Here is a 72,089-nt window from a genome sequence, read left to right as displayed (position 1 = left end):
CCTCGGGATGTTCGCTGAGGGGACACGTTATTCCTGTCGACGTTGTGTGTGTTTGCGTTGTAGGCTTGCTTTCGTTTCTTTCTCCCCTTTTTCTCGACGTTGCTTTAAAAAATTGGTTCTTTCTTGTATTCTAATAAGTGTTTTGAATCAGATTGTTGCGGAAAGATGTTTGACGATTTTGGTTAATTCTATTTTTTTTCGTGGAGAATTATTTGACATTATAGATCGTATTTATTTTATAGCGTTAATTTACGCGAATTTGTGTGACTACACATCCATAACGCGTCAGATATAGGAAACGTGGAAATAATGTGCAAGTTGAATATCGAAAAGTTTGTGCGTTACGAGCTTCGCCACTTGTTACAGAACCTAATAGTTCTACAAAATTCAAGAGTAATCTAAAAAAAGAAGAAAAGTCTACAGTTACCATTGTCTAACTTGTGTAACACAAAATTCAAGGGAAATGGAATAAAAATCCGATCGTCGAACAGTGCTCAACAGCGCTACAAGGTAACAGTCCTATAAATTATAACAACACATAATAATCATTGGAACCTTGGACGTAACAGTCGTGACATTCAGGAATAGTTTAAAAAAGTAAAAGTCTGGAATAATCATCATGCAATTTGTCACTGATAAAATTGTAAAAAGAACGTGTAAAAATATAATTACTTGATCGTTAAGCAATTTTCAATACTGTTATTATATAGCAGTCACGTAAATTATTAATAGCTACCTTAGACAATCATATAATTGAAAAGCAATTTAAAAGAGAAGAAAGACGCTTGATATCCAAAATACGATGCAGGAGATGATCGAATAATAAGGGCAAAAGTCGTACCGAGGGACTGCTCGAATTTTCCGAGTTATATCTACGTGTGGCTTATCCTCGTCTTGCCAGTGCCTCCAAGTTCGAGATATTTGAGAGAGTGGTCGTCGTCGAGAACAGGAGGAAGGAGGTGGAAGGGCGCTTCGGATGGTTTCCGAACAACCGAAGTCTGCGGAATAGTATCGATCTGGCTTGATATATTAGAACCAAGGTCCACCCTGCCGCAGCCCTGGCAGGACCTCGAAATATGTTTTTTATGTGCGCCCTCCTGCGGTGGATGTAGCCACGCTTCCGACAAGAACACCACCCCCGAGTCACTGCTCTGAATTTCTTCGATTCAACATGACTATGGGCGACCACCGTTGAACATTTATCGCAAGAATATATCTTTTTCTATCCTTTATTCTTCGAACTGAAACGAATTTTAACTTCATGTTTTTATTCTGACGTAAAATCTCCTAGGTATTCCATTAATATTTTATTCCATTAATAAAAAGGTTGAAATTCGCCGACTGGATAAATTTACAATAAAATATTCTTCGGTTCTGTGAGTACGGGGCTCGAGGACGATTCTTGTAGAAATTTATCCTTTTCAAGGAAAATGTCTGTAATTTTTGGTTAATTTGACAACTATTCGGCATTTTAAATTTCTTGTTCGATATATTTGAAACATTTTAAACGAAAGATTGGATCGTATTATGTAGTTTTTATGAGCCTATAATCATATCGTATGAGAATTATGTCTAATTAAATCATGAAATTCTGGATCTCATAACAAAAGATTACATAGTAAATCATTTTCTATAGTACAGATTCTACCATCTTGTCAGTATAGTTTTTGGCTAGTATAATTATCTAAAAGGTTGAAAAATTTGACAAGAGATGATTCATTTTTTGATTCAATGAATTCGATGAATATATTTCCTTTAGTAGAATTTTTCTAAAATGGAAATGTTTCACGAAAATAAATAACTTGTTACGTCAACGACATAAAATTCTACAAAGTAATAAAATCTCGTGTTTCCTTCAGGATTATATATATATAAAGCAACAAACTTCCATTCTTTAGAAATAATGCTACGTTTGAACCTAATTTAAAGTTTAAAGACCAAGAAACTTCTGTTCGTGATTTTTTAAAAAGTATCATGCATGAAAAACACATACACCCCCAAGTCTCGATAACTGCATAACTCGTTTCACAAAGGCTATAGCTCGACGTCTGAAGGAGCTCGAGAGATTCCGATTGCTGTATAACGTCCTAATTTTCCAAGCGGATGAAAACATATGAAAATCTGCGAGGCAAACGAGTAGACGTTAGGGGCGCCAAGTCAGAGCCAATAAAATTCTCTTCCTCCCCTTTGGCTCGATCGCTCTCCCTTCGCTTTCTCATCTCCCTTTTGCCTTTTCGAGCTTTCGCTTCTTTGTCCGCCCGTTGGTGCGAACTCGCTGGATACGCGCTTCCACTTTGTATCCATATCTCCAAAAATAATAAAAAATGTAGAATAAGAGAACGGAAGATGTTGGAAATTTTTTTTAATTATTGTTTACAGATTAAACAATCATCAACAGAAAGAAGCACGTTAGTGAACAAAAAAGAACGAAGCGTGTAATATTAACATATGCACAGTGCGTGTATGTATATTTTGTATAGCAATAATATGTCGTTTCACTTTAAAAAAAATAACAACTAACCAGCTCTTTAAAAAATCTCTACTTTTAATGACATTCCTAACTTTCCGTATGATTCCTATTGGTCGCGAAAATACTGTAAGTGAAAATACTGTTTTTATGCTTAATGGGTCGCACTCTGTCGATATATTAGCGTATTCCAACAGAAAAATAAAAGAAGGAAAACAACGATGGATAACTCGAGCAAGTTGTTCGAGATCTTGAACGATCTTCGAAACGAAGTCGAATTGGCTGAGCAAAAGAAACGAGATAACGGTGAGGATCGTTTACATTTCAATTGGCGGACAGCTGCCCGGAAGAGACGTTAATCGGTTACAAGAACCGGCGGGAAAATAATGAAATTATCGTAAATCAATATGCGCCACCCGAGGATCCACTTTGCTCGGTCCGTGGCACGGGTTAGATGCGAGCGGTACAGTTACCCGCAAGACTTCCGGGCTTCGATAAATCCTTGTGAAAATTCTTCTCGGGCTAATTGTTGCGGTAAATCTCCGGACATCCTACCGACGCGACGACCATTCGATTCGCGAAAACGAAGTTTATGGACGGAAAAAAAGAAATGATCGACGAGATCAACGAAACGCGATGAAAAAGTGAAGCTACCATAGGTGAGTAATCCTTTGTCCATTTAAAGGATAATTTTTTTTTAATAGCAACATTTTTTATTACTTTAAAATCAGTAAACAAAGTAATACAAATTACAAAAAGGTATCCTTACATTACTTATGGAATGTAACTACTATTTCTAGAATATTTTTTTTAGCTGTGGTCTTTATATAACTATTAATTATACGTTATATTACAGAATGTTAATTATACATACATTTGTTATAGCTCATGTATTAACGTAGTCAGACGCACGTTATGATCCATTAAATCTATTGTCAATAAGTAATAACAATATCTAGCACAATAACCTACTAATAATGACTGTGATACCAACAAATATCAATTAGTAAAAGCTATCAAAAACTAATATCCACCAAGCAATAATCACTTGTATCTCGCGGTTTACGAAAACAGTCTATCACGAAACTATCGATATCACCGCGCAGGGACAACCCTAGACAACCTTGTAAGAAAACACGTAAAATGACCCCATATTGTTGGGAGGTTGTTGCTGGCCCCTTGAACAAACAGGAATATATGTCGGGAAAAGATGTCTTTCCACCCCAGGACTCCAGGCGTTCCTTTTTTAAACGACGAAACAGTTGCGGCCACGAATCGATGGTAACTACGCCGACCGGACCCCAGTACAGTCCGGTGAAAATTTAGCGACGACCTCGACCTTCCACCACCACAACACAACCACCAATTTCTTTCCTTATTCCTTGTACCACCGTCTTTTTTCCACGAATCTTAAAGTCTTCAATTACTCAGCATCGTTTCACATTCACGCGAAGATCAAGAACACGACACGAACTAAAGGAGAAGGATAACAGGTGGAGAACAAGCAAGGGTGAGAGACGACTTTCTCCGGCGTGTGTACCATGTTAGGATGCGCGGGATGCTCTGGTCTTTTGCATACATTTTGAAACGTAGAGCCGCCACCGCACCGAATATGCTGGCCGAGCAAGAAAAAAGAGGAGCGCACAGGGGAAACAAAAATGCTCGTCTCTCTTTTACGCGAGCGAGAAACGTGAGCGGAGAGGGTGAAGAGAGGCTAGGTTGAGGGAATAAAAACGGACGGGTAAACGAGAAACGTGAAAAATCAAGGGCTGCCGCGCCGCGCCGTCGCGTTTCCAAACGCAGTGCTACGGTCCATTAAAATTCTGGATATTTCTTTTTCTCTTTCTTTTATTTTTTTTCTTTGTTAGTTTGCTGTTGTTTCCCATTGTTTCTGATTATAACGATACGTGAATGGGAATTATCCTCGTTTAACTATGTGCGTTATTTTTCGCTGCTTTTTTAGTTCAATTGTAAACGAGGATGGAAACGGGGATAGATTGTTGGGAAGGAATTTACGTAATGGATATTGCGATGAATTGTAGAATTTTCCTTTTTTTTTGTTATATGAAGCACATTATTTTTATTGTGTTAGGGAAATGACTTAAGCCTTTGGTGAATGTATAAAAGTTGTTTGTACAATGTTATAATAATTAGAAGATCGTTACTATGACTCTTTTCAGTGCGACCATCAAGTAAATATTATTCATATGATATTTTAATAAATATTTACAATTATTAAAAATATTGTAATAATAGAAGTAATGAATAAAAAGTTAAAATGATCCTCTAATTTTTTCAAGAAGTATACGTCAGTTAGTTAACTATATAACGATAATATAGAATGATAATATAGAGATGTTATTTTCAAAATCAATAGCATATATGCAATTTAATAAAATCGCATAAAAATTCTATTCATGCATTTACAAACCTTCAGAGAAGTTAAAATCTCTAAAATATTTGTAACGTGATTGGTAATAAATTCTGTAATCGTTCATCTAAGTTGTAACGCTTGGAATCAATATCTCGCGAACGTTACAATGCTGCTTTCAACTCTTTGTGAACCACATGCTGGACAAAAAATTGGGAGAAAAAAGACGAACAATTTCGACTGTTCCTATTTATCAGTGTGTACCACTGGAAGTCCAATATTTAAGGAAAAAAGGGTGAAAAACAAGCGTCGTTGAATGGCCTTTATCTCCGTGCTCTGTCTCCCCAGCAAAGTACCATGACAAAGGCCTCTATCTTTAGCTTGCGAGCAGACATAATACCAAATCATCAACCGCAAAAATATTAATACCCTGAAAGATGGTCTAATCTAAGGATAGGTAATAATCTCGCCGCGAAAAAATAGGCAAAGATAAATCATTGTGCCTAAATAAGCAATCAAAGTATCCTTCGATATCGATCTATGGTATTGTATTACGAAACAATGCTCCGTTTGACTTTTCCTTGAAATCTATAAAAGGGATAATTCCTTAAATAATTCCATGTAATTCGTCAAATTCGTTTATAAATAATTTTTAATCAATCTACATTTGAAAACAGATATTATAACTCGAAAATCACGAAGATATAACTTCTACTCATCAACATGAAAGAAGTATGTTGAATGAGCAACCTCTTTACTGATTTAACAACCCTACCGGATAATTAATCGAATGTAATGTTCTTGAAACTTATCGAAAGTTTTCCTAACTGAACTTGATAAGGACACGATATTTTCTCATTCTTCCGTTATTATATCGAAGATTAATGATGTCTCACAATATGCAACAAGTTTGACTGTTCTACAATTCTCTTAAAATGTTGAAGTTCAGATGATTCAAATAATCTTGCCTCAGAAAAACGACGAAAGATCAGTAGAATACGCGGCTAGGAGGTTTCCAGCGAACTCTGACGCGGAGGGTTATTCCGACGCTATCGGAAAAATGTTATTTACGCAGAGCAGAGGCGAGCTACAGAAGCTCTGTCCTTATTTACATGTGGTAAGTCTCCTACGGGACCAAATCCCGGACCGCGCTCGGAACCCTGATAATTCTTCCTTTGATCCCAGTCCCGTGGGCTCGAGCCCCGTCCCAGCTGGTCCTGTCTGCGCCAGGGAACCAGTAAAGACCGACGAAAGGCGGAACGAGAAGAAAAGAATCTAACCAAAGAAATACCTGTCGCGCGGCGCCAAGATTGTGACTATGTTTCGCTACTATGAATTTCGCGACGATCGATTTCTTAAAAAATCTCTAGTCTTCTAAGCTTTTTGTATAATAGTACAAATTTCGAGTTTAGGTTTGGAGCAAAGGCATGTGATTTAAGTCGTCTGCAAAATGAAACGAAATAGTGTTTAAATTTTATTATTCAATACACTTTTGAATAAAACATGAATAAAATATTCGAAAATTTGAAAAGAAGATATCTGAAAATATACAAACATAAAGAGGAACTGAGGACAATAACAGAAAATTGCAAAAATTATTTAAATCTATAATCTCTATAATCCCTAGATAGAGTGTTGATGTTTCTGGTTATCACACTTCTTTGTGCCATGTCATTGACTTTATTTAAAAAGATTTAGAAAATCGAACAATATATACGCATCTATATGCATAACTATATGCATCTTACTTTCTGAAATAAATCTAGATGAATGTAATACGCACCGTAAAATCAAATGCCACCTCCCCTAATTCATTCCACGATTTAATTTTGAATTTCACGGATAGTTTACAATTGATATACTTAACATCATCTATCACTTGACTAGCCAAAATTATTTGCCTATCGTTAATCCGTACAGTCTTAAAATTCATTTAGGATTCGTTTGGCCTCCACAAAAAATGGGAACGTGAACGCGAACGAGTGGTTGATATCGGGGCAGACGTATCTTCGCGAGGAATTTCCAATACGCCGATAAACAGTCGTTCGACCGGAAGTTCAAAGAGGAAGACGCGGGCCAGCGCGGTAACCGCGCGGTCGGAAATCGATCCAAATTAACTCGCGACGTCATTTCCAGCGTGAACCGGCGACCGGCTTGAAATTTCCGCGCGGCTGTCCCACCTTTCCCTTCCGCCACCATCCCTCTATTTCACTCTCTCTCTCTCTCTAACACCACTGTTCACTCGCCAGCTTTAAGGTGTCTTTAAGTCAGCGAGCTTGATCTGAATTTTGGCAGAGTTTCAAGTCCCATCTGCTTTAGTAGCGCGGCAGAATCTAACGAAAAGGAGAGACGCGCCGATATCATCTCGAGCAAACTAGCGGGACGACCGGTGCCACTGGACGGATATAGGGTGTCCCACTATTATGCTGATAACATTCGTAAACACTCCGACATGCAAGACAGCCGCATCGATGCCCACCTTGCAACACCGTTTCCATCTCGTCGCGTCTAGCGGGTGACGCGACAGGAAATGCTCTACCTTTCCTGCAGAGGAAAACCGTGTCATCTGAGTATTCGCTTTTACGCTAGACATCTTTTCCATTGGAGTTTGGAAACCCTTTGAACTTTGTGAAAATTGTATTTTCAATGGCCAAGACGCGTCTTAGGTAGTTCAGAAAAGTTAGACTTTTCAGTATAATTTCTTTGTTAAAATTTAAGTGAATAAGTAAATAAGATTTCCGTTAAAATGAGAAAAATGCATGTTTATAAATGCGTAGCGATAATAAAAAATTAGGGACTCCAGAAGACTTTTCCATGAAGAATGTAAAGATTCAATCGTACAATGAAGTGTCTAGCCATACATTACTGGATTCGTTCAAAGACTTTTATTTGTATTCTAATGAATCAAGTTAAAATGTACTAATATTGAACTAAACTATATGTCGATTGTAATTGTGAGCGATCGTTTCGACATATGTGTAGATTTTACACCAACATTTATACTAAACTTCCCTGAAACACCGTATATATCCAAACATCAAGTCTTCCTCCTATCCAACATCCCATTCAACTCTGTTGCCAAATATCCATAAAACTTCTGACCCTTCGGAATTTTCCTTAAAATCAATTACAACACCAGCCGATTCCTCAGTTATTCCAGGTACGATCCTTACATGGTCGACCGAATAATCAGGATAGAACTCAACGCTGTAAATTCGTTGTAATCCCTCATCAGAGATTCCTCCGCCAGATGAGGCCGCCCATTGAATTCCGCAGCTACGAAATACTATCTCGCTGGTGGTGCCAGTGTCAATATGCCCGATATCAAACGCGCCACCCGGTACATAATCTCTCCTCTTCGGTTAGTTAGCGGGTCTCGAGGATTCGGGCCGTGAGTATCCTTGCTGGATAGAGTATCCCTCGGGAAGTTTTCGTCCAATCGGCTGGCTGGTCAGCCAGTTCAAATGGTGGGGGTAGAAGGACGACCATTGGTCAGTCTAGGGGCGGCTTGGTATTGAGCGACTCGCTCCGGGGGTTGAAAAAACCGCCCCGAACTGACCTCAAACGTCCTACCCTCGTCTCGTCTGGAAAGCCTGCCTAATGTTGTCCCCCCGCTCTAGCTTCTCCCCACGGGGTTTTACAGCCGCCCCGTTCTCCCCTTTCGCACCCCTTTCCGCTTCATCGGTTACGTTCATGCCTCTCGTGGCATGGTGGACGTCGTTATGCTATTTCAGATCGCTCGCGAACGAAACATTCTTTCATGTAGTTTGATACAACTGCATGTAAATTAAATTTTTGAGATTTTTTCGTGTATAATAAACGTAATTGGTATGGTGGTCGTTTTGTCACATAGATGATTTGTCGTACACTGTGACACAGACAATGTCAAAAAATTTGCAGAGAATTAAGAAAATGAAAAAAGGCAATAGTATGTGTCATACTTCTTATTTTATGTGAAGGTAAATTAAGTCATATGTGTGTAGGTGCATGTATCTGCATCGGATACTTATGCACATAATACCTCATGATGAATATTTCCCAAGTTACAACAAAAGACAAAATTGCTGAGTCTTATGAGTTAATTAAAATGTAAAATATTTTGTCATTCTTTCATAATATGTGTTAAAACAGTTTAAAACTTTGTGGGACAGTATGACTACACGGATTTTCCATAATTAATAAAGTAAAAAGAAGACGAGAAGAACAGTATTTCGTAACGAGAGCGCAAAGTAGCTGTTCTCGCGTCGAACTTCGACAAACTTTCGCTTAAAACGGCCCGGCTAGGCTCCAGGAGTCCACTCCAGAGTTTGTCGAAGGATGGTAGTAACGAGGTACGTTTCAATGATGGTATTTTTTAAGCATACCTATACCTAGAACACCTCTATCTTCCACGGAAAATACAACGCGGTCTAACTCGAGCTGCCAGCGCTAAAGTATATTCAGTCGGTCTAAGTCCAAAGGCTATTTGCATAGGCGATATTATATCTTCGCCTGAAACTCCTTGCCCACCCACCGATCTCCTTTTCCCTCTCTCTCTCTCTCTCTCTCTCTCGTTTCCTTACTTGCTTTTCTCTCACTCATTTCATCCTCTGTCTATACGTCGCGTACATCCCGACGTCTCTTTCTCTTTCGTCCCCCGGCCAACCCCTTTGCCAACCTCCCACCCCAGGCGTAGCAGAACGTCTTGAGATCCCCGGAATTGGATTAGTAGTGGTTCACCCAAGTAAGACTTGGACTATACTCAATTTGAACTAAGATCGCGCCGCTCCGGAATGGGCAAATTGCTAAATCAGTTTTACGTGATCACCTATTCAGAAAGTTATTCGCGATCGAACGTAGATATTCCGTAGAAAGGCGGACCGGCCACCGGGCGAAGGATTTAACGAGAAAGGATACGGAGGTAGGCAGGGGAAGCAAGGACCAAGGACCGATTGCCGTCGATTGATAGGGATTTTCGGCCACTTAGGATTACGAGACCCGTAGGATCGGAAGGATCCTTCACCCGCTCGTGCAACCATCAAGCTATTTCATTCGTCTTTCGGGGACGAAGTCTTAACGACGTTATGTAATTGATCCTAACTGGGGGATGAAGAAATTGGAGACGTTTTTAGGAATGTGGAATGGTTTGTTCTCGATCGAGATTTGATCGATACAAGGGTGAACGTCTGTCTCAGAAGCTAAAGTAATCAACTCCACTCTTTACCTTTACATCTACTGTTTATACTCCAAATTTACGTCTTTTTGACATTATTGAAATCGTAATAGTTTAATTTCGTGATAAGTGATAGATATTAAAATTATCGATCAAAAACAAGGATAAGAACAAATGTTACAACCCTTCTTTGTGTACGGAAACCATAGTGATATATAGTTGCAATGTTAATTGCTTGGTAATTAAAGTATTTCTTTAACTAAATTATAACAAATGAAAAGAAACTAAACTTGGTCGCGCTTTTTATGTGGCTCTCGATTCTGTAGATCAGATAAAAGGATCCCTTGTTTGTGGAGCTCGAATCGAACGGTCCGCTTCGTCTCCTTCTCTTTAAGACGTCTCAAACAAAGATTTTGCAAACATTAGCGATTCGATTAAGCCGCTGTCTTGGGCGCTCGCCTTTAAAGTCGCGTGGAAGTTTCCTAGTGAAATCGTTACTTAAGTTTCTCGCATTATACACTTTCACCACCTTCGAAAAAGTTCATAGCGAAGTTCATAATATAGCCTCTCGCGGCTGGAAATACGAAACCAATGTAATGTAACGGAAGAATTAAAGTTAAACGACTCGAACTTAACGCAAACGTTTTTTGCAGCATTGTCGAAGATTTTATTCTTCGTTAATCACATGTTTGGACAGTATTTTTATATGATTGTTAACTATCACCCCTTTCCAACTATGTCGTGATAAAATACTCTCTTTTATCTACAAAATTAAAGAAAAATCGTAAAATCAAGAAAAGTAGATTTATGAAACTTTTTCCATTTTCAAATGGTCTTCAAATGGAATTAAGTTGATGGAACGTTTATAGAATGTCTTCAAAAATGAGAAACCCTTAAGAGCTTATTGCAGGCGAGTACATACTCGTTAAGAGGAGTAAAATGCATTTGGTCGATATAGAACTTACATAAAGTCATTTTTTTTTCCTATTAGAATATACTAAGACAATAGATTTTATGAACACCAATTCCAGGTACCTCATAACGCAATATTTAGCTAACACAAACAGTAATCTATCGGGATAAACAAAACTTTCGAGTTCAAAATTCAATAAAATTTTTCACTGCATAATATACGTCGTATTATCTTCAACGAAAACCGTCCAATAATGTCATATTAAATTATAGCTACAGTAAACCACGACACTTAAAAATTAATCTTGAAAATTCAATAAAGAACAAAATTTTTCACTATACTATACATCGTGTTATTTACGAGAAAACCCCAGAAATATCAAACAAGTAGACATCAGTTGATGTCAAAACACGCGATAGATTCCAAATTAAATTCGCAAAGAGTTAATCAAACGGAAAAGACAAAAAGCGAAAGGGAATGAGATCGTTCAGCGGGGGTGGAAAGGGAAGGCGAAGGGCGAGCAGTATCCGTTGAAAAATCCAGCGTAAAATGGCCGGTCGTAGGTCGAGGAAAGCATAAAGAATTCCAGGGTCCCGATCTAACGCAGTTAATTTGGCGAATGGGGCTGTCCCTCCACCTTGAACATGGCCACTGCCGTCGCATATACGGGACTCCTCTACATACACATAACGCGTGCCTCTGCCTATACACACGAACACAGAAAAAGACGCGTGCACACGAGTATACCGGGTGATCCTGGTGGAGTCTAATAAAAAGCATCCCCGTGAGCCGTGGGATGGTTGGGTCAGAAGTCCATTCGGAAAATGGAGGGACTCGGTCGTCCAACTAAATCTACCCGATAACGTGCACGTATTGTCCAAGTAGGACTACGTTCAAAAATCATTCACATTCTTACGGACGCGAATTAAGAAACGAAACGAGGCGTAGAAAATTCATCGAAATGTAATTGATATAGAGACGTTGAAAAAAGTTCGATAGGTTCGTTGAGCAATTTTAAAAAATTTTTTCTTGAAAGGTGGAACGAGACGAAACCTATCCGGTCTGTTAGCAAGACGTATGGGATACGGCTAGTCCTGGCCAGGGTTCGACTCGACTTCCGACTTTCCCTGCAGAAAACATTGAGTCTGAGGGGTGGCCGCCTCATCCCTACCCGCCGGGATCGCAAAAGACGCTATAAATTCTGGCCATCCTATCCCCCCTCCGACAAACCCCCCTTGTAGACTTCCGAGGATAGTGGCCAAAAGTAAGAAGAGTAGCTATATCGATGGTCTCTCCCTTGGAAGTCGCAGTTCTTCGGTACACAAAGTGCTGCTGCGATGCTTTCGTTCTTGTCGAGACGATGGTTCCAGCGCAAACTGGACTGATTCATCGTACAGGGATGATTGACAGAATGAACGAATCAACGTTTCGTTTTTCGAGATACTTTTAAGAGATTCGTAGGATTAGAATGTAGTATTCTATGTGGCTTTAATTCTTATATAATTATTTAAGTGTAAGGAATTGAATATTAAAAGACTTAAATAGGATTTTGTAGTATACAATTTTCTGCTTTCGAAGTAATTTAATAGCATTTGGAAATAAAATTAAAAGATTGAAATCTAAGTTTCCTGATTAAGATTTTTTAAATAATTAATATTGTTACGAAATAATTCGATAGGACAATAAAAGGTAGTTAACAATATTTGATAATACAGTACAAAAAGGCAATGTTTAAAATATTCGATGTTGATGCACCACAGCTATTCGAAGTAAAATATTTCATGGACTAATCTAATATTAATTGAATGGAATACTACGATTTACCATAAACTAGTGATTCACAAAACGAATTCGAAGAAAAGTAAAGAATAACGGGTGCAACGAAAAACCATGAACAAACCCATCTTACTAGCGCTTCCGGACAGGAAATCTGCTCCGGCCACGGACCGTCGACCAATCGAATCTCACAGGGAATTTAACACCCTTCTGAATGGACGGAAAAAAGCCGAAATTTCCAATTTTATCGAATCACCGGTCGTCTGTCCCTTAAACAAATATTACCGCGGCTGCTGACTGATCGATAGGAAATTGGAATGAAATTTATTATGGTTTCGATTCTATTATGCGGTGGCCACGTTCGCTACGGCTTCACTTTTAAAAGAGGAGCAATCGATTTTATCGATATTCGAATCCGATAGACGTAACACATCACGTAATTACATAATCCACCTTCACCGTTCGATTAATTTCTATATGAAAACATTTATGTAACATCGATGGTTTTTAAACGATTGTGCAACCTCTTTGCTTTCAATTTGAGGAGAAATTACGTCGGTATTTCGTAATACACACGATCAAAGTTGTATTCGATTGACCCCTCAAAACAACCGACTGTGTTTACGTAATGGAAAAACAGTCGAAAAGGTAGTTAATTTTTCAATATCCTCTGGACCGGGCGATACTTGCTACTATTTTACAAAGGAATCTTCCTAGATGAAAACTATAACAATTTCTTTATATATCGCACATAAAAAGTTACCAGTTTCTGTAGATAATATATCACACATATTTTAATAAATACAAAAACAGAACAAATTTTTTCACAGCTCAATAATGTAGTATGCTAGTGGAACAAGTAGTTTAACGATTATCTGATAGTTGAAAGTCATCATTAAATCGTTTGTTAAAAAGAATTTGCCAGTGGTTTATATAACATCGTGTAGAAATCAGCCAAGTATCCATACTTATAACCGATACTGTACCTTGAAATATATCGAGGTATACTCATCGAATGCTTCCAGAATTTAAGTTTCGTTTTATGTTTCGAAAAGAACCAGCCTCGAACTAGGGGGGTTCGTTATAGTCAGCCATCACGAGAGAATCGAAAGAAAAGAGCATCTCGGGCTACAGAAAGCACGAAGAAGAGAATGCATCGAACGAAGAAGAATATCCATCGGTGCAGGCACAGCATCTGCGTGAACGACCTTATCGAAAAGACATAAACGCCTGAAATCCAGGCCGTAAATTAGGATCGATAGAATGCCGGACTCTTCTTCCGTGTCCTTCTTTTCGTCCTCTCTTCCTCCCAATCCTCGTTCTAATATTTTTACCGTGTCCCCAGATTCAGGATTCTTAACGGTGATAAACTTAGTCCACTATCCTGTGACGACTTACTTCCTGCCACCCTCTGTTTTGTCGCTGCACAGTAGAAAATTAGATACAAGTATTGTTCGAGGGGAACACCACGGTTGTCACGGAAGATAAAAACTTTACGATTACCCACGAGAAAAATGAACTCCATTAAACGATTAACTCAGGAAATTTATTTAAATTTTTTGGTGGACTTGGCTTAATACGAAATGTAATGGATTTCGGGTTGAAGATAACAGAATATTAAATACGAGGTTGTATATTACAATGAAAGGAAAGTAATTGATTTATATATTGTAAGTAACAATCGTTAATAATTCACTGAAATTGAAGTTGAACAAAAAATGTTCATAATTGACCAAAAATGTTTTATACAAGTTAAGAATTTTTTAAAAATCAATTAATTCTTCGTCAATCTACTGAGATCAAGGATTATTATAAAGAGATGATTCTTCGCGAAAAAATACATCTGAAATATAGAATAAATATTTTACCTACATATGAGATTTCGTTTCTAAGAAAACTTGTTCTGCTTAAGACAAGTGTACTTAATTGTAAACTTCGATTTGTCTAATTGATATCCACAAACTAATCCACTCATTTAGGCTCTACGAATCCTATAATTTGAACACCGTAATCATTTCCCAATAAAACTATTCCCGATACAACGTTTATCAACAGGCTACAGATATTTATGCAATTTAATATTTTTATGCTCGTAGCTAAAAAATAGAATTTAAATATTAGAATACTCTATTGTAGGTATTTTAGATATTTTCGCGCGTTATATGCATTCTGTAAATTTTTACACCCTTAAATTTCTCAAAAATGCATGAACACCAGAACATCTACCTATCTCACAGTTTGCCAGAAGAAGAATCCTGGCAATTCTCCGTGACGTAATTATTATCACAAAATCTGAGATTCTTCTAAGATTCCTGAAACTTCTCCGACTGTTTAGAAACTGGCGAATAGTCACATACCCCCCTAGCCTCGTCACGTGACCATTACAGGAGTCAAGAATTTTTACGAGAGCCTAGGATAAGGGGAAAGGGATGACGATCCTTCTGTCGATCCTGGTGCTAGTGCCAGCAAAGAAGAGAGCCAGCTTGATGGCGGGATGTTCGACGGCTCGGAGGGGAAGGAGGTGATGGCGGTGGAGAGTCTATGCCGTAACAAGGGTGGCACGATTTCAAGAATGCGGAGCACGTTCTCAACCAATGCCGGCAGCCAGGCAGTAAAACAAATACGCCCTCGCTATATACGGGGTGTCCCGACAATACCGCGTACGTCTGTACGACGTACACGTTGCATCGACGAAAATCCCATGCCGTAGGAGGAGGTCCTCGTTACCGATACGAATAGAGGTAATGCAGCGTGTACGCAGTGAAACCTTTTCATGACCTCCTCCGGGACATGCGTCTTCACAAACGAAAAACAAATTAACTCGAGAGAGGAAGACGATGCAGGCACGAAAGAGTATTTCTACGAATTCTTGCGAAGTTCTCTTTCCCTTTGATTTCCGCCTTTCTGGAATAGTATTCGTATTCGTTTTAACTTTGTTTTTTTTTTTTAGCAGATCACTAATGTGTTCCTTTATTGATAAATACATTAACCCATTCACTGCCAGGCAAATTTTATTAGTTGCATACACATAGTATTAAAATGGTATTTACAGTAATTTGAAAAGGAGAAAGAACTACGAGATAACTCGTAGCTGGTGTCACTGAATAAAATTCTTGTCCCGACTCCACAAACTACGAGATATCTCGTAGTCGGCAGTCTTGGTACATACGCTTACTACGAGGTATCTCGTAGTTGGCATTGAATGGGTTAAAGCATTTTGAATGTGTTGTGATTTGATATACATAGATATTAAGTTGTATGGATACTGTCTTCCTGTTCAGGGTAGTAAATTTCAAATTTGGGACACTAGTGATCTTTTTGTTGATCGGTTGCTTAATAAGTTAATATTGGAAATCTGATTAATCTAATAATTACGCGATTTAAACGGATTAGCTTAAAAATGAATTGTGTGGTATATAACTTCGATTAATTAAATTGTCGAGATATAAATTTGCTTCGGTTAACAAAATTTTTTGTTTAGATATATAAAGTGATTTCTTGCTTCATTGTCACGTTATTCTAAAATGGTTTTATAAAAAATCTATGAGGAAAGAGGACACAAAATGCATGAAATAAAATATTATTCATCGATGATGAGCAAATTTTGACAATGTTTGTTCTAAAAACGTGTATCAAAGTGAAAGTGCATGGCCATTTAAAGTTTTGTATGACCGTGACTAAACGCGCAATACAAATATTTGTAATTTTGACCCGAGTTATTTTGCATTATATTGCACCGTTGAATACTATTGTTTTACGTTGCATTATATTTTATATTTTACAATTTTGATACTGAAGCCATTTTTACAACCCCTGTCCTTTTACCCTTCGGAAGATAATATAATAAAAATTCCTACAACATAAATTAACAAACCTTTTAACTTTTTAATTTTTTCCATAGCATACATATATCTTTTCGTTTAGAAAAATCAGAAGGATCATAATCAGCATCAGGTCGCGTATCGACGTTACCGGTGCGATTACGTATCGATGTGAGTACCTCTGGTTTGGAATCCGGAATAAAGCAGTCAATTACGAGTGTAGGCTCCCTTTTCAAGTATTCACCACGAGGAGCACACGAAATCCCCGGTAGAAACTGAACGCGAAACGGCCGATAAAAGCGCACAATGACTGGTACGAGCACAGAAACGCAAATGTCCTCTTTCAGCGACGGAGACGTCCTCTTTGGAGGGCAACGAATGATGGACAGGTGAAAGAAGTGGCCAATGTGGGTTGGTTTCGGCGTCTCATGTGACACACACGTCACCGGCCTTTGTTTTTTTTCACTTTTGATCGAGTGCTCCGGCTCTTTTGTCTGCTCGCTTCTCGAACCCTCGTTTCTTCTCTTTTTTTTTCAAGCCAGTTCGTTTAATACCGGCGAGAATTTTCTTTGGGACAACCCGAGGAAATTGAGCCAGACAACCTAGAGAATCCAAGAAAACGAGTTCTACGACGATAATAGGAAGTATGTGTTAAAGGGTGGCCAATATAGAACCTCTGTACGTTAAAACGTTACCCGCTGCTGATAAAAATCAATTATTGCCTCAATTCGCCAATTAACCAAACAATTTTCCTATTGTGTGTATCTTCTGATGAAATTATTATATCGAATCTATTTTATTTTTGTAATTGTTAGGTTCAGATTCTGCGAATCTCTGAAATATTAAATTTTCATTAAATCGAAGAATATTTTTGCATCTTAACCATGTTTTCGAGATATGGGGCTACAGTGTAAGGACTCTAAATCCTTATGTACATAATTAAGGTATTTTGGGTACTCAACAAATATTATACGTATAAATAAACCTATACCTTTAATATTTAAAACTATTTGTATAAATTTTAGCATAAAAATTTTCAAATGTTTTCAAAAAAAGAATATGAAATTATTAAATGAAATACAGGAATAAATATAGAAATTGTAACGATCAAAATCAGAAAAAATTGATTAAACAATCATCGTCGTGTCTTCGTCAATTCGTCTTAATTAAATCTTACATAACGAAATTTCTAATATAATTCAATTAAAAATCAAAGCAACCTGTTCCTACTCGCGAATCATGAACCTGCAATCCACTCTTCTGTATCTCTTCTGATCTCTGATCTTTGTTCGCGGTCAAATAACACGTAAACGACTTGCTCCCATTTTTTGAAAGGGTCTGCGGACGATGGACCAGTTTTCCACCTGATCTGGATCACGATCCATTTTTGTTCGTCAATAGCGTCTCATCCCTTCCAGCGGAACCTGTTTGCTCGCGTGGCGAGAGGTCCTGTCCTCTGCAACAATCTCGTGGATCCTGTTGGGAAACTGGTCCATCAGGAAGGCGATGCTGTCGCCTCTCCGTAACAATGGCCACTGTCCACTGTCTATTGTTGACGAAGGTAAACCGCAAAATGAATCCAGTTAGCCTTTGACTCTTATTCTGAAATCGTTTCGGTCAATTTCCGCTGACAGAAAACTGGTCCACTAGAAAGGGGATGCTGCCGCATCCCTTTGTATTTAATGGTCAGTAGATACTGATAGTTAAGAGCAATAAACTCGAACTATAAAACCTAGAGCCGGTTAGCCTTTGCCTCTCTTGTTGGGATAGCATCATCGAAAGCACTCCCCTTTTTGGGGGTTAAGAATAGTGTCCCGTTTGTGGATAAATAATTGAGGAGATATGTGGGAAAGGGGCCCATAAGAGAAGGTGATAAATTGAGTAAATTAATTAGCTAAATTTGAATTATTAATTATAATTTCTCTTAGAGAACTTTATTATCTATCTATACGTATGTTTACCTGCGTGCCATTTTTCAAAAAGTTTCTAAACTATTAAGAGAAATGGTTAATAATGGTTAATAATGGTATAAACGTAAGTATTGTATAATGATGTATTAAATAAATTATTTCTTATCAGAAATTGGATATTGGAATTGAAGTATTCTTACAATACAGTATTGCTTCGAATTTTGGTTTGTGTTTAGAGAATATTTCTTTATGTGAATACAGAAAATTATATCATGTCAGGAATTCGTGAAATGACATACACATAGATCGTAGATGTAAAAATGTTTCGCTGTATGTATTTGAAAGTTTTCTCGCCAAAGAAATTTTACCGATTCTTCAATCCTTTAATCTGCCCCCTAGTGGATTCCATAATAAACTGTGGGAAAGAGCGTCGAAACTGTATAACTCTACTCTGACAACACAAGATAAATGGTTCAAACCGCTCAGATCACGCTTGACAGAATAGCCCTGACTTTAAATGGGACTAGCAACGAGGTTCTTACTCTGTTTCGATACTTGGTCTGTGATTCAGACATTTCAGAATAGCATCTGTTGTAGATAACACAGATTCCTTTCGTGGGACGTATGATAAAAAATAAAAGACACGAAATTTAACAAAAATTCAAGAACATATTTAAGGATGAGGGTAATTAGTAATTGCTGAAAAAAAGAAATTAATTTACATAAAGCAAAATCACGTTAAGATTCTGCGAAAAAATCCAATAAAACGTTTGTTGTTTCGCTTGTCTCCAAGCAACACTACGCCGCATATCAGGTGCATACGAAGTGTCGCGACGTACTAAAAGTGTTATGGATTACTAATGCGGAAGTGAAAAAAGTAACACGTCTTCTGTTTCGTTCTGAGATGTACGCAACTAATCCACGACCAGTGTGCAATAATAATTTATCTGAACAACAACAAGTTAAACTACAGAAGATCAAAGAGCTGACGAGAATTCTAAAGGTCGACTGATGCAAAAATTTGAAGATTATTTTACAATTGTATAACACATACTTCTTGTTCCGCAGGATACAGATAAAAATCTGACTGTTTGTGAAGAAATACTGGCAACTTATATAAGGAAACGACTAAGGGTATGTGCAAAATCATTTCACCCTTCCTTTAATATGAATCATTTATTCTTTTTCACTGATGAACATCTTGGTATTTGTACAAATATATACGATACATAACCTTGAGAATAAAATTACATAAATGCTGAATGAATTTACGTTTTACATATTTGATGAATATCGAAAGTTGTAGGTGTTTTATCTCAGTCTTAGGTTTGCAGTACTTAATATAGATATAATTAAAATTCAAGTGTAGCCTGTTGTTTATTCAGTGCAAGAAGTTAGATGTGAGATAGTAAGAAAGCCTGTGAATAATATTTATAAAATTATAGAAATCTCCTGGACGATTTTCTATCCTTTCTATTTTTTATTAATTTACTATCCCTTGTACCAGCCACCGTGGCTACGATATCCATAACCGTATCCACTATATCCTCCATATCCATGTCCACCGTATCCACTGTATCCACCGTATCCACCGTATCCACCGTATCCACCGTATCCACCGTATCCACTATATCCGTGACTATAATATAGAGGCCAACTTGGATACCATCCAAAACCATACCTAAAATTGTATTTTGTGAACATCTGCACATACGAATGTCTTACTACCCTCAGAATCAAACTGTTTCAAATATTCTTGTATAACAATCGAACGAAAAATTCTCATACACTCTAAATATTATACATAGATTGTACATTAGATTAATTCAATAAATAATTGTACAACTCTACTTTCAAAATCAGTCATCGATGTACCAGTCATCGATGTTTCCTTGCAAATATTTCTTTGAATTCTATTCATACACTAAAATCTGTACAATTTTCTGGAAATAAAATAGAAGGAAGCAATTAAATAGCTTCATAGCCTATGACTAAGAGCCAAATTAAAACATAAAACTCCATAATAGCACAGGAAATTTGTTAACACAACGCAAAATATTTGACTTCCTCTTACAAAATATCTGAAGTAAGCGGCTATTTTTTCCGCAAAACCTTCCTAGATTCGTCACAATTTCTTACGGCAATCTACCTACCAGGGCCAGTAACTATATCCTATGTAACTCCACGGATTCCAACCGTAACTTCTTTTTGCCACTTTTTTATCCTCAGTTGCATCCTGAGAATTCGGTTCGGCCTGATTGTCAGCAATTATTCTTTCTGACACGTCACTATCGCCCTTTACTTTTTCAAGTTTGTTGATTGGGGACACAGTGGCTGTTCCCAAGGTGAAAATGGTCAAGAATACCAATAACTAAAACGATGATCAAGATTCGTTTGTACAAATGGATTAATATTATTAGTCAAATTTTACAAGTCACAAATCACAGGTTGTTAATAGACTTGGAATTTGTTGTATTTACGAAAAATTTAAAACGACGTGGGTACTCGTTATAATAATCAATAAATGAAACAAATCTCTGCTGAAGTTCCATCTTTTTAGTTATATTCGTAAAAACACGAACTTGCATAAATCTATATAGTCTAGTAGTATTATTGATTTCTTGTGCATAACAGTAACAAGTTTGATAAAAAAATAAATGAAATTTTACGAGTGAGCTGTATTAATTTTAAGTCGTACGATTATTTCGTTGAACTTAAAATTGTAAAATTGTACAAGAGAAAATTAATAACTTATAATTTGTAACTTGTACCCATTCACTGATATCGTTAGATGGTAAATTACTATGCGAAAGAGTTCTATTATCACTAAAACACTAATTTCTTACTGGAATTAATCAAGGAACGTTGTTCGCTAATTCAATAGACTAAATTCGTGGATATTGGAAACTTTGTCGATTATTCTTACCAGAAGATTCATGTTAAACTTGATTCACAATACGACTGTGTGATCCAAAGAGTGAACAGTTCTTTTATACCTGATACAGTTCAGAAATTATTTGCTCCGTGTTATATATACCTACTGAATTCTCGATCCACAACTATTTTCTAATGCCTAAATTAGTCTCTGTTACATTTTCCATCTTTGGATAACCGCATCTCATAACTAGTTACATACATTGATCATGAATTCATCTGGATCGAACGGAAGCACAAATTCTTTAATGGAAAAGCGAGCATGTAATCAAAATCTGGTTTTATTGTTTTGGTCATTGATTAACTGAATTTGATCTGGCATTTTATGGCAAATATACGTTTCCTTGAAGCAAGTTTTTATATACAGGGTGTGTGATTTTTATCTATTATTGGAAATATCTAGAAAAAAGGGTGGTTAACTGCGATGAAATCGGCTTATCATCATCTACGTATTTATTCATATTCATTCATCGCTTATAAAATTAGACGTCTGTCGTTAAACGTTTCTCTGACTAATTTTGGAAGTTCTTAAAATATTTAAGGAATGTTTCGTTTCGAACTTGTTGAAGAATTCTCTTTTCATAATTTGTTAAAGAGCAGACGTTTAATACTTTTGTTGGAATAATTTCCCTTACTATGTGATAATTCGAAAATCGATCGCAGAGCAGAAAATACTTGGAATATCAGCAAGAATATTTTCGACTTCTCATAGAATATCTCTCAAAATATAATTCGTTATAATCACCAATTAACTGATTTCTTTAATCCATTTTTAACTCCAGTTTTAACAATCAATGTCTTCCCATCATAGACATTATCAATGAATCAAATTAAAAATTATAATCAATTACTACCCAACACTACTCTCCTATTCCATAGCAAATTCTACTTCCGCCGTCTGTATTCAACTACCATAATCGCAATCTCTGTTCTCTAAAACAGTATGTATCTCTTTTTCGAAGCTAAAAGTAGCAGCTTGATCTAACATATAATAATCAAGCGCAACCACATCTAAACAATCACCACGTGAATATAGCGTGTGTGCTGACAATTTCACGGCAATTTCGCCGATTGTAAAACACCATACGCAACGCGTCCGAGTAATCCGACCACCCATAATGTTTGCAATCCGGCATTGTTCGCGAAAAAAATCAAGTTAATGAGGTGAACGAAGCTGGGAACGTTCTCAAAAGATGCGTGTAATTTCGCGGAGTTTCGCGTGTGGTACAATTAGCCAGACAAGGTAATTAAGTAATTAGCTAGACACAGAGTTCGATCGAAGCGTACTCGAAGCGAGTCGACTACCATTCGAGGAGTCCACCGACAGGAACTCGCGTTTATTATATAAAAACCTGAACCTTCTCCCTATTCCTTGTCACGTTGAAAACTTGCGTCGTTAATATTTTTCTCCTCTTGTCGTAATTGTCCCCTTAAGGAGGTTTTGTCACACCAGTCCAGGAAATCGAACCAGCGACACCGTTTGCCGCTGGACTTTCTCTGGGTGGAGAACAAGTGACATAATCGACATACTTATGAAAGTACAGCTGGTAAATATCTAAACTCGGCTCATTGTCCGGTGACATAATCGGTATCGTTGGTAATATGATCATTGCCCTAACTGATCGTGTGTAACGTGTAAAGGTTCGTTTACTTCTTACGTATTCAAATAAAATAGTAATCTGATTACTCTGAGACGGACATTATCGCGTGTAGGTAAATACGATTGTTTAAATGAATAGGAAATGTTGCAGCTGCGAAAATATATCAAAGAGGTGTTGAAATACAAAATGCATTTGTAACATAAAAGTACTTTTTGCATTTGTGGAAAAGATCCGGAGATATAGAAAATACGCATACAAGTAAAAATGTTAAAAATATCAAAAATAAGTAAAATAAATTTCTATTTTATTTGTTTATTCATATAATACAACATAAAAGTAATACGCTATTTCATTTTAAGAAAATGATAGTAAGAAAATTTATCGCTTAGGAATGACTTCAAGATCGATTGCATTCGAATTAATTAGCCTTCGTTAAATTTACTTTAATCTATTTCAATGCTTAACCTGTACTCGTATATGTCATAAAATTGCGCGTTAAATGATTGTACTCATATACGCACGTGCTAACTGTAAGATTCGACTTGATCAGACTTCTATTTCTGCTCTATTTCTGTTAATAATTAGATGTATAATTATCGTAGATGAGACTAGCATATTTTTCCGATAATGACCGTAAATTATTACGATCAAAAGTGGTATAGTAATCTATTTCATCGTTCAATTTCTCAACCATCAATTAATTTAACCGATTGCTTTTTGAAAAGATCAGTCTCGTACGTAGAAACAGTTTTATTTTCACTTGTTCTGCAGTATCGCTCGATTAACTTGATCTGTGTCGATATCCTTAATGAATTGACTTCCTACGTTGTGCAACAATAGCACAATTTTGTGGTAGTATAATCGTGAAGGCAGAAAGTTTCAAAAGAAATTGACTTTTATCGTTTTAATCGTTCAACCAAAATATTTAGGTAATCGTTCAACGGTTTTGTACAACTAGGTAGAAATTCTTTAAAAAATGCCTCGTATAGAGCCGCACTGAAATTAGTTACGGTAGAAATTCTTCCAGAAGTACTTGAATAATAATGTATATTCCTCTCGTTCGAAAATATAAAGCGCAATATACCGAATGTGTTTATACGATCTAATAAGTTCCAGTTTCCTCGATAATTTAGCAAAATTGTGGCAAAATTGTAACATTAATAGATATCGACATAGATAAAATAGATATAACTATAAAATTATATCCTTCTTTCAAATTTCCAAATTTCGTATTTCTTCCTATGATATTTTCCAAAAATTTCTGTTAGCAACAGAAATATTCTAAATTTTCTAATAACTCTGCAACATAATTTTCCAAGAAATTCAAAACGTCATACGATTACGTTCGATTAAAGTAACAATGAAACACATGTATTACGTATATTCTTTCTTAATAAAAGGATTAAACTAAAAAGCAAGCAATCAAACTAATATGTCCTTTATTATCTACATCCTATTATTAACATATACATATTCTTCAATACAATCCATTAATAAACTTAGAAATTCCTTTTTCTAGTAACTAAATACGAGTAGAACAAATTTTTTTCAAACTGAATTCAATTACGATTAAAAGTCGTATCTTTGTTTATTAAAAAAACCTGTACTCTGAATCGTTGGCTCGTGTAATTAGATTCCATGGTTACACGTGGAATTAAAAACAGCGCGTGACCACGTCGAACGTATTGTACGCGTCTTAGCGAACTGTTGTCGTTCGATTGTTTGCAATATCGCGACGTTCTTTTCCCGCGTTATAACGTGCCGCTTCAGTTGTCGCAAATCAACGAGCGGTTCTGTGCAATTGAGGTGAAACTCGACATTTCTTTCCGATGTTATGCAAAAATCCATCCCCGCCAGCTAAAGTTTCGTTTAACGACGCTCGAGCGCGACACTGATCGCACAGTCCTCGTGGAATCTCGAGGCACAAAAGTACTCTTCGTGCCACTTTGTAAAACTTTCTCACACGATGAAACATATCTCTCTATTCTTTACATTTTTCATCAAAATTTGACCGTGAATCGCTTCGATATTTAATTGTGAATCGCTTCAATGAAAAATAAGTTTAATCGAAAAAATTGATATTTTCTCGCAAATTAATCTAATATTTAACACAAAATTGTGTCGATAGTTTAACAAAAATTGAAAGAACAGTTCGTTGTTAGAAGTATTGCATGAAGGTTATATCATGTGGCAATCAACGATACAAAGAAGACGCCACTGAAGATAACACGATGGTCGCTATCTCGTCATCACTCGGTGCATAAAGTGTAATTTCCGAGCAGACAGTGTTCAAGCCTACTATAATGAAGCTTAGGAAATTCCACCTCCTATGCTACGTGTGCGTACTGTACACTTTCGTTCAGTCTAAGAAAACAAATTGGGAAAACCAGTCCACACCAAACCCCTCCTCAAGCTCGCAAGAACCAACAGAACTTTTAAATGCAAATAATCCGCGAGACAAACGGGCATTAGGTCTGATTCTCTCAGGCTTGGCGCAGGTTTTTGGTTACACGGTAAGCCCTGTGCAAATAGCCTCGTTACCCAATCCTAATTCCGAGTCAGACGAGGCAAGAGCTACTAACAACACTCAAACAAACTCTACTCAATCGACTACATCAGCTCCAAGACAGCGAGAAACGATCAAATTCACGGGTGTGGTGAATTTTAGTAATGGAACAGGTATATTAACTCAATTGCAACAATATGAGAATATTTTCCATGGTAATTCATCTTCTACAACCTCCAAACCGCCTTCAACATCGTCAGCGATGCCACCACAGATTGATCCAAGGAAACAGACTCCTAATCAACCACTACCACCTCCTCTCTTGGTAAAGATCCCCCTGCCAGTCATATCGGAGCCTTCCTTACCGACCGTACCTCAACCTCCTCTACCTGAGATTCCTTCTCAATTCATTAATCTATCCTACCCTGAACCGTACATCAGTTCAATTCGCAATGAACAAGGAATGGTGTATAGAAAGAACGTGAGCACTGAAAAAGTGACGATAGAAAATCAGCCAATTTATAATGCAAAGGATATTCAATCGCCACCTCCTCCAATGTTAGTTCAACCGCCAATGATACATGATCTTTCAACTACATCTCCTTCTTATAATGAAGATCCAAGATGGAAACAAGAGTATGAAGAAAGACTTGCAGAATTGGAGCGTAAACAGGAAGAGCATGCGAAGAAATTGAGGGAACAAGAATGGTACAGAAATCGTCAGAAGGATGATAATTATAGTGGTGAGGAAGATGGTGATTCAAGGAAGCAAATAGATCACGGAGATCAAGATTCTGGATGTGGAGGAAACCAAGAGGAAAGCGATAAAGGAAAACCGTTGAGAGAAGAAGAAGATCAGTCGAGAGAGAGATATGAGAGTGAAGAAAGGATTCGTGAATATCCCACGAATCAAAAACAACCTGCAGAAAGTGAAGAAGAGTATTATAGGAACGATGATGTTTATAAAGAAGACACGCCTCAAACTAGTGAAAATTATACTAGTATACAATATAGTGAACCACTACCTTTGAGCGAAGATGATGAGGAACGACGACCTGAAGATCTTCGTAACAGTTATGGGGAACCTCTGTACAATCGTGAACTGATTGATGATGGATTTGTGAATTTTTTTGGAAGACTCAAGCAGCCATTGAGCAATATTTATAGCTCGTCTGTGCCTGCTGAATCGGAGGAAGAGGTTTCGAGAGAGGAGGAAGATTCGCGTGGTAATCAGAAAGATGAAAATGAAAGTGATGAAAGGAGCAGAGAAGAAGATGTTCCAGCAAGAAACAAGTATGAAGAATATACTCTGGAGGAAGATACAGATAACAGGAAGAAAGATGGAAAAGGATCTAACGAAGATAATTCTGAGTTACCAATGAAAATTGCCAATAATCAATCGAATGGCGAAAATCGATCCTTTTCCACCGAAGAACGGAATGTAGCGGATGAATTGGATTTCAGTAAATTTATGCCATTAATCGTTCCTGTTCGGTACCTAAATGCTCCTGAAGAATTAAGAAAGACGAAATTGAAGTCATCGACAAATGAAAAATCAGAGAATGATAATACTTTAAGAGCAGAAGCTTCAAAAAAAGTCTCGTCTAAAGAGCCAAAGCGATCAAAAAAAGAAAATTTGAAACCGGTAGTAGGTGTTACAGAAAGAAAAACACCAAAGAATCTCCACGAGGGTGAACAAAAGGAAGTGCAAATGTGGCCACCGCCATTCGACTTTATTTTCGACAGTACAATACATACTAACATTGTTCCAAGAAATTCGAACGATAATGACAATATTAAGGTATCGAATAGTCAAGAAAATCGTAGAAAATTTGAATCTTCCAATAAAATGAGGAAAGAAAAACATGGAGAAGAGAAAAGTCAAATAATACTTGATAATTCAAATCAAAGACCGTATGGCTATTCTGAAAATATTTATGACCAAGGTCTTAAAAAGGAACTCGAATTTAGAACAGTTCCTGGGAAACGACTGATGATGAATAGGCCTATAAATACTGTGAGTTCAAATAAAACACGTTTTGAGACGAAAACCGTGAAATCTAATCAAAATGATGATGATAGAAAAGAAATACCAGATTTTTTAAAGCGTTATAAGTATATTTCAAATAATAATTATAGATCCACAGAACGACCAAATATCGAAATAAAAAATTTTCCAGAGCTGCAGGACCCGAGTTCATTGAATTCTATGAAACTTGAATCCTCGAAACGCAGTATTGCAAGAAATCAACCATCTTCAAAAAATAAAAAGCAGATAAATGTTAAAAATCGTATAATGCAAGATACTCCAGTTCCTCGACAGAAGTTTGAATCAACGATGTTTCTCGAACCTAGAGAAAATTATAATTTGTTCAATTTTGGTGAACGTGTTTATGATTTCAATTATGGCAGGGGAAACGACAGATTGTCCGGAGTTTTTGACGGGAATAAAAAAATTAGAAACGTAGAAATAATTGGTTTGACGACGCCGCAGCAGGACGTGTATCGCTATGATGAAAGTTTAACGAAATTCACCAGTGAACCGGAAAGCAGAAGCGAGAAAGTCGAAGATTACGCGAATGGTGCTACCACTATAAAAATGGTAGCACAAGAACGCATTAATCCAAATGAACCAATTAGTTATGTCGATTATTCTCGTATTTTATAACTTATTATTATTTTCAAGCTAATTGTGCAATATGATTTATTTTCAATACTTCGTTTTTTAGTAATTTAACACGTTGAATTTAAAAATATTTTAAATATAGTAATTAAAGGAATTTAAAAGAATTTTAAAAATAGTTATCAATGTTTTGTTACATGATTCATTTAAAATACTTTTTCACTAATTTCAACATTTGTTACATTCTAATATAGTGAAATCAATCATATTTCATGCTTTGTGCTAAATAATTGGAAAATATAATAGGTAAATTGTAAAATGATCCTTTTATCACGTATATATAGCAATTATAATTTAATATATTTATTAAAAATTAACCTACAAATACACATATGTATTTTGTGCATTACACATAATATATAATATTCAAAATAATTTGCCTAACTGAAAATCTCAAGTGTATATTTAAAATTATTTAGAACGCGAAAAAAACATTTATTTTTCAAACTACTCGTATATATATACGAGTTAAAATTTATATATATATACATAAATAATTAATACATCAAAAGATATTATATGATTTGTTATAGAAATTGCTATAGAAAATGTTAAATACTCAGTTTCGAAATAAAGTGTTGTAAGATGAAAAAAAAATTAATTTTTTGGTAATTTGAAAACAATATTATTTCCTTAACCTCTTCTCTACCGTCTTTGTATAATATAATAATTGAGATGAACGTATGGCAATTACAAAAATATTCTATAATATCGCATGTATGTTACAGGACAAGCGACAAGAAATGCAAAGACGCAGTGAATTGGAACATAAAATGACGGAAATTCTCGAAAATTTGAAAACCCGGCTGCTGGTCGAGTAATTCTTGTCAAGATGTATACTTATACGTTTTCTGATTTATTTTTGTAATAACTAATGAGTTTATTGCATGAATATATTATTGAGATTAAGTACCTAAATTATTAATACTGAATTACCGAGTTAGCAACGTGCTGTAAGAAATACATAATACGTACAAAGATAAATCACTTACCAACTTTTTCTTTCTTGAATCTATCCCTTATTGTCCTCCTGTGTTGTAATTCATATCTAGAATGACTAGAATTTATTCACTTAGTTCACTTATCACATAATTGAAACTATAGCACTAATTTATTCGGTTTTATTTAAGGAAATTGTAATTTTAATTTACGACGTGCAGGGGACGACATTTAATGCAATGAAACTGAAATTTTGTTTTCGATAATCGAAATATGTAGAATTATCGAACTGAATTATCGAACTGAATTATCGAGATGAATCATCAAGTTCCATTCAAATATTGCGCCATTAGAATGTAATGCTGTCGTTGTGTTGTTACTATGTTAAAACTGTTTGGTGGTTTAAAGAATAAATTATTAAACAAAAGTGCAATGTATAACATTAAATAATTAAATATTATAGATTGTAATATCTTTTTTAAAGTTTGATAATTAAAATATTACAAGGATGGAGAAATTCTTACAAAATATAGGCGTAGGGTTAAGATCTATTGATGATCCATTTTTCGACGATTCATACAGAATTTGCAAAATTTTTCAACGTAAAGGTGTTACTGTTGAAGATGATGAAGAACTATGTCATGATGTGTAAATAAAGATTTCTTTTATATAAACATTTATCATTGTGCATAACCTACAAATAACTGATTTTAATAAAATGATTTATCAATTTCAGTATAAAAGAATTCTCTTGTTACATTACTGGTTGTAAAGCAACATTCAATAAATTAATTGATTTTGAGATGCACTACAATAGCAATCATCGATATGTTTGTGCAGAATGTAACAAATGTCTACCAAATCCTAGATTCTTAGATATTCATATTCAAGAAACCCATGATAGCTTTTTCCATGTTTTATCAGTGAAACAGCCAATGGTATTTATAATTATTTTATTTCAATATAATGTACATCATACTGTTTGTTAATATTAATAATATCTTTTAGTATCAATGTTATGTTTCTGAGTGTGATTTAAAATTTAATACATCATTTGAAAGAAGAGATCATTGTGTTAGCGTACACAAATATCCAAAGAATTTTAGATTTGATAATACTCCACATTGCGTAAGAGATAAATCAAAAGATAAAATGGATATTGATGAACCAGAGCCAAAGCAGAAGGAATCCAAGTCAAGAAAAATACAGTTAAATAAAAATCAAAAAGCTAAAATGTTTATAGCTACAGCAAAAACTACAATTTCGACAAATGTTATCCGTGAAAGTCAATTAAAGCCTTCAAATAATAATGTAGGAGCTACTTCGTTACTTTTTATCCCTAGGCAAGTACATAAATCATATACAAAAGTACTTACTAAAAATCAATCTGATGAAAAAGATGTGCTTGAAACAGGATGTATGATGGACTTGGCTAATACATTACCAAATACGTAGTTGAAAATAATGTATAATTTTGGTTTAATGTCTTTTTTTATCATAAATATAATTTAAATATCACAACAATCTTTGTATGTACAATGAACCTTACAAAATTTATTCCACGTTTCTATCTTATTCTCCCTTCTATTTACATATCCGCACTTATAGTCTTGTTGCTCAATATACAAATAAACCTCTAAATTTATCTATTCTGAGTTGCTTACTGTATATAGAATATCATTTGCAATAAATTGTATATAAAAAAAATTCTGGGCAAAGTTATCAGACATCCTACCTAGCACAATTGCTATTATCTTGGAAGTAGCATTGTAACAGTAAGCATATTTATATATTTATATAACTTCTAAATCCTTACACTATATTTGTTATGCATATGATTATATATATTGTCAAAATAATATTTTTGTTGCTATGTATCAAATATTAAACCCGAAGCCATAAAATATTAAATTATACTAACGATTACAGAAAACGTGATATTTATAGAATACTAAACAAATTTTGCGCAGACACTACGTATTTTTTTTTTTTTTATTATCGACGACTAATATAAAAGTAATCTAAGTCAAATAAGCCATTAACTTGGCTGTTTCGTTTTTAAGTACTGAAAGTTCATATTTAAGTCTCTTATTTTCGTGTTCTAAGAAAGCTGCCCTGATAGCAATTTCATCTTCCTTGGCTCTTCGTGCGTCCCTCGAGCGTTTTGCGGCTTCGTTATTCTTCCTTCTTTTTTCTCGATAAGCTGCATCTTTCTCATCAGCAGTGCTCGTTGGTACAGGACTTTTTGTGACCTTTCGCATCTTTGTAATCATGCTTTCGTTCGATTGTTTCATCGTTTCCAGCATTCGCTTTCGAAACTCCGAATAAGCTTCGCTGGATTCTAGATCGTATACTAATTCGGTTCCTCCTATCGTGAGCGATAGTGGATCTTTTGGATAAGCCTTAAAGGGTCTTGTATTTTTTGTAATATCTATAGGCAAATTGTACATCGCAGTTTTGTCACAATCTGTAATCAACGTATTGGAGGGGTCGAAAAATTTCGTTGGATTAATAGTTTCATTATTTGAATTCAATAATGTTGACAATATAGTAGGAATGAATGGAATCGAAATGTTCATTGGCGAAGTGGAAAAGCCATCGTTTTGCGATGGCGCGTCCGTAAGATTGTGAACTGGCTCGGGTTTAAGCTTCTTCGGTGAGTCACATTCGGAAGGTGGCGTTATCATAAATTTTCGAACTTCCAAAGGACTCCTCCCAGTTTCTGAAAAATGCGTAACTTGATCTTGTTTCGTTGTGTTTGTTACATGTGAGTTTGAATGTAAACTGGAGTTTGCTGACTCTTTTGAGATTGTTGCTTTCTTAAAAGACAGGTCTAGTATCGAGTCAGAAAATTGCATGCTAGTATCTCCGTTAGAAGCGCATTCTTTTACTTGTACATTATCCAGCCCCGCTTGGAAAAAAGGATTCATTCTGCAGTTTATCATCATCTAAAACAAAAAGTTTGCATGAAAAGAAAAAAATATTTCTTTGAACGTTTTTCATACAAATGCAAATTCTCGTTTGCTATGTTTTGAAAAGTATTGCATATTTAGTGGTTATCCTCTGAACGTTTTAAAAATTAAAATAATAATAAATAGATAATGATATAAATGGATACTTTTTAACTTTCAATTCTTTTAGTTTTCCAAATACGTATTAATTATACATTACTACACGTGGCAATCATAAAAATGAAATGTATAGCGGCTAAATAGAGATTCACGTGCTTGAATTAATAATAACAATCGTTTGAAAACGTGGGAAACCAACGGGAAGCGAGTGTAACAAATTATATTTCGATATTGTCAGGAGTAAGAATATTATGTTAATGAAGTCAAAACATTAATTTGTAGTTAAATAACATTTGTTATTTCGATGTGTTCCAAGATAAACTAGCCAATATTTACTTTGTAAGAAATCGAAATATAATTTGTCTAACGAGGAATATAGTTAATTTGACGAGAAATGAAATATAGACAACGTGTAGTCGAATAGGTATCGAATACGTGTATCCGTTAATTACGAAAGTTTGGAATTCTTTTATGTTTATCAATTAACATAGAACATATGTCTTAATAGTTAATCCGAGGTCACGCACCGGTCACTGATGTATCACAACAATATCACTCTATCGTAGTTCCAAATCGCGCACGTTTTCTTAGAGATCTTCACACAATAATTACTCGAAACGAAAATCGTTTTTTAAGAAGTTCTGAAATCGGTTTTTTGGTAAAATGTGTTCACACGACGGTTCTTCAAAACCGTTTAGAACGAGAGGGGTTTCGCAGTTTCGCTTATATACTGCCCAACCCTTGTAAGAACTTGGGGTAGGAGAGAATCCCTTAGAAAATGGTAGGGAACGGCAATCCTGGTGACCACAACGCTGGGGTCTGACTGGCACGCGTTCGCCACTACCTAATCCCGAAATGTTTATAGGACGACACGTTCACATGATTACGACTACGTAATCGCGTACGTAAGAAAATGAGTTGGGTTATCTATGATCGAGTAATTGATTGTATATGTATTTTGTTGAGCTTGTATAGTATATCTTGTAATAAAAGGATCTTACAAGGGAATTTACATTTTAGTTTAATAGTTCGAAAATGGAAAAATGTTATTATTCAAAATGTTTTATTTATGAGGGTTGTTTATTAAATATGAGTTAGGAAGGAATTAATGATAGTATCAGAGTTGAAAAAATTTGACTGAATTTATTAATTGAATTTATTAATTATTTATTCATTTCTTTTAGATTTGTTAGTTATTTCTTCATTTTGTTGTTCATGTATTAACCTCTTTCCTGATTATTTCTTAGTACTTCTATTACTTCTATTATACCTTGTTATCTTTCTGTTTCTTTCTATTATATATCTTCCGTCATTCAAAACCAATTCATACAATGAAAATCACGCATTAAATATATTTAAAAAAAGAAAAACATTTCTACATTTAAAAAGGAAATAAGGTGAGGATTAATCGAACTTTAAATACAAAAATTAAAGAAGTTAAGTCTTTCTTCAAATAAATAAATCTTCTTTAATTTATTACGTCAAGTTAACCAGTATAATACTGGAAAGTACTAAATGTCCCATAAAATCAAAAGTTATTTTAATATTCACAATACTTTTGTAGTTAGTGTGTCATCCTACCTGTCGTTGCCATTGTATATAAAACAAATTACAGCGGCAAGTATTCGGACTACAATGGAATCCCGTTAAATTAATCCGGGTAGTAAATTACCTCTTACCTCACCTAGATTTTGAAAAATCCAGTTAATATTTGACATATAAAAATCTTTTCTCTTAAATCCTGTGTGACGTCAGGGACAGCATACTGTTTCTAATAACTAGTTCGTCAAAGGGTTAAGCGTTTCGACGATCGGTAGCTGCTAACTGAGCGACCCTCAAAATAGCAGACCTGAGGCATCTTTTCGTGTAATGGTTACCCGTACAAATAGTATGTATAGAATTACTATGCATAACCCTTTCGTGACCCTTTCCTTGACTATTTTCCGTAATATTTCGTAGTGATTTTTGTTTCTGGTTTGTACTGCATGATTTACGATGACCATCACTGAAAGAAAATCGCGGAATTTGCATAAAGTGCTCATAAATTAACTGGTGAAAGTGTTGCAAATAAGTGAAATTTGTTCGAAATTTGTATGTCAAAGAAAAATGAGGAAGAGGTTTGTACTTTACGATGATTGTTTTTTGTGTGTGATGGATTTTTTTGGTCCTGGTAGCTCGTTAGGATTGGACAACATATGGCAATCTTAAGAGCGTGTCACCGGAAGATGAACCTACTCTTTTCTTCGACTCGTGTTGATTAATGGTTCAGTTTCATGGCTGACTATGTAAGTTCATTAGTTAATCGTTACTTCAACTTTCATTTGAGCCTTCCATGGCGTTTCTTTGTTTAATGGATTCCATTGTCTCTTAGGTAAAATGGGATTCTTTGAGAATAGCATCGAGATGTTGAGGAAATCTGTTGCAAATTTAATATCTTTTAACATCTTTAATTTACACATATTGTCATAAGACTAACTGAGCTCTACTTAAGACGATTAACATAAACGTTTACGGTATGTTGTTGAAAATTACTTAACTTTAAAAATTACTTAAGTTTATATCATACTAAAAAGTGATTGGATTGCACAAATTATATTTCTGGCAAGAATTTATTACAAGACTATAATGATTAATTTCATTTTTTGTAAATTCATATTTAAAGCTCTCTACAATGTCATATGACTTGAAAGTTATACTTTTTTCATTTATATTTCATATTTAATAAATCTTCATTCCTTCGATCGCCACTATATCATTTTACTCTCCTTCATTGCACTATTGTATTGCTTATTATTGTATTATCCTATCTATTGATAATAATTATTACCTTCTATCTTAATCATTAGATTAAGAAACTTCTCTAAAAATAAGAAATTTATAAGAAAATGGCATAAATAATTGTAAGTTCTAAAGTAAGTTGTAACATAATCATTTTTTTTTTTTCGTTTTTTAATATGTAGAATAGATCAGCGTGCATTGTAAGCTTGTCAATTGTTTTTGAAAGATTTCTTTGCCCTCTTTTCTTCCGAATTCTCAAGAAAATTTATAGAAATTCGAGTGTGAGAAAAATAGGGGAAAGATGAAGGTATCCAGTTATGCTCGGTAGCATGGACGTCTCATTATGTCTTGGTCCCAAGATCACGCCAAATTTAGTCCTCCATTTCATATCCCCGTTAAAATGACGTGCCGTCCATGGAAAAGCATCCTAGCGATCAATTCACTGCACCGCCTCCTTTCTCGTATACAAATTTTTGCTCTTTTGGCCATATAACCCACATTTCTATGGTGCAGGAGCAACTGCAACCCGTTATTTGCGATATTTTCTGTAGCCATCATCCGACGACAGATGAATGGATCCCCGTATTTGCATCTGCTCCTACCGCACCGAAGTGTATATAAACCCTATAACGGTATGTCGATGCAAAATTTTCGCCATGATTCGATGTGGAAAATGTCTCAATTCACCGGCATCGTTGACGTTTTTTAAATAGTCCCGCTGTGAGTAATCAATTTTTGTTCAAGGAGAATCGAACGAACAAGGAATGAAATACAAATTTTTCAATTCATGTAATAGATATATCGATCATCGGACAAAAACAGGTAAAAGTAAAGTGTAAAATTAATATAAAAAGAGGGGATGATATTCTAAAGATTTCTTTTTAATAGATTTAGCTTTATTGTTTCCTCTAAGATATTTCCTTCCAATATTTCGTAGGCAAACGGAACGGCCCATAAGCCAATAGTACAACTTTCAGTCTTGAATCTTTTTTCTTCGAAGTTTTTTAAACATTTGACTTAATGAAAGATTGTATAATAAAGTACCTCAGAAGTTTCTTCAAATTTTTTGGAAGCCTCAGACAATGTAAAAGTAATACTTAAATATGAATGACTCAATTTTCCTATGATTTATTTTAGTTTTATAACTTTTTACTTCAAATTCGTTCACTTAAAGCAACTACTTTAATAACTTTGTGTTAATGTCTAGAATTAGTAAATTCACGGTCTACGTAAGTTTCCGTAGTTAAATGTTCTAAAACGCTCGTGGCTACATCAATTACACAATCATTAGATTATCAATAGCTATGGTCCGGTAGTTTGCATGTACTAGTAGATAACACAAATAGCTAGTAGAAAGCTTCTGATAAACCAAACAATTATAATCTTTGAACCCAAATTGGGTTTGGTTATGGTTATAACTTTCACACAAATTTTTTAGATTTATGAGGACCAAAGTTTCACAATGATAATAGTTCTTAGAATTGGATTTACGTGATGTGTTTGATTGTATTTGTTTTTCGTTGAATAATACCCAATACAATATTGTAGAAGAGGTACATATAAATAATATATAATATTATATTATGTATTAGAAGTAGAAGAAGTAATACTAGCAGGTAAAAGAATATCTTATTATAGAATAGGTATCCAATAAGATTTCTCATATTTCATGTATATATCGCTCGTTAAAAGCGTCAAGCTTACTAATTTTTAAGAAGGGTACAATATAGCACGAGGAACGCTCAAGATTATATTGAACCCTATATAACTCATTATCAACTCTATGAAAGGATGCAATTTTAATAAAATTACTAAAAATAGTCGAAAATTGTCTATAATAGTGTACTTTCGTATGTTCTTCGAAGGATTGCATATGAAATAAGTTCGGAATTAGATATTAAGGATCTTATCTACCGAATACAATTGTTTCGAAAGAAGCTTTTACCATAAACGTTTATATTACATATGTTATCACATATTTATGTTACATATAATGCAAATTTTCTTCCTATTCAGTTTTTATTTATTCATATATGTCATATATTACTTTAAAAATTATAAAAATTTATTAATAGGTATTTCATCTTGTATTTGAATCAAGATTATTATTAATTTTTTATATAAATATAGGACGAGAATATGGTGGAAATTGAATATTATCAAAATGTTATCATATTTATAACGTTTCCTTTTTCAGTTTTTCTCCTTTTTGTATGGAAAATATCTCAACTTATTACCGATCTTGATGAAATTTACAATCATCTCGGTAGGAGGTCTCAGGCTGTGACTTCGTTTTCAAACAGACATTAGTCCTTCTAATAGTATTCGACACCAAAGCGTTTTGAAGAAAGAGATGCATTAAGATGTATGTGGTGAATGTCGTTCGCAATAATTACTTCTCAATTTATCTCACGGTCGGACCACCGACCAAGTTTTGCCAACAGACTTTCAAGATTTGCTTGCTTCCGGTCCTCGGCACGCCTCCTTCCCCAGCGAGAACTCTTTTCTTTCCACGAAAGCTTTTGCATTTCGTTCTCGCTGTATCGCGAGACACGCCTTTGGGCAGATTTTTCGACAAGGAATTTTATTCGTCGACCAAGTAGTCTCCTTTCAGAGATGGCTTCAGATGAATAGCCTTCGGCATAAACACATTACCAATACACACATTACCTATTTACGACAAGGGAGGCCCGAGTTGGAGGAAATGTCTGAGAAACTAGCTTGTAGGTGGAGAAAAGCTTTTGTTATAAGAGAATTAAAAACTTTGTATATTGTGACAGATAAATAAACAGTTTATAACATAAATAAAATTAGCTGGGACGTTAATTATTTTTACGCTATGTTATATAACCTACGCGGAAATGTCTTTCATTACCATTAAATATTATAGCAAATATTATACTTTGGATATTGTATGTATTCTTGCTTGTTATGTGAATTGGGTATGTTGCTCTCTTAATTTTTTTTATGAATACTAAGTGCTGAAACAACTCTTCTTTCTCTAATAAACTTTATCAGTCCCTCAAACTTATATTTCATTACAACAATATTTTTTACGATGTATACGATAGTAATCCTTATAAAATATAAGTATGGAAATATCCACCGATTGCAAGATTAGTTTAGTAATAGTAAGTATAATAATAATAGTAAACAAAGTATTTGAGGACAGAAACATCTACGAACACTGTCACTATTCGTGACAGATCGTTCGATACTCGTTACTAAGCTGTACAATTACAAACAAAAAAGATTTGAATGTCTCTCTTTTTCTAGAAAGAGAAAAGGTCAAAAACATTTACATGCTATTTGTTTAAGAAGCCTTCAAAAAAAAATAACGTAATAAGATTCGTGTATTGTTTACGAACTTACGAAGACCATCGCCCCCTCCCTCCCCATTCCATAAGCTTTTATAAACTAGTAACATTCTCTCCATACTTTCTCTGTCTAAGACCTGAATTCCATTAACCTGGAAAATACTTACAAGTTTCCCAATTTTTTAACGGAAAAAACAGTGATTAAAAAGAGATTTATCAGAACATTTCGCAAGTGACAAAAAATGCATAATTATTACGAAAAGTCATAAAGCAATTGGTATGGTCACAAAAATGACAAAACGGATTTCACAATATGAAACGAAGGGCTATTACCAAATGGTAATAAGGAATTCTTTCTTGTATTAGAGCCAGGTAGACGCAAATTACACAATGAAACTTTGCATTACCTGCACACGTTTTCATAACGGCATCATCAAAAATACAATGATGTAATTTATGTTTATTATATTTTTCAGAGTTGCCTCATAACGAAGCGAAAAGAAAAACTGTAAGAATTTGAAAACTCGATTACATCGCTATGAATTAACTTCGTCTAACTTCGAAAACAGTTTTTACCTAAAGCCACCTTTAGGCAGCAAAAATACATTTCTCACTACCTTCAGGATTTTTAGTGTACGGATTAAAGTAATAATCCGCTATTTTTTATTTTTTACGATAGCTTATTCCTTTCGAATATTTGCAGAGTAGTTTTTATTAGTTTTACATAATATAAAATTACCTGTTAGGTAAGAACTGCAATTTTACGAAGTCCTTCAGTTATATTTAGGATATTTGTTGCCGGTTTAGGTTTTAATTAGCTTTCCACACATTTCTTTTTTTTTTTTTTTCTTGAGCCTGTTATTTTTTTCACTTCTTCAGATACCTTTTTTTGGGGATACTCTACTCATAAAAAGTTTACAATTCACAAAAGATTGTAAAATTATATAGGATACTAAAACTAAATATTTAAAAATTATCTATGTTTTGGGATATATGGATTCAAAAAAAACCAGTAAGGTTAACATGATAGAAGATGGTCGACTAAGTTTTCGTGTTCTTTCACATTACCGAAGAACAAATCATACATGGGAAATGAATCTAGGATCCATGCTGCACCATCGTCAACCCCTTCAATCGTTGACCATTGTTCAGGTTCTCATTTCATTTACTCTTCCATTCTTGTAGTATATTTCTTTCTCAATCCAATCTTATTTTATAAAAAAAGTCTCATATTTATATCCAATAATATTATCACAAATACACATTCATAATCGTGTAACGTCTACCACTTGCGTTTATCGACAAGATGAGAAAGAGTATATTTTTCTGGAGACTATTTAAGGCGAGGCAAAGTTGAGAACCATTCTTTTGAAAATACCGGGATGTTGGTCAGCATGTCATGTGGCCAATAGCCAGTGGCCGCGTGGGTGGATGTAGGGTGCAGATGCAAGAGCAGGCCAACCCTTCCGTAATAACGTGGAAAGAAGGGAGCTGTGCTACGACCCTTCTTTCCGCATTGTGACATGTCGATATAGGAGAATGTACATTGTGTTGGCGTTCGCCCATCTCCTAGGACGACGCATGGTTCAGCTAACGGTAAACGTACGGTAAGAAACGGCACTCTAAAATGTGTGTCAAAGGGCCACAATTTGTGGGCCGCTAGATTCTAAAACCGTAATCTCGACGAACCCTTTCTGTCTTTGTTCGATTGAATTCGTGACAGTATCAGGAAAATTTTTATGATGTCTGTATGATAACTATCTGTAATTGAAATTAGGATTGAGACCACAGCAGGAAAGCATGATAATGCATTTCTTTTTTTTTTTTTTTTTTTTTTTTTTTTTTTAAAATATTTTAAAATTCAAAACGCTTCCGTAAAATCCTGTATGTACAGAATTATGTACTTCAGTCATGAAATTATATTGCTATCCCTTTTCTTTATTTTCTAGTATGTTTTATAGGTTTCTTGAAGTAATGTTTTCTCTATTTTTTTCTTTTCAACTATGTTTTATTAAACTACTCTTGTTTGCTAACCAAATTGCATACAAGTCAAAAAATCAATAAAAATGGAGTTGGCATGGTTCTCGTCTGTGATCTTTAATTATAAATCAAATTAAATTGTTGTTTTAAATTAACTGTAGAAGCTTATTTTAATTATCATTCATTGTACACCATCATATATTATATAGTATAATATAGGAAGAGAATATTTTTTACAAAAGTTGCGATAAATTGTGTAACTAACGAGTTTCCTTTATTACTTGAGGTAGATCATACTTGCCGCGAACGCATCTGATTTTAACACCTGGAGTATCCTTTATTTTTCCTGGGCGACACAGAACCATGTTATGCTCTTGAAGATTGTGGCCCTCGCCTAAAACGATAGGAGACATAATTATTATAATATTGATATATAAAATGATTAGGATGTATTATATTTAATGAGGTGGTTATAACGTGTAGGTATATTTAATAAAGTAACGAATGGATGAATTTCTAGTAGTCAGATGTATTAAAATAAGTATAAGTACAAATATATAGATAGTGTATGCTAGGTTTAATCGTCGCTCGCTCAATGCTACTATACCAAACGTAGAAAGGATAATAATATTGATATCATAGGGAGCACGTAGATACATTTATATCAACGGACATTACCACAAAAAAGTTAACCTTTTTATGTAACTCTGGTTAAAGATTAGAAGAAACATCAATAACAATCTATTCAAAGTTCTTTTGCTTCTACACCTTGTAACCCAAAACAACGTTTGTATTCAAAGGCATAATATGGGTCTCTGCCAGATTTGAATTTTCCATTTCAACTTAAAACTTTTTCTACAGCCATGTGCTGCTATATAAATATCTTTCTCGTGCTTAGCATATTTCTATAGTAGTTCTATAATATTAAATGTAAAATGTGCTCACCCGGTATAAAAGCGACCATTTCCTTGCCGGTTGATAAGCGAACGATAACGCATTTTCGATTCGCAGAATTAGGTTTTTTTGGCTTTCGGATTACAGTTTGTATGACTACGCCTTTTGCAAATGGTTTTCCATCTAAAGGATTTTTCTTCTTCTTATATTTTTTATACGGCCCAAATAGATGCAACCTTCTTAATGATGATCCGAGTCTTATCTGTAAGCCTAATTTAATTTAATACATACTACATAATATGAGTTCGATAAAACAAATATAAAGTAAAATAAGAAATTAGGAGAACAATTTAGAATTTTTTTTCAAATAAGCTACTAATATGAAACAAATTTCTCTCTCATTCAATATATTCTAAAAATTGGTAGACTCCTACTGTTTACTACATTAAGGTATGTTTTTCCTTTTCCCTTCCAATAAATGTTCTGATTGAATAAAAATGAAATATCTGCGAATGTTTGTGGCTACGAACAACTTTGTAGAGCGTAACACGTAACTTTTATTTTCCCCCCATTTCCTGAGCAGTTTTGCCTTTCTCTCGTTCGCGTTCCTTTGTCAAAGTTCCAAAGACAAAAACCTGTATTTACCAAACGAAGAGGACGTATTAGGCTTTGTGTGGTAGTCCGAGGAAACACCTTTGGTCCCCAAAAGAGTCTAAGGGAAATAAAAGGAGTAGTCGTGAAGCAATTACAGGCGTGATACTCTTATCTTCGAGACATGTATAGCCGTACAGGGAAAGTAATCGCCCGGTGAATGGGTACAATTGGATTTTCACTGGAAATTCTTCGATTACGTAACGACAAACCGGACCCAATTAGCGTCGAGTCTACTTTTCGGTGACGAAATTACGCCCAGGGACACGACTTCTTAACTAATTGTCGAACTCGATAAATTAGGAAACGTTGAGCAATGAATGCCTTGCGAGAAATTATTTACATGTAAAAGAAATAGAAGATCTGAAATAGAAAAGAAATAGAAAAATCTGGACATAATTTCTTCGAAAATAATTGTTCAAAATACTTGATAAAATTTTTTTGGAGACAGTTCTACAAAGATGAGAATTTGAGAATAATTTGAGAATAACTTTGAGAATAATTATTTGAATGTCTTCACATAATAATTCGAACTAAAATTCGAATAAAAATTGTCGACACAATTTTCACGAGAATTGCGTGAATGGTATGAGAAAAAAAATCCTACAACATGACTAAGGATTGCGACAAGGAAATAATCCCTAAGGATGACCCTGTCCTAGTCAAGGCTATTGTCAACGAAGTCTGGAAAAATAGGAGACCGACTGCATGGTAACAGTACGGAGAAACTGAAAACTCTTTCGCAAATAATCTTACGAGCCGAAGCAAAAGAGAGTTGCCGGAGTTGATGGAATATCAAATATGACGGACGTTTGACATCTGCAAGCCGCTGGTTCAAGTTTTAGACCTTTTTCGCTGAAGCGTGTATAAGCTTATTAAGAAACATTGTTACGAGGTAAGGTCCATCCATCTTTGTACAAAACGCTACGATCCATGAGATCGCGTAACCTGAAAACGAACAGCAATTTACTGTTTGCAAAATTGGAAAAAATGAACAGTACGTAGTGATGAAATTCTTCGATTGACTTTCTCTGTCTAATTCTTTAAGTCGAGTAGTCATGATATTATGTATGTATGCAAATGGAAGTAGTAATTACAGTCATAAGACTAATGATTATAGGCTAGCACGCAATTAATGTTGAATAGAGATAATAGGCAATTTGTTGGAAAAAATTCATATCAGAAAGCCAAAATACATTAAAATAGGAGAGTATTATGAATAATAAATTACCACCTGCATGCCAGTCTTCAAAATCATTTACGTAATACAACATTTTATGAAATTACATAGAGGAGTGAAAGATACTTTAGAAACAGAAAAGATACGTTAATGCGTCTTCTATAATTTTTCAAAGAAAGCAGTAATAACAAAATATCAATAAAAAGTTCGCTATAATTACATCGAACATTTCAATTTTCCACGAAAGATTCTAAATATTCGAAACACTCTTAAATCGTCGTGCAGAATCAGTCGTTCGCAGTCGTATGAAAGAAATTCGCCTAAAACGTTCATAAATCCGACGAGATTCGTAGTCGAAGTGAAATGTCAACGATGACACGACACTTTCGTGATATTTCCTTGGTCGTTCATGGAAGTTCACGATTTAACAGGGTCTGTTAGTCGAGACTGTGCCATTGTTGTTCATTTCGAGATCTGACTGACCACCGTTCTCCAATACGACAGATGTCCAAGCCCGTTGCTACTAATCCAACCTAACTCGGACTTAACTAGTGCAAGAGACCAGCAGAATCTATTATGCATGGATGGCAACCCTTTTTCTCGAAAATCAATACGCAAGATTACATTGCGAAAATTTACGAATTCGTAGTTGCGCCTTGTCGCATACACGGTGCCAAGGATCTATCACTTGTTAAATCCGAGGCTTATCTTTCCGGTTGCGACTGATTAGTGAATGAAATGAACAACTGGTGTAATTAGAAGCTGATAAAAAGGTCTTGCTCGGAAAACAAACATTGTTCGTAATCTGGAAATATTAGGATCAGTCGTGTTTCAAGTTTAGTTTAAATTAAGGATCTCATTCATTTATGGAAAAAAGGAAAACAGTGAGAAGTGAATAGAAAGACGTTTTTTTATATTAGGAAAGGTAGTGAAACGTGAGAATGTTTAATAAAATTAATGAAGAATATTGTAGAAATTGTTATAGTTTGTTCATGATGTTTGTATTGAGTAAACTAAAGCATACTTATAATTGTACGAGTAATTTTTTTACCATAGTTTGCAAATTTTATAGTTATATTTTTACATTTATCATAGAAATACAAATTTAGCAAGGAAATTGAAAAATGAAAGATTGCACCCAAAATGGAAGAAGATGAATACGATGATAATAATCTATACAACATATACAACGATATTTAAAAAGATAATATCGCATGCAATGATCTAAAAAAAAAAAAAAAAAAAAAAAAAAAAAATGCGTTCAATGATAACATCCGTTCTTAATTGTCGAGAACGAAACTATCCCACGAATGATCCATTGTATCGTCGCGAAAACTAGGAAAATGCGGATAACAGTCTTACTGCAGGCTGTATCCTTCACAGGATCACATCTGACAACTGGTCAACCACAAATGGACACGTCACCCCTCCGATTCCCAGCGATTTTCGCTGTTGGCCGAGGAAAAGCTTGCTTTCTCTCATTCGTGTCCTTTCTTGTGTAGTAGCCGGATCCCTTTTTGCATTTTGAGATGTCTCTTCTTTCTATTTGTAGGCATCAAAGAGGTAAAGCGCTGCGTGTGCTTTTGCAGGCCACGCGCTTTTTCGCGGACGAAGAATAAGGGAAGAAAATCGTGGTCCCTTTTTAGGTCGACCACCCCTTTTACTGCATTTACTCCGTTGAGAAAACGGAGATACCGATCTTTCGGAAAGGCTTACGGAAATTCGAGATGTCACTCGAATTCCTATGAAATTGTCTGGCCTGGTTACACTTATGGAAAGTGCAAATAATACCGATGGATCTTCACACGATTTCACGTAAATGGGTCAATGCTGGTTTTGGTTTGCTTCAAGAAAAGCCCTTTTCATCGATATTTTGAAAAACTTCTGTATTTTTCCGAGCGTTCCAATTATTTTTAGGTATTAAAGTGACTGTTTTTACGAATTTTGGAGAATATTTTTATAATATTTTTGTTGAATATTTAGGGTTTTGATATTTGCTTACAGTATGATTATGAATTCTTTTACTAACAGTTATTAATAGCAACTTTTTATTTAATAGGAAATTGAAATTGAAAGATTACTAAGTTCTTATTAATTGATAAATATCTTCTGCAATATATTATATATCTAATATCGTCTTTGATTTATAAAATATAGCTTACCTTGTATCAAGCTTCCAATATATGAGTTAGTAGTAGTCAGCACATTTCCTATTCAGAAATAAGCATATTATTTTTACGTTATTACAATAAATTATGTTCTAAATTAGCTTTTTCCAATCATAGCCTTATAATATATACTTAGAACTCTGTTAATTAGGAGAATAATACCTTGAATTCCAGGGTTTGCACATAATCTAGTTAACTGTAGTTTGCTACCTGTGAAACAAATATATTTTCTATTAAAATCATGTATAAAATTAATGTTTATTAAAAAATACGCTAAAATAGCAAGCAAAAATTGATAATTTGGAGCGATACAAGGATTTATTTCTGACAATAGAAACCAATTACTTTTAAATAATATTTATGGTACGTATATGAAATTAGGGCCATAAAAAAACGTGAATTATTATCGGTAAACAAAAATTGTGATATTTTTTATTTGGATAGTTTAGGTTAGAGGTTAGGTTAGGATTAGGTTATAATTCTCTGATACAGTAATCGTACCTGCGATTGAACTTGTAAGACAAGACCTAGCTCCGCTCACCATACTTCTTGCTAAGAAATTCATGATTGTTTCAACTTTTAATTGTTAACCACACAAATTTATAAAATAAAACTTTGCATCTACACTCTTACAATACAATCTAGCGTCAAAATATCGAACCTCGTTACGTCACCAAAGTGAAGATAGATAAAACCCATTTCTACATTATCTTTATCCGAGACACGAACCCTATGACTGTTCATTAAAAATGTTAAAAGTAGGTTATGATATATATTCAAAATTTTACTTAACGATTAATTACATACAGCGTATGGGGTATAACAGGGAAACAGTAATAACACTGATTACAAAATTATTAAAAATTTATTTTACGGTTTGCAGTACAAAAACTCCTTTCGCCATCCAATATGTGAAAAGAAGCAATACCATAAGATCAGAACAGTTAACATTGGCTTTTTCACCATCCACCACCGTGTCCTCTGGAAAGTCCTCCAAGACCATGTCCTCCAAGACCATGTCCTCCAAGACCATATCCTCCAAGTCCACCGCTAGAGATACGGATGCTTTTGGTGACTACTGGAACGCTGTATGATATACTACTAAGTCCTGTAAGTAAAAAATAAAAAGAATTTTTTGTCATATTAGTAAACTGACAAGTCATAGATCATCTTTATAATATAAATATAGGAATTATCAAACATATCCTATTGTTTAGAGAACAGGAGTAGCCCTTGCAGAAATTAGAATACATAAGATTAGAGTAAAATTTTCCGTTTCGTTACCTCCTCCATGACCTAAGCCACCTCCATGACCTAAGCCACCTCCCAAACCATAGCTGATGCCTCTTTTCTCGATTACCTTTTCCTCAGATTGGGCATACAAGGGAGATGCCAAAGCGAAGATAGCAAGAACAATCTGAAAATAGAAAGTTAAGTTGTATGTAATAATCTTGCAAGTATACTTCGTAATACCTATATATTTCGACGTAAACACCTAAGTTCCTCGTAAAATATAAAATTATGCTTTCCTTCGAAAATGTAATTTTGTTAGTTAACAGCTTTGTTTAATTATATTTAATACCAATCAAATATTTTTTGCTGCTTTCAATGAGTAATTCAAGATATTAGGGTAAATTCCAGGTTTAGACTCTTATTTGTTAGCATCGTGTAAGTATCATATACATTTAACTACTAATTAAAGCGAAGCAGTAATTTAACATTATTATGAATAGATAGTATAACAAAATAAAGAGTACAACTTCAAAGGAATTACTCACGAGAAATTTCATGTTGCGAGTGCAATGTAATGTGTAGCGACGGTTGGTTCGCGACTGAAACTGATGCAGGTCGGATAGAATACACCCCTTTTATACTATTCGAGCCTTTTTCTTGCGGTATCGCATCCCGGCGAAGTTGAATTACGCGTGTGTGTGCACTTGTCTACACGCCTTTCTAATACGTTGTTTTCCCGTCGCTGTCTTGTCACGAAAATTTTTCAACGCGAGGCTACCGGCCACCGCCATGATATTAGCCGCACGGTACCGTCAATTCGGTTGGAATAAAATAGGTCAATTGTGAAGATTAGTAATAGATATCATAACGAAATCGTCATTCATACGCGAAAGCAATAGATTTGTTACTCTTCCTGGTTTTGAAATCGGTTTGACCGCTCGAAATTCAAGCAGTCGTTTCCACCAAACTTAGAGAGTAACGTATACAGGTTCTCTTGCGCACACGAATTTTTAATTAAAGAAATCGCCAAGTGTTACGTTGATTATTTTCCTTTCTCGAGTAAACTTCTCGTATGCCTAGTACCACGTGCTATTATTATTATTACTATTATTATAAAATATTATGACAAGTAATATTTTTAAAATTACAGGGAGAATGAAATAAATATATTCAGATAATTTTGATAACATGTACGACGAAGTATCCAACTGTAAAATACTCTCGTAAAAACTAAAGTGATGGCTTATCATGTTCTTCTCCTATTATATAGTATTATATTTACGGTTAGCTTAAGGATGGCATCGGATGCTCCAAAAGTGGATGAGCTTCTTTGAGATGTCGCGTCACGCCGTGCTTTATACGATGATCCTTTCTTACTCGATTCAGTTGGCACGTCGGTTAACAAGAATTTCAATACGAGACGTTAGCTCGTATTTTCCGCGCATCTCGAATTTCATCTATACTGTGTAACTTTCACTATTACAACGTACTAAGAGGACGGTTTTCGGTTGCATCGTTACGTAAAATTACGAATGCAAATTTTTATATTGCATCTTATGCTTCCTCCCTTGAGTGTTGCGTAGGGACATCAAGTAATAGCGAATTGGACTAAATATTCTGCGTATGAAAAATAGGGATATTGAAGTGACACAACATTATTTATATATTGAATTTATTATCAAAGAATTGCACTTTCTATGAAAAAGTAAATGATTCGCGTAGAAAATTATTACAAATATTTCCTACATCAAATCAGAAATCTTTGTTACGATTATCTTTCTTCTAACATGACCTTTTAAATGAATTGCTGCCACGTTTTATTACAATTTACACTATCTAATATAAAATGAATTTTTATACCCTTTATTGTAAAGATTATGGTAAGAACAAGTTTGTACTGTTCAAACACATTTTCGTAAATTAAAATTCAAACCCGTATATCATAATGCAGAAGCGCTAGCGATTTAATATATAGGATGCCATCTAAAAGCACTATTAAGATCTCAGAAATGGTCCATTCCAATATCACGAAAGAACATTGATAAATGAATTCGTGATTTCCAGTTACAGCTATATTATATTATAACTTCACAAATAATTATTAAAATGATCCCCTAAATTCATCGAAATATATATTTGAATTTCGATATAAGAGATGACGATTTTTCAAATAGAGAATAGAATACCTAATGAAAAGAAAAAGTTTCATTATTCAAAGTTTTGTAAACAACTTTCAAAATGCAATAAATATTTCCCGTCAGAACGATTCCATGCAATATTTTCTGATTGATTAATGGCTCGCCCAATATGCATCGCCGGTTTTAATATCATGTGACTCAACTCTAGAGCTCGATAGGAATCTGAAAAGCAGAAGATATAAAGGTAGGTTGATTTGATCGGCATTTTTCTCGTTTGTTTCGTTGTAAAAGTAATTATACCATTACGATTACGTAAACGGAACGCAGTCGGCAAAAGTTGAACAAATTTCTTATAAGTTTACACACGTAGATATTACTAAGTGATTAGTTTCGAAAGGTATCAGAGATCGCGGACAGGGTTATTGTGCAAGATCGATGAAGAGGGTCGCACTCCGCATCATTAGATTGATACCCGGTAATTTGATAAGCGGCTAACTTCGAAATTGCGATCGTGAGCTAAAACGAACCGAACCGTGTAAAGCCTGATAAATTACGGCTACGTTTTACGTTCATTGGCTGTGGTGATGTGTAGCCATTGGGGTTCTGGGACCGTTCTTCTTCTTAAAGTACACCAGTTCACCATCCGAAGATAATTTAAACTTATAGTACGCAGATTCTAATAAATTTACGAGTACATATATTTTCAAAAATTTTTAATACATTTCGTTTGAAGTGACTTGACTACAAATTTAAATGATACATTTTATATGATAATCACATGAAATGTGGAAGAAGTGATATATTTAAGAATTGTACTTAAGAATTGAATTAATATGAGTTAATATGAGATGAATACCTTCGTTTTTAATATCATGAAAATAGTTTTTGTTTTTTAAAGAAAATAAGAAAATATATAAGATAACCGGGTATGTAATACGTATAACAACGATGTCAAAGGAGGATAATGATTTTTAGTGGAAATTTTGTTATCGACAGAAAAAAATACTCATTAAATAGGCAACACAGTGACCGATAGATGGCATGACAAGGTATTGAAAATAGTGCTAGAGTTTTTGTTCTAACCTTCCTGAAATTATTTAGTAAGTGTCAGAAAGAAATAATAGTATAGTTATAACATATAAAATGTTACCAAATTGATTTATAAGATTATGCATATATTTCTTTTATTAATAAAGCTATAGTTGTTCTGACTACTATTTTTCTATAAATATGTTACGATTAAGTATTCTACAAAGTGTAAATGGAGTAGTTTTAAAATTAAATATCAACGAAAATAGATTTTTAATCAAATGTATGAGTGATTCAAAGAAAAGCAATAGAACAATAAAAAGAGAAGATACATCTAAACTGCAGGATACTACAGACTCTGATATTGATGGTGATGTGCATAAACAAATCAATAATATGGAAGCTACGTTACAAAAGAAACGAAGAGGTTCTGAAACAAATAACTTAAAATCTGTAAATAAGTTTAAAGTAATGGTAAACATAAAATCAGTATCTAATTTTGGTTCTGAGACAGTTGAGAGTTGTGAAATACAGCATATTGAAGATAATGAAGATTTAAAAATTCCAACTGTAACACATGTTCTTAGCGAAACCATATCTCCCAAAGTAAAAACTGCTTTAGAGTGGTGGAAGAAAGATATGATTGGTATATGTGGAGAAGAATATTTTAAGACATACTGTAAAGGTATAACATTTGTATAATAAAAATGAGAACTTTAGATATCAGCAACTATTATGTATTTTAGGTATATTGAACAATAATAAATTATTTCATTCTTATGCACAAATGATGTTTCCAAAGGAAGGAACTAAAATTCCACCTTTTATCAAACCAATATACTTTAGTGTAAAACCAATATTAGACAAAATACAAATTTTTGATAAAACTCAGACAACTGTAATACATCCAACATTGAGATACAAAAGCATCGTAGATTGTATTGCTTCCTTTAGGTATAACAGAGATTGCCTTTATCGTTACGAGGAAACATAACTTATCATGTGGTCATCAATATAGTATACTAGTTTTTAATTTGAAACTTACATTTTTATAGTTTAAAATAGTATTTTTTTAGCGGTCACACATATTTAATTTACTGGAAAAGGTCAACGACACGGAAAACATCGCTTGCAGCAACTCATGACACACCTATACAAGTTGCTGCTCATATTGGAGCTATTAATGCTTCTAATGAGTATTCATCTAAGGTAACTACCTTTTAGAAATAATATATAAAGATAATCAAATAGTTTTATGCAAATTATGTAATTTCACTAATAGATAGATAAAGGTTTGGTTATTGTTGCTTATACAAGTGGTGAACCTGCAAGTATTCATGAATTGAAGGGTGATGCCTTACAAACAGCATGGAGAGAATGGTTGAGCAGGTTGGAACAGTTTCACGCAAATTATAAAGAAAGATAGTTAAAATATTTAATTTATATTTGTAAATTAAAATAGTGTACATATTATACTACTTATATATTTCACTGAACAAGTTCTATAGTACTTTTGTATAAATAAAATCATATTGTTTGTAGTAACAAATGTTTTTTTACTTGGAAAATTTTAGAAGATGAGAATTCTTTTACTGTGGCCAAAAAGAGAAAGGTGTTCCTGGCTATATACTCTGTATTACTATATTTTATTTAAAAATAGAAAACCAAATAATTTATATTAATTCCATTTAATATTACAACTTCTCTAACTTTTTATCAACATTATTTAAAAAAAATAATCTTTTGTGATATCGAAGTAGAATAGTCATGCAAACAAATTGCATGAAAATTAGTGTGAATCAATTTCTCTTTATTTAACAAAATTATATAAAAACATGTCCAGGAAAAACGACCCATAATATTTAATTTTAAAATATAATTAAATTAAATAATTGATTAAATTGATTTTTATGAAACAGAAAATACAATAAATGAAATTATCACTCAGAAACTTTCACTCAGCGTTTCGTCTATCCTTGGTTCGTATGAATACCGAAAAATTCTACTTTATCATATCATTTATCTTGTAATCCTGATCAATTATTTTTTAATGTTATAGAAAACCAGCTGGTGTTGCAACGTTCATTAACGAGCATGTACATATGTTAGCCATGAGATGTAAATTATACCTTTTAGTAAACAATTTCATTTGCCGTGGAAATTGAATTTAGGACGTTTTAACGCTTTTCATTCCCCATTTTTGCTGGTTATGACGCTATAATCATAACGCACTGGCAATGGTAATAATGTTTTTAAACTTTCTTTCTTTTGTTCATATTATGTAGCACATAAATATACGTGAAATAAGGTAATAATAATAATAGTAACAATAGTAACAGTAGTAACAATAGTAACAATAATAGTAACAAAAATAGAAACAAGAATAGAAACAAAAATAGAAACAATAATAGAAACAAATTTTCAAATTTCCAAAAATTCAAAAATCCAAATTTTTAAATTTTTAAAAATTCAAATTTTCTAATTTTCAAATTTTCGAATGACCAAAAATTCAAATTTTCAAATTCTTAAAAATTCAAATTTTCAAAAATTCAAATTTTTAAATATTTAAAAAATCAAATTTTCAAATTTTTAAAAATTCGAATTTTCAAATTTTCAAATTCTTAAAAATTCAAATTTTCAAATTCTTAAAAATTCAAATTTTCAAAATTTCTAATTTTCAAATTTTCAAAAATTCTAATTATCAAATTTTTAAAAATTTAAATTTTCAAATTTTCAAATTTTTAAAAATTCAAGTTATCAAATTTTCAAATTCTTAAAAATTCAAATTTTCAAAAATTCAAATTTTTAAATATTTAAAAAGTCAAAATTTCAAATTTTTAAAAATTCAAATTTTCAAATTTTTAAAAATTCGAATTTTCAAATTTTCAAATTTTCAAATTCTTAAAAATTCAAATTTTCAAAATTTCTAATTTTCAAATTTTCAAAAATTCAAATTATCAAATTTTTAAAAATTTAAATTTTCAAATTCTCAAATTTTTAAAAAATCAAATTTTTAAAAATTCAAAAATTCGAATATTTAAATATTTAAAAATTCAAATTTTCAAATTTTCAAATTTTAAAAAATTTAAATATTTAATAATTCAAATTTTCAAATTTTTAAAATTTCAAATTTTCAAAAATTAAAATTTTCAAACTTTTAAAAATTCAAGTTTTCAATAATAGAAACAAAAATAGAAGCAAAAATGGCAACAAAAATAGAAACAAAAATTGAAACAAAAATTGAAACAAAAATAGAAACAATAACAGAAACAATAACAGAAACAATAATAGAAACAATAATAGTAACAATAATAGAAACAATAATAGTAACAATAGTAACAATAGTAACAATAGTAACAATAGTAGCAATAGTAACAATAGTAACAATAGTTGGTTATCACGGTATGACGGAGTACTTTGGAATCTTTAACTTTCATGTACGTCCGAGTATAAAAGAAAAAACTTAACGAGTAAACGCACGTAAGACTGAGTTTTATGAAACAGAAATTACAATAAATGAAATTATCACTCAGAAACTTTCACTCAGCGTTTCGTCTATCCTTGGTTCGTACGAATACCGAAAAATTCTATTTTATCGTATCATTTATCTAGTAATCCTGATCAATTATTTTCTAATGTTATAGAAAACCAGCTGGTGTTGCAACGTTCATTAACCAGCATGTACATATGTTAGCCATGAGATGTAAATTATACCTTTTAGTAAACAATTTCATTTGCCGTGGAAATTGAAGTTAGGACGTTTTAACGCTTTTCATTCCCCATTTTTGCTGGTTATGACGCTATAATCATAACGCACTGGCAATGGTAATAATGTTTTTAAACTTTCTTTCTTTTGTTCATATTATGTAGCACATAAATATACGTGAAATAAGGTAATAATAATAATAGTAACAATAGTAACAGTAGTAACAATAGTAACAATAATAGTAACAATAATAGTAACAATAATAGTAACAATAATAATAACAATAATGGTAACAATAATGGTAACAATAATAGTAACAATAATAATAATAATAATAAAATTTAATAATATTATTAAATTAATAAATTTCATAATAAAATTCGTTCTTATGAATTTTGTCTTAAATATCTATATAAAAAGTGCTAACTATCTTTCCAAATAATCTGTTGTTATTTTATGTTTTAGAGGTAGGATCGCGTTAGTTATTATTATGTTATATAGATAATAAATCCACACTTCTCGGAGCAGAAAAACCTTTATTGCACACACTTAGAGGGGTCACAAACGAATGAAAGAAGAAAAGGCAAGAGAGGTCCTAAAACTATCGATCAGGTCTATCGACTGTGCCTAGGAATAACTTCTAGTTACTCCTTTTGTAACTAGCCGTCAGCATATAGATGGCGAGCGAGAACTCACGTTGTTATTTTCAACATAATCCCTCGTGCCTTTTAAATACGTTAAATACCTATTAATATTCCAATCAGTTACAAAAGTTATTACATAATATCTTCTTCTTGAAAATCATCGTTTAAATATACATTGCCATAAATTGCTGTGCTAATAATCGTAACAGTGCCTACCTGAAAGGTATCAAGAACGTTCCATATGTACGGAGTCGCTTCCCCACCTGTCTACGTTGGTTAACATATAGCAATTATAACTTGGAGTCAGCCACCCTCCGTAGGGCGCGACATTGCCCAACTCCCCGTTACAGGCTCTTATAAGCATGATCCGCAACCCTTCGCATGCCCCTGGGAACCGTAAACTAATGTTGAAGCTATGTAGCGAAAACGTATCTTTCATTGTATTTCGCCGTATTTGAACTTTCGAGTAATTCTTGACCATCCAGATTAGCACGGCATATGCCGAACGTTAACTACAGCAGCAGACGTTGAAAAGCTTGTTTACGAATAAGCTGATAACGAAATGACGCAATTTTGTTGTGTTGTTTGCAGTTTAATTGGCGTTTAATCTGTTCGTATTCGTGCATATAATCAAACGGGTATCTTTATGATACTTACATGGAATTTCGGGATAATAATGCTGCACATTTATTCATTTTACATTAAAATTAATTATTAGAACGGTAATTAATGAAATTTATAATTAGCAACTAGAATTACAAATAACATTAATACAGAAATGATTGGAAGTAATAAATCGGAAAGGAATTCTGTTTCATATATTAACAATAATTCTTGGTTACAAATAACGAACATTATATTGGATAAATATTTAAAAGAATGTAATTGAAGATTATTACGTTATTTACTCTGTTCTTTGGACTCAGCATTGATAAATTTTCGTTCATTTTAATCATTACGAAATATTCTACGGATTATAAAGCGTGAAAGGTTTAATATAATGGAAGATCTGTCGGCAGTAACTTTGAATATATTATTCGAGAGATTAAAATAACAGATAAAGTGAAACAGATAAATGGTCTTAAAAGCCAAGATAATAATAATTATTCAGTAATAAATACAATAAATCTTTCACATTAGGGTATTTATTAACATTTCAAGTTGTGGAATAGTGTGATACATTCTAAAGTTCTTTGCACCAGTTTCAAGATAAAAAGGAAATAAATACAAGCAATTGTTATTTCTTTTGGATAAAACAGACGTATAATTTTTTATTGTTCTTTGAATTAATTAAACGATCAGTGGAAGAAAATCACGGAGGATACTTTGTAGCTGAGAATCTTTTTCTTCACAAGAAACTGGAACTATTTCGACTGAAATTATGAAAAGCGTTCTTATGAGATTTACGTAGTTGTCCCAAGATAAGAAGGCTGTTTCCATTTCTTTGCGTGGATGGCAACTCGGCCAACTTGTAATCTCAGCACGCGATGAGCCGGAACACAAGTTCGTTCTTGTTCATCGTCGACTACATTGCCAAGGGTGTACCACGAATTCGCTGAATTCAGCATATCCGTACTATCTTGCATTCTTATGTTTCTTTCAGAGGGGATGAGACACTTGTTTGCCCCGTATGCTATCCTTTTCTTTCTCGAATGATATGGAGAAAAGTGAATCATCCGAAAGCTTTTTACCGTAAAGAGTGGCGACATGGGGTGAAATTGAATTTTCTCATGAATGAAAGCATGGATAAAGTTCACATACTGTTACTGTTTTCCTTATTCATTGTGGCGACAACTTTTAACCCTGACGTGATTTTTAAATTTTTATGTTTCGATCTTTCAAACATTTGCAATATTTTAAGAAGATGTTACGAAACGAAAAATTATGCATACTAATGTATTAGACCGCGGATGTTTATGCATTTATGATAAATTTAGATATACAAGAACGTATATATATAAAGTAAGAAGAAAGAAATACATTTTACGACTGTAAACAGGATATGACGTACTTTTATTCAAGACATACGTATACACAATATTTTCAATTTTTGTTGCTAAAGTATAGAATCATAATTTACAAGTAAAATTAAGAAAGAGATATAGTAGAATTATGCTGAATATTAATAGGTGAATTTTTAATCTATTGCAGTTTGTATTTTATACGTAATAGTATTATGTAAATGCAGATATATTACACACGGTCGATTTTTCATATCCTATGATACAGAATCCGCTTCTACATGTATTTCAAGCTACGTTCAATATTCATTTATAACTTTACGATCAAGCAGAACTTCATATAACGTCTTTTTTCTTATTTTCATTTATATATAATTATTCTCTTGTAGATTGACAGGCAAATCGAAAACAGTCCGCATAATACTATTAGCTTTAATGTTTTCAGAATAGAAAATACAGCTGAAGCGATTATTCAACGTATTTGATGTCTAGTGATTCTCAGTTATGGTTGTGTTATAAGGTAGATTCCAAAAATATTATGTTATAGAGTACTAATGTGCTTAAGGCGCGTTCGGTAGAAAGATAATCATATTTTCGGATTAGACGTTTAGCGAACAGTAACCAAGAGACTGTCCTAAATCTTCTAGCTAATCCTTGCTGATCCTCTCGTAACAGGGACATATTTTCATTGGTCGGTCAACCCCTGGTGTGAACCACCCTCCTTGAACGAGATGAGTTATGAAAACGATAACTTTTACAGAGGGAACCTCCCACGGTTATATCTGTCGAGACAGTAACAAGCTGTAGTTCTACACATTAACGAATTTATATAAAATCTTTTAGAAGCAATCCTTCTATGTAGAAATCTGTAATATTTCAAACGATTTTTTATAGATTATACATAGCACAATTAAAACGATTATATGTAGTCAAGGCTTATTAATGAAAGTATAGCAAAGTATTATCGAAAATATATCATTTAATATATATAAAAACTGTTAAAAGCTTAAACGTTAATATCGCGAAGTACGCTTGTACTTAGAATTAATAAGGAATAATCAGGATGTGACAAGTTGAGATATTATGAGCGATTAACTTAAACGGAGACGTTATTCTAGACCTTGCAGAAAAATGTTTTACAGGGAACACTGGTGATACTTCTAAAGGATATACGGGACAGTTAAAATTAATTTTCTGTTCATTCTCAAAAATTAAAAAAATTAAAATCTGAATGGAGAGCATTTAAGAACCTAAGAATTCGAAAATTTGACGATTTAACGATTCGAAGACTTGAAAATTTGAAAACTTGAGAATTTATACATTCATATGAAGAAGAAGATACGTAGTTAGCTTCTGATTGGATTAATTTACGTTTGCGCATTGTACACGTTGTTACATTATCTCGTGTTTTCCTCAAGTTTCTGGAGCTTTGTAATACGTAATAACCTTTTCAAATCAATGGATCTGAACTATAAAATTGATTACGTTAGCTAAGAACACATTACATCAGTGCTGCAATACCGTAGACAATTTATTTCCTTACTTCTTACCTCTCATGCACACCCGACTATTTTAAATCATCGAACATACACAAAACCAAAATTACATTAACCCAAGCCTGCTTTGTTAGCACAAGTTTAGTATTTCATTCTAAACATAGAACAAAAGAGATACATAGTAACGAGTAACAATACCACGATGTGATATGAATACGAATAATAATAACACGAGCGATCAATTCATTCCCTATCTCACCTGTAACCTTATCACAAGATGATTTCAACCTCTTGATCCAAATTGCATACGAAACAAATCCACCAAACAACTCTCGATCGTCCAAATTAATTCCCATCCTCAGTAGATGCAAACCTACCAAAGATCGATATCGTATACCTGGAGTCTCCGGTGGTCTAATCTAAACCCACCCTAAAATCGAAACTTAATTACAACGTCACTTATCCTCCGATAAGCACGGCGCATTCACCGGCCAAAATGAGCCGATAGGATTTCTCAGCTCCCGGGGCGATTGCTCGATTCACGGTAAATTGGCCGGAAGCTGGTGACGTCGTGGCGGTGGGTAATAAAATCATAGTCACGCGATACATTCTGCCGCGGTCGGTTGTTTTCCGTCCTGGCGGCGATCGAAATAAATCAGCTTGCGACTGTTTCCCCGGGTGAACTTATTTCCCGATTACGACGGGGCAGCCTGCATTTATCGTGGCGCGGCACGACTTAACGTTCTCGTGTCGCGAACTAACGACGGCGGGGGTTGGCCACCATTAATAGCCAGTCGAGTGTGAAGCGGAACTTTTCTCTTTGCTTCGTAATAACGCTGTGCACGTATAAGAGGTCTACGGGAGAAAGAAGCAGTCTGGACCAATCACGAAGCCTCTCTACCCGGAAACTGGAGCAGGCCTGGAATTAAGAAGTTTTCATCGCGCCGCTTTTCACGGCACTGCTCTTCTTCCGCGAATCTTCCGTTAGAAGGAAGAGACCTATCTACTGGCCACTCAACCGGTTGAGAAAGGCTTTCCCGTTGAAAACTTTATAAATACGTCGAAGTTGGATGGCTGAATAGTGAAAGAGGATGCAAAGGGGTAGTTGGAAGACGACAATGGACGTCGAAGTCTATCGATGGCCGGTTACGGGCGGGCTCGTATGCCCGAATTAATCCTTTTCGAGAGCGAGACACTTAGTCGCGCATGAATTATCGATCGTCTGCACCACGCTACATTTACCTTCCGATGATAGTTAATAATCTGATGGCCAGCCTACAAAGGACCGAATTACTGGCCGGATGGAAAACGGCCGTTCGCACGGCACCCGTCAGCCGCTCTAACGCGACGTTTGCATACAGGGTGTTAATGAATTACGCGGTGTCTGGACCACCTGCATGAGAGAACTCGTGCGATTTGATGGGAAAATGGGTGTGTGCGAGGCCTCTCGTTTGTGTGAAAGAACCGAGTATGGTGATTAGGAGTGATTGAAACGGCTAATTTTGCACGAGACTGACTTAAATTCTTTAGAGAATTTTGGCGGATTAATCAGAGTTGTCCGAAAAAGCTTGTTAGAATTTTTAATGCTTCCACGTTAGCGATAAAAGTATTATAATACCGAGTATGAAAATAATCGCTATGAGAATGGATTTCATACACGTTTTCCAAATATTTTATATTTTACAACATTAATGTCGATATGTAAATTTCTTATTGTTAGATTCTTTTTATCGGAACTTGCCACGTATTATCGCACGTTACAATCTGCGTTACAAAATATTCCACAATATATACCGAATATTGGGAAGAAGAAAAAATTCTATATTCGATGCTCTTAGGTGTAATTCATACAAGTATGTCCTCCAACTCGATTCTCTCCTGAAATTATTCTTCTCGTTTCTCGGCGTCCAATTTGTCATTTAAAACAAGTACTTTAAATACAAAAGTACAAAGGTACATCTCTTTTAGGGAAAGAATTCTCGTTCATTTATTTTGATATATTCGTTATTATTAAAATATGGCTATTTCTTTCCAAGAGAATCTTAATTTTAACCTCGTTTTTTCCTATCTCGTTCATTTTTTAAATTTTTCCGCACGTGAAAAACTTAAGATGTTTTGTAAGAAATGAACAATATTGATCAAATACTTGCGGTGGTTCAACTTAATTAATATTTATGGATATGTATAACTAACATCATCGATATTCAACAACGTGATAAAAACACGTATTTAATCTGAGAATCAAATGAAAAGATAGTTTTCATTAGTGAAATTGGTTTAGAATCTTTATCATATGTTTCAGTTTTGGCCTTCGGTTGATTTTTATACAAAATTTATGCGAGATTCGTGACTTAAAAAATAAAATATTTATATAACAACTAACACCTATGGAAACCCCTATGTCTGATGTATTTCGTCAGTTTGCAAAATATCTGATCATAACTTATTCACACCTCGTGCATTATCGACTTCGCTGGTTTTCTGCACAAGCGCGAGTATCGAAAATTATCGGACGTCTTTCTCGCGTGTTTCGACCGCACACGTCGCTGCTCTTCCAGCACGGTGCATAATTTAGAGGAAGTATCGGTTTATTAGAGAGTGCATCTGTCGTTCAAATTTATTATTAGTCGAGTATCGATTGGTTTATTTAACCAGGGGTAGTTGTTTCGGTGCACGTCATTACCGCTATGATGAAAATTAGCGCGTTAGGTGAACGTGACGATAATGAGAATATTCCTCTTTTGTGAGCGAATGTCGACGTCTTTCATAACTTGATAAAACTGTCCGCGTTACTTTCGCATTGAAAGATGTAAAACTGGAAGATGCCGAGCTTGGATTACAGAAACTGTTCCCAACAAAGTACGAACAAGATTTCATTAAGAAGTTTAAGGAAATTGTTTAGAATTAATTGTAACAATAATTATATACGATCGATCTCACAGAATTCTCCTTCTGTTCTTGTACATTACGTTTTCTCTTATAAATATTATATGTACATACGTGTAGATGTTGTCTAGTACCATACTTGCTTTAAATCTCCGATCCGTATTCTATCTGATTCTATGAATAAAGTTTCCAAAATTGTAAATTGTGTTACGTGATTAATAAAATAATTTTTTTAAGAAATAAGAGATCAAGCTTTCAGCTGTCTAATTTTTAATAGTAATGGTTTTAATAGTAACTTTATTTATGTAGATTAGACAGAAAAATTAAACGATAATTTTCGCCTGTAACAAAATGTACAGAAATTCTTAGGAATTCATAGAGGTTCGATCTTGGGGCGGATATTACTCTTCCTCTCGTTTCAAAGCGAATTGTTGGGAATGACTTCCTTCCGCCATGATGTACGTTTCACGTCGAGGTAGAATGATCATTTTCTGTATTTGTTTCGTCGTGTTATCACGTACTAGAGTACAGTTTAGTCTATTTACTGGAACGCAATAAGTCATTGGAAATAAATTACCTTTCTGTTTTTCGTCACGAGATAAGGAGAAATGTTAGAAGAAAAAAGTTAAGTAGTTTCGGCAAGTCTGACTCTTCCATAGGAGTTGAGACCTTTTCTACCTCTTCTACGAGTCCAATAATTCATCTGTCGTTCTCTTCAAACAAAACTGTGTATTCTTTCTGTTACGTAAATCGAGTCTTCTCGTCGTACTGCGTTCGAAATTATTAGAGCACGTTGGAATGGGAATACTTCGTGAAGTATTTCAGCCATGAAGGGAATGAAGAAACGACGCGTAGAATGTCTTATGCAGTTATGAAACATTCGAGAACTTAATAAATTTACATTAAGGTATTATTAACGAAGAAATTTGTAATCAGCGAGAGTTTCCTCACGAAAATGATCTAGCATAATAGTCTGTATAGATGGCCGTATACTTATATACGATATATCTATATGTATGTATATTGTACCGACATACAGTATGATCATTTTTTTCAAATTCATGTATCGTATGTTCAAATATTTAATGCATTAGATATAGACAAAATTATGTATTACTATATGTATGGAATATTTGAAATCTTGGAACTCTGGAACTTTGAACTTTTGAACGTTGAAATAGTGAATGTGGAATTTCGTGATTTTAAATCTATGACTTTTAGTCTTTGAATTGGAGATTTTAAATCTAACACTTTTTAATTGACAGAATTTTAATTTTTACTTTTTAATATTCTCAGAGAACATTTCTTAGTATATAGAAATCCAAACATCGAAATTCCTCGAAACATTAAAAATATCAATAATTCCCATTCTTTATTTTCTTCACAATAAAAGATGAATTTATCCGATATTCGTTAAACTTGCCGTTATAAATTAATCGCTTCGTTAATAGACCTCAAATGCTAAGAATTAATTGACTCAGTACCGCATATGCGACTTAATAGCGAGTCCGAGGGTTTGAAAACAAACGATGCAGCCTCTGTAAAATATTTTCTTTCGTTCTTTTGATGACGCATACTTTAAGCGGAAAAGGGTCTATACTTAGAAGTACCCAGCGAAAAAGATTTAACTTCACGCGTCGTTTGCCAGAGCAATTAAACCGTGAACAATAAACTCCTTCGGAGATTACACGATAATTATTCTTTGCGCAACGTAACGAACGACGGGAAATTTATGTGGATTATTACTGCGTAAACAATGGCAAGAAAATTATCGGAGGACCAATTCGTATCTCTAAATGCGAAGTTAAAATATTACTGTGTACGTTGTCTTTCTTTTCCGCTGTTTCTTCTTTACTATGGAACGATTGTCATAAAGAAGGTGACTAGATTATCTCGGCATTCAAACTATCTATTTAAAAATATTTCATTTTGAAAGATAATTATGTTCTAAACGAAGAGAATTACAATATTTTAAATATTCATAGATATTAATAAATTTTAATAATTGATAATTATGAATTATTAATAATAGATATAGATAGGATATTATAAATATTTTCTTAATTTCCTACTGTATTGGTAAATGATGTACGTTTGTTAGAAAGTAGAATTATGAAACTTTTCAATTTTTTCTATAGTAAAAAGATTAGAAGAAACGAATTCAAAATTATTTTCTATGTATAATAAGAAGATCAAAAGAAACGAATTGTAAGATTATTTCACTTTTTCGCGAACGTTAGTTCTCAGAAGAAGAATGATATTCTCAGTGGTTTACATCGTTCTAGGAAAGCTACTAATTGTAGATTTATGCTTTGACGTTAACAACGATAATTTCAGTCTCGTTTCACGTGTAACTGTTGATCACTTTTTGCAGTCAATGCGTTCAATTGAACACAAACTGATTGTTGGACATTTAATTTAATCCTTTAAATTGTGAATGTCAATAGACATATAAAAAAATACAGTTTTTATCATCTTTGGACGCAACTGGATTTTTAATACGTCATTTTAATCGAAAATTATACCCGTCGAAAGACTCTGTCAGACGCGCACTCTAACACTGCTTCCCCATTTCCATTCCTAAGAATCAGTAAAAAAATTGACTCGATGACACGCTTACGTTTCTATTTATTTTATCTTCATTCATCATAATTTAATATTCTAATCTTTTAAAATTGCAATTATACCACCATCGACCTCCTGCCATGTTACAAAAATAATAAGTATAGGGAACTTGAAATCATATTGCAAAGTGAAATCGTTACTTTCGACCCCGGTTTAATAAATCAGGAAAGAAAGGAAAGGGAACCCCTCTCCTACCGCCCCCGTACAAAGCATAAGCATCACAAGACGCATCCCTTCGAAGTTTTTCATCGCGAGCAATTTTTCTATACATCCCTGCACGCAGACAATCCTATCAGTCGCTTTATAAGAATCAGGCCGTGATACGAGCTGCAATACGGGCTCAGGCTAGCTACGAGCAATTTGATGGCGTGCTATATTTTACAAAGAAAACTCCCGTGGCGTGTATATCGCGAAATCGGCGAGATCCGCGCGGCGCTTGAAAATATAACCCCCGAACACGGGCTAGCGTATTTTAAATTCCCCGATGCTCTCGTACGCCTTCGAGGTTCGTGTACGGGATTCCAATGGCTGGTGGAACGTCCACGGCCTCTGCCTGAGAAATCGCATTTCCTTTCTTTCCAGCGTTTCGCGTTTCGCATCCATCGCTTTTATATTTCACAAACGTCCACCCAGCCCATTCTCTTGCTATACTCTTCCTCCCTTCGTTTCTTCCTGCCTTTTCTTCCCAACTTCGTTTCTGCGACTCTGCTCGTCTCTATTAATAAACGGCCGGCGACGTTCGCGTAAATATTTGCGCCGGCACGAAACCGAAGCGAAAAACGCCACCTCAAAGGGGATGGACTTACATTTCAGTGTTTCGTTATTTATCGACGGGGAGGAGGGCGGTGTGTGGCTCGATCTCCGGCATGCTGAATTATTAACAGGATCTCTGCTTCGATCTCCAGCGATCTGTAGTGAATTTTGTTATTCAGCCGGAGCAAAGAAAAATAGAATTGCGACTTGTTAATCGGCCGTGATTCATTCCGCAGTAACGAATCTCGTTTATTAAAGTCTGCCAGATCTGACATTGACTGAGCGAGTGGGATGAGTCGTCAATCGAACAGTCTATGTGTGGAGCATCGAATATCGAAGAGTGATATTGAAGCGATTTTAGAAAGTCTAGCGTAATTTGAATAACGTACGAGAGAATTTTGGAGGTTTCTAGAGTTTTGTAGAAGCGTAAATTGACTTACTTTGTTATATCGAATCACATTTATCGTACAAATTTATGGTACATGATACGGATGCAGCAAGAATTATTAACAAATATTAACTAACACGATAAATTATATACCATGTTCTAATATTTCGTTGCAGCAGTGTGCCACAGCAGTGAATAATTAAGTCCGTACTATTACATTATATGAGACGAATGCTTCTTTTAATAATTATATTAATACGTATCATTGTATTTATTATTAAAAGGAAAGAATCTAGTCTTTCTTTAAAATTACAGCTAATCAATTTTCTTTCAAATCTAGATAAGCATATTATATAGTTCATACTACTGTACTACATCATATGCATTGTATAAAATAAAAATCCACACTTCCAACAAACTTATCTCTTTCAGAATTCATTCTCACCTCCATAATCTAAAAGACCTCTTGCGCCACCGCTCAAGCAAACATCATCTCTTAATTCCATGTCATATAATACCGTTCTTATACGCGCTCCAACAAACAAACAAATTTAACGAAAATTTATCTCTGATGTACAGAGGAGATTTCATAAATCGATTTAAGCGTTCGATGGTTTCGGCGGAAGCTTATTATTGATCAGCCACGGTTTCATGGAGAAATCCAACCAGGGCGACTGTGAGGATTTCGCGGGTATAGGGGGTGAGTCCTGCGACGAAACGGAGAAAGAACCGGGAAAAACGCTCGATTTCACAGCCATTGGCTCGCGAAAATGCGAACACGAGGCAGTCATGTGCGTTGGAACGTATACATTACGGGGCGAGGTGCGCAAGTGGCCGGCTTACGTGTGCATTGCCGCCGAATGCGGATGCACTTGCGAGTTGCGTGGTTTTCTCTCTGCAGACACGCGCGTCGTGTGCATACATACAGGATGCTTCAAAAAGTTGGTCAAACTTCAAGAACACGTAGTACTCATCAAAAGGAACAAAAGTGTCTTAATAAACGTGGGATCAAATATCATGAGTTTCGGAGTTAAAAGACGTTAGCATCGATCAAGTGGATACTATCCCTGTTTACACAGAGATATATCTGTACAGTACTGATATGTACAGATACTGATCTCTATTTATACTGTATAGTATAGATATATAATTCTTATATTACATAATTTTACATAATATATACGAGAGTATCTGTGATTATATCGTAGAACTATATGAAATAGTAGATTCCACGAAAGTTCTTTTGAAATTGTTTCATTTTTGTTCGACAACAAATCACGATATACAGTTGTTCGTGAAAATACGAAAACGTGTAGAAACTTTTTTGAGTATGTGTATTACGTATTTTAATATTTATGGTCAGGGCTGTACATTTTTAGATTTGAAATTTCAAAATGTTTTGTATAATATTTACAACAAACGATATGCGAGCCTTTCAGGGGTCACATTAGTCAAGTCTGTAAATTGAAAATTGAACAAAAAATGACATTACGAACACTGCTTCTCAAATTTATCTTGGTGTTATCTATGTCTTCTGCCAATTAACGAAATATACTGGTAAATTATTTGTTCCTTAAGGATTGAATATTAATCATGTATTGAAATTATGAAAGATATGTAAAGAAATTAAAAAGCCACTAAAAAGTAGAGTTAATCATTGGCTTCTGAAAGGTTCATATATAAAAGTTGTCTATGGTAACCATCTGCATACTTTCTAAGTTGGAGATAATTTTATCTACTTTTATTAAGAGTTTTTATTTATTTGAATTTGTACTACGTGCTACTGAAAATTGCTTCCAATTCTGTGAAACAGCCTGTATGTAAATGTACACAGATGCAGATAGGGTACGTTTAGGATGGGCGGTGTGTTTCTTTTCAACTTCGCTACTTAACGGAAGCCCCTCGAGCGCGATTCTTAAAGGGACACTCCGAGGCGAGACATTTGTTCTGAATTCGATGCCTTCCTCCCAGAACTTCTTACAATGAAACGCTTCACTATGACACCTGTTCGGGGTAAGTAGGTCTCTTATCTTGAGAATTTTTTACGTCGACGGTAAATGGTTCGTGTTTAGAGGATGGTAAACTCGGATGGTTAACACTTATGTTGTGATGATAGAGTCACGCGATGATAAAAATATGCCAGGATTTATACCTATCTTCTCATTTTATTCGGTGTAAGTATTCTTAACTTGAGAACTTTTTACTTTTATGTGAATGATTCGTTGAAATCGTATTTTTTAATTCTGTTGCATTTGTATGGGATATATTCGTATTTATATGTATTGAGAATTTGATGGTGACCTTGTGATGTTGATTTGAAATTTGAATATTAATATCTAGTTTTGTATTTACTATGTTTCTCGAGGTTCTGACTAAGACCTGAAACCATTTCGTAAGACCATTTGTAAGACCACGTGCATGAAATGGAAAAATGTATTAGAAGAGCTAATAACAAAGAATGAGTTTTTACTGTAACATGAATAAACGAATACTTTATATTTTACTACGAATATTTAATATTTCAACAATATTGGAAAATATAAACCGACGATCGGATGTAAATTTATAGAATATAAATTTCGTTCGTGGATATAACAGGAAGAATAGAATTATTCAATTTTCGTTAGGTTCATTGTTATGTCGATAAAAGGTGGAGGTAAAAATACAAAGGACTTTTTACAGATTGCAGATTTATTTCAGATTTGACGATTAAATCTGATATTCACTGAATATCTGAGATATATTTAACAGGAAACACGAATTTCAAGTATTTTATTAATTCTTTGCGATGGAAATTTTGCTTGTTTATGAGAGAACAAAATTATTCCGTCTGCGAGTGTACAGAAAAGATATAACAAATTACAATAGTAGTAGCTCGATATGTCGTGCGTTTTTTTCTCTCTTAAAATTTTACCTGTTTCCAAAACAGCTGGACAAGTGCTCGCTCTTACATTGCGTTGGTAGAATATAGTGGTGTACCATCCTGCATGAACCATTTTTCGTTGATTCTCGATGGTATCTGAAACAAATCAGATGAGGCTTGGTAGAATTTTACAAGAATTTGACAGTTATAATTTACAGCAGATAAGGATGAAAAGCTGCTTCGTGAGTTTTAGCTTTTCTCGTTTAAACATATTTCATCAATTAATATTTCATTTATACTTTTCAATCTGTAGTCCAAATTCCACTGTCCATTCTTGAATCTTTGATGTAATACTATGTAATATAATTTGAAATGCCGTTTATGTATATAAGTGTACTTTCTAGAAGTTTTAATCACGCGTATTATATTATATATATACTATATATATTTATATATATTTATATATATTATATATATAACATATATATATATAAAATAATATAATATATATACATATTATATTAGGAAATAAAACAAACTTGTGCATGTAAGAACATATTAGATTTATATGTTTAATAATTAATTGTTGAACGATGGTATATGCTTAGAATTAAGTTATGAAAATTGATAAATTGTTATAAAATATTATGATGGAACATCAAAGTAGAAAATGTTTGTAAAAGAATACCGAAAAATCAATAATTGTTACAAATTGAAATATTATGTAGATTCTTTTTCTTTGAGACTCTTGACCACTGGTCAACTCCATCTTTGGCTATTATAATAAAATTATGTTTGTCATAAACTAGTATTGAATATAGATTAAAATAGTTTTACATCAAAAAGTAGTACCAGAAATGTACATTTAATTTCAGCTGATAAAAAATATAAAAATTATAGAAATAGTTATTATAATAGATTCTTGAAGGCGTCAATTTACAATAAAAATTAAAAAATTATTAAATTCGATTGTGTTAAAATGAAAAAACCAACTTTTAAGATATCAAAAAACCGTTACCGTTCGATTGACATTTTAGTACATTGTCAAGTACATGCCAATGGCATATAAGGAACACGCTACTCGCGCGCGAGCTTATTTGCCCCACACCTGTCCCACTGTGAACATCGAAGAAGAACTGTTGCGAATTAAATTATCAACTTAACAAATTTAAACTACTAAGCTATAACAGTTTTACTGTTTACTAACAACGTCTAAACCACTAATTCATAACATCCAAACTAATAATTTTTAACAATTAAACTATTAATTTATAACATTTAAACTATTAATTAACAACAATTAAACAATTAATTTATAACATTAAGCTATTAATTTATAACAATTCAACCATTAATTAACAACATTTGAGCCATTAATTTTTAACAATTAAACTATTAATTTATAACATTTAAACTATTAATTTATAACAATTAAACCATTAATTTATAACATTTAAACTATTAATTTATAACAATTAAACCATTAATTTATAACATTTAAACTATTAATTTATAACAATTAAACCATTAATTAACAACATTTAAACCATTAATCTTTAACATTTAAACTATTAATTTATAACATTTAAACTATTAATTAACAACAATTAAACAATTAATTTATAACATTAAGCTATTAATTTATAACAATTCAACCGTTAATTAACAACATTTAAGCCATTAATTTTTAACATTTAAACTATTAATTAACTTAGTTAACAACATTTAAACTATTAATTTATAACATCTAAGCCATTAATTTATAACATCTAAGTCATTAACTTAATTATCGAAACGATATTTCGCTTCTTTGCCACTCGCCCCTCCACTTCTGCTCTTAAACAAGTTTATTTTCGGGGAATATTTGTGACCGCGTGCAATGCGGTCTGTAGAGTCAGTGTTTGTTACGCAATAGTTTCTTTTCAATATTTATACCATTGGACTTTCAACGGTTCCTGCCTGATCTTAGTCTTCCTGATGATATTCGCTGGGATACCGCAGCATCCAGGGTAACGTCCTCTGCTTCTCCGCATCGAACGGTAAGTCGCATGCATTTCTGTTCCTCCGGTCACTCAATCATGTCGTAGGATGAAAGGTCCGAATCGGCACGGGTGATCGGTTGTATTACGTAGAATTTTTTTGCGAGCATAGTGACCGCGGGTATTTCTTATACCCGTGAGTAGTAACACTCATTTTTTTAAATTTATTAGTTTAGGATAGGTCTTCTCGCACATCGCGATTATAATAATTAGTTTTTTAATAATTAGGTTAAACATATACACTTGAGAATATATTCGTGTTAGTTATAAATATGCATGTTAATATTTTGTATGAATATTTGCAAATGGCAAATATCTACACGAATATACCTGTATGACATACATATACTTGATCTTAAGTAATGAATTAATCGTGACAATATTAAGTCACGATCGTTTATTTCATTTCGGTTAGAATTTAAAATATGAGTCAAAATTCATTTTTTTCCGTACAAAAATGTGCAAAATTTTACGTGCAAGAAGACACTTCGCGACAGGCAGATTTTTTAATCAAAGCAATAATTTTGAACACTGCTTCTGCACTTTCGAGTATATGCTTTGATAAAGAGATCGCCTGAGATTATTTCTTTCTTAGTAATATATTTAGAGTCAATAATTCTATTTGCATGAGTCTCAGTCTTTTTCTACTAACGCTACTTTTTTCGAAATATTAAAATTTTGTTCTAATTTATTAAATTAATAAAGTAGAGTTACTTAGTTACTATTAAATTAATAAAGTAAATTTAATCAGATGCAAAGTAGTAAAATATAAACTCAAAGAACGTTAGTCCGTTAAATAAAAATTACACAAACTAATCATCTTTTTAGATCAGGATTTTCAGGTTTAACCCTTTCCGTGCCCATTGTCAGGATCTCATTCACGTGCCCAGGTGCTACTTGAATGGGAGAAAGACATTGGGCACGATGACCTAGAATTAAGTAATGTAATAATTTCTCAGCGACTGACCATGCGTTAGTGTATCGTGCACGACGTATTTTCCACATTATGTGTGTGTGTGTGTTGTTAGGCCGTGGAATTGCGTCGCTTTTTCTCATTCGTTAAAACTTGAAATATTAAAAATGTCGAGACATATATCGATTCAATTTACGTCTCGATACAATTAGAATTTCTGATAATATCATCCACGCGACTAAGTGTACTCATACTCTTAATATCGCTATCAATCGCAATTATAATTCCAAGTTTACTTATATCTATTTTAAAAATATAATTTTCTCAAACGTGTTTTATCACGTATTACGCAATGGTCACTAGCCTTCGTCAGTCGATTTCAGGAAAAAGGTACGTACCTTAGAGTGTGAATGTTGTATTAAGCTCGGGTGTCGGAGGCGTCCCGGGACGTCCTCTCTAGTGTAGGACCTTTGCGCCCGGGTGGTATGTGTGAGAACCGTGGAGTGAGTGTGTTGGTGTGCATGTTTTGCCATTTTTTAAATATAGCGTTAGGTAGGATAGGTAGTATACTTTCTGGTATGTCTGTTAATTATAAGTAGGTAGGGCCGGGCAGGTTGGCACAGTCTCTAGTCGGGTAGGCTCGTTTTCGTGTGACCAACCTGTTTCTGGCAATCTAATTTGAAAAATCGACGGTGAAACTGGCACGAGTAGAGCATGCACTCGTCTCTGGTTTTGCCTTTCGATTTTTCGAATTTCGCGGTCGCGGTCGCGAATGGTCTCGAAACGAACGTTTATTGCTCGAGCACGCACATGCGAGTGAGCAACGATCACTGTTGTGATCGTTGGTCAGTCCATATGCACTTCCATCAGCTTCCGCGGTTTATATTTTTATTTTATAAGTTTTTTTTTTGTTTGCGATTTAGAAGTCTCGAGCTTAGATTTAAGTTTCAGCGGGCATTGCGCTCGAAGAAAGAAGAGGCTATATGCTGAAGAGGCCCGGCAAACTGCCACTCAAGAGGGCAACTACTAATGGCTCCCCATCCTCTGGGTCATCCAGAGCATGGGAAGTCATTATTGTTACTACTTTGTCACTATGCTCGATTTTAGTATTAGTAGTAGTAGTAGTAGTACTAGTAGTAGTAGTCTTTGTTTTTTTGGCCGATGTATATATCGGTCCATCGTCCCATTGGGCAAATCGCGATTTTTCTTATTAGTGTTTCGACAAGTTAATTACGGGTTGTATTAGAGTTACGAAATAATATTGCTATTTTTCATTAGTGTGGCGAGAGAATGATTACGGTTTGAATTAGAGTTGCGATAAAATGATAATCGCGTTTGTTTTAGAGTTGCGAATTACGATATCGCGATTGTCTTTTGCAATTTTTAGAATTTTTTCTGTTTTTCTGTTTAAGTTGCAATACTAGGATATTTAAAGTAGCTTTTTCAAATAGTAAATAGTAATTTTCATTAAATTCACTTTAAGAATTAGCGTTGCGACATTGTTCCATCGCGAGTTCTACTTATTTTTCCTATTAGCGTTGCGATAATGAATGCTCGCGTTTTGTTAAGTAGAGTTGCGTTCACAAACTGCCCAAACCCTCCGACTGCATTTGTCGGACACTGCTCCTGGATCACATGTACAGCCTAAAGAGCTGTACAAGTGTGATCGTTCATCCGCAACCTCCTAAATGGTTGCACTGCGATCTCTCGCTATTAGTGTTGCGTATTGCTTAAATACGAGTGCGTAGATTTATACTTATTAGCGTTGCGTATCAGATATCGGGAATTTTCAGATTTTTCTTTTTTTTTCTTTTTAATAGTAGATTAATTGATATTGCAGATATAACGAAGCACTCGTCGCGTTTGATTTTGAGAATTTTCTGCTTCATAAATATTAGTAGTAAATTAGCGTTGCGAAACAAGAATATTCAGTTCCACTCTCGACGTGTTGATCGGGTTTATATAGAGTGGAAGACGATTGAATTTTAGTAGCCCTTCTGGCTACTGCTTTGTTTCTTTTTCAGCGCCCCTTATTACTACGTTTATTACTGAAAATACTGCTATAAGACATATTCCTTTGTCAGCGTTAACGTTACCATGACTGCTAAAATACAGAACTTTATTACGAATGTATAATATATATATATATATATATATATATATATATATATATATATATATATATATATATTTACATGTATGAAATTGTGAGCGATTTCATGCGCAACAAAGTATTATAATGAAATATCTTAATGTTGCTATGAAGGCTTGAAATATTTTTTGAAATTTAATTCGTTGCAATT

General features: G+C 34.1%; 6 protein-coding genes and 1 pseudogene across 15 annotated transcripts; 4 read left to right on the top strand and 3 right to left on the bottom strand.

The window, feature by feature from the left end:
- The first annotated feature begins 19,224 nt into the window (after positions 1-19,224).
- LOC110119620 lies at positions 19,225-29,133 on the top strand. Its single transcript, XM_020865009.2, has 3 exons — positions 19,225-19,413; positions 19,479-19,544; positions 28,863-29,133. Exons 1-3 carry the CDS (start codon positions 19,315-19,317, stop codon positions 28,953-28,955), a joined length of 258 nt encoding a protein of 85 aa, XP_020720668.1. The 5' UTR covers positions 19,225-19,314; the 3' UTR covers positions 28,956-29,133.
- LOC105666174 lies at positions 24,811-28,364 on the top strand. Its single transcript, XM_012313050.3, has one exon. The coding sequence runs from the start codon at positions 25,249-25,251 to the stop codon at positions 28,117-28,119; it is 2,871 nt and encodes a 956-aa protein (XP_012168440.2). The 5' UTR covers positions 24,811-25,248; the 3' UTR covers positions 28,120-28,364.
- A 282-nt stretch (positions 29,134-29,415) lies between the features above and the next one.
- Positions 29,416-30,597, top strand: LOC100642341 (zinc finger protein 511). Its single transcript, XM_003398276.4, has 3 exons — positions 29,416-29,721; positions 29,810-30,011; positions 30,082-30,597. The coding sequence occupies exons 1-3, from the start codon at positions 29,582-29,584 to the stop codon at positions 30,526-30,528; spliced, it is 789 nt and encodes a 262-aa protein (XP_003398324.2). The 5' UTR covers positions 29,416-29,581; the 3' UTR covers positions 30,529-30,597.
- On the bottom strand, positions 30,536-34,522 carry LOC105666137 (D site-binding protein). Of its 6 annotated transcripts, none has more exons than XM_048409063.1 (3): positions 34,270-34,522; positions 33,824-34,149; positions 30,536-32,021 (listed from the first exon to the last, which is right to left on the bottom strand). In XM_048409063.1, the coding sequence occupies exons 2-3, from the start codon at positions 33,860-33,862 to the stop codon at positions 31,095-31,097; spliced, it is 966 nt and encodes a 321-aa protein (XP_048265020.1). In that variant the 5' UTR covers positions 33,863-34,149; positions 34,270-34,522; the 3' UTR covers positions 30,536-31,094. The 6 variants fall into 6 exon arrangements, with proteins under 6 accessions (XP_048265020.1, XP_048265019.1, XP_048265021.1 ...); XM_048409062.1 differs by having other exon boundaries at positions 34,275-34,522; XM_048409064.1 differs by having other exon boundaries at positions 34,380-34,522.
- Positions 34,523-40,357: 5,835 nt separating this feature from the next.
- LOC100642461 (40S ribosomal protein S12, mitochondrial) lies at positions 40,358-45,786 on the bottom strand. The gene is made up of 5 exons (XM_003398277.4): positions 45,614-45,786; positions 45,275-45,322; positions 45,107-45,154; positions 41,165-41,383; positions 40,358-40,613 (listed from the first exon to the last, which is right to left on the bottom strand). Exons 1-5 carry the CDS (start codon positions 45,675-45,677, stop codon positions 40,480-40,482), a joined length of 513 nt encoding a protein of 170 aa, XP_003398325.1. The 5' UTR covers positions 45,678-45,786; the 3' UTR covers positions 40,358-40,479.
- Positions 45,787-45,979: 193 nt separating this feature from the next.
- LOC105666175 lies at positions 45,980-47,136 on the bottom strand (annotated as a pseudogene).
- Positions 47,137-49,534: 2,398 nt separating this feature from the next.
- LOC100642577 (mitochondrial genome maintenance exonuclease 1) lies at positions 49,535-51,061 on the top strand. Of its 5 annotated transcripts, XM_048409185.1 has the most exons (5): positions 49,537-49,939; positions 50,027-50,197; positions 50,259-50,466; positions 50,589-50,721; positions 50,795-51,061. In XM_048409185.1, the coding sequence occupies exons 1-5, from the start codon at positions 49,714-49,716 to the stop codon at positions 50,936-50,938; spliced, it is 882 nt and encodes a 293-aa protein (XP_048265142.1). In that variant the 5' UTR covers positions 49,537-49,713; the 3' UTR covers positions 50,939-51,061. The 5 variants fall into 5 exon arrangements, 3 of the variants coding, with proteins under 3 accessions (XP_012168036.2, XP_048265142.1, XP_003398326.2); XR_007225389.1 differs by having other exon boundaries at positions 49,535-50,197; positions 50,578-50,721; positions 50,830-51,061; XR_007225388.1 differs by having other exon boundaries at positions 49,536-50,197; positions 50,578-50,721; positions 50,795-50,985.
- The last annotated feature ends 21,028 nt before the right edge of the window (positions 51,062-72,089 follow it).

Source organism: Bombus terrestris, chromosome 10, assembly GCF_910591885.1.
Source record: "Bombus terrestris chromosome 10, iyBomTerr1.2, whole genome shotgun sequence".
Lineage (NCBI taxonomy): Eukaryota > Metazoa > Arthropoda > Insecta > Hymenoptera > Apidae > Bombus > Bombus terrestris.
This window is presented reverse-complemented; position numbering and strand designations above follow the sequence as displayed.

What these genes read in the sequence shown, in the direction of transcription:
- LOC110119620 (XM_020865009.2), top strand. Translation starts at nt 19,315, where the DNA reads ATGTACGCAACTAATCCACGACCAGTGTGCAATAATAATTTATCTGAA. An exon ending in AGCTGACGAGAATTCTAAAG is followed by an intron (nt 19,414 to 19,478) that starts GTCGACTGATGC and finishes CTTGTTCCGCAG; the next exon opens with GATACAGATAAAAATCTGAC. An exon ending in ATATAAGGAAACGACTAAGG is followed by an intron (nt 19,545 to 28,862) that starts GTATGTGCAAAA and finishes TGTATGTTACAG; the next exon opens with GACAAGCGACAAGAAATGCA.
- LOC105666174 (XM_012313050.3), top strand. Translation starts at nt 25,249, where the DNA reads ATGAAGCTTAGGAAATTCCACCTCCTATGCTACGTGTGCGTACTGTAC.
- LOC100642341 (XM_003398276.4), top strand. Translation starts at nt 29,582, where the DNA reads ATGGAGAAATTCTTACAAAATATAGGCGTAGGGTTAAGATCTATTGAT. An exon ending in GAAGAACTATGTCATGATGT is followed by an intron (nt 29,722 to 29,809) that starts GTAAATAAAGAT and finishes TATCAATTTCAG; the next exon opens with TATAAAAGAATTCTCTTGTT. An exon ending in TATCAGTGAAACAGCCAATG is followed by an intron (nt 30,012 to 30,081) that starts GTATTTATAATT and finishes AATATCTTTTAG; the next exon opens with TATCAATGTTATGTTTCTGA.
- LOC105666137 (XM_048409061.1), bottom strand. Translation starts at nt 33,862, where the DNA reads ATGTCAAATATTAACTGGATTTTTCAAAATCTAGGTGAG. An exon ending in TTTTTCAAAATCTAGGTGAG is followed by an intron (nt 32,022 to 33,823) that starts GTAAGAGGTAAT and finishes TTTTTGTTTTAG; the next exon opens with ATGATGATAAACTGCAGAAT.
- LOC100642461 (XM_003398277.4), bottom strand. Translation starts at nt 45,677, where the DNA reads ATGAATTTCTTAGCAAGAAGTATGGTGAGCGGAGCTAGGTCTTGTCTT. An exon ending in TATTGGAAGCTTGATACAAG is followed by an intron (nt 41,384 to 45,106) that starts GTAAGCTATATT and finishes AAATTAAATTAG; the next exon opens with GCTTACAGATAAGACTCGGA. An exon ending in AATGGTCGCTTTTATACCGG is followed by an intron (nt 40,614 to 41,164) that starts GTGAGCACATTT and finishes CTATCGTTTTAG; the next exon opens with GCGAGGGCCACAATCTTCAA.
- LOC100642577 (XM_003398278.4), top strand. Translation starts at nt 49,714, where the DNA reads ATGTTACGATTAAGTATTCTACAAAGTGTAAATGGAGTAGTTTTAAAA. An exon ending in TTTTAAGACATACTGTAAAG is followed by an intron (nt 50,198 to 50,258) that starts GTATAACATTTG and finishes TATGTATTTTAG; the next exon opens with GTATATTGAACAATAATAAA. An exon ending in CTAATGAGTATTCATCTAAG is followed by an intron (nt 50,722 to 50,794) that starts GTAACTACCTTT and finishes TTTCACTAATAG; the next exon opens with ATAGATAAAGGTTTGGTTAT.